Raw genomic sequence first — 72089 nt, 5'->3', positions numbered from 1 at the left:
TGCAGTACTATCGTTATTGACCCCCCAGACTCCAGCTGGTCCGACAGACACATGAATGAGCTGCCCGGGAACTTGCTGCCAAATGCCATTGACATAGTTGAAGATCTGTCCAGCATCATTAACTCCCCACACTTGTCCGGCACCGGCATCGATTTTTTTAGGTTTCCTGGTATCAGGACACATTGGTAATCTAGAAAACAAAAATATTTTGAAAAAAATCATAAATATTATACAAATTACGCACTCCTGTTCCGTATAGATAGAAGTTGGGCCCTAATAAATAATTTCTTCTGGTGGGCTCAAGTATGACCCAGTCTAGATAAGAGATATGTGGAGTTGTATGTTGGGACTGTCACACTATAGTCCTTGGAGTACGCTAGTGTCTGGAAAGGACAAGAAAGGTCCTTATGGTACTCTAAAGGCCCCTATATCCATTAAGATTGGCCAACAGTGTGATGTGTCTGGTGGTCATTTGATTATATTGAGGGAGAGAAGGATTTGACACATCGGATTTCCAATGGATCAATCCTCTCCAAGAGATAAGGGGAACTCGGGAGAGAGAGTTGTTGGACAAACAATGGTCCAACAATTCGTTTGGCCGGCAGCCATCTCTTCTCTTTCATGCACAGGAGTGTTCCTACATTCTCTATGTTCTGAGTCTCCTACGGCAGCAACTTATCCCACCAAGAACTAAGGGATTGACAGTCCAAAATTGGACATGTTGGATCATTATCTCTGCCGACCTGTCGGGGGAACGTGGGTTGGACCCCAAAGGTATTAGACTTCCAGCCAAGCCACTAATATTGGCAGGTTCACCCGACCTTAGTCGAATGTGTATGGAGGGACTTAAGAGAGGTTTTAAAATTATTATGAGATGATCCCAACTATTACAGGGGTAGATAGGAGAAAAGATACAATCCAAAAACACAAGGGTATAACAAATGCAACCTCAAGCTTGGTTAATAATGGAAAAAAGAATAAGATTGAGCAATGGAAGGGGAAGGTCTTACCAAGGGCAAAAGTAGTGGCTCCTGCGCACAACAGGATCAGGCTGAGGATGAAGCTCATGGTGACCGGAGATGGAGTCAGGGAATGTCCTGGGCTGTAAACTCAATCCTATTTGTACAAGACCCCCCGGCTCCTCCTTAACTACAACCACCTCACTAAGGGTACCGTCTCACAGTGGCACTTTTGTCGCTACGACGGTACGATCCGTGACGTTCCAGCGATATCCATACGATATCGCTGTGTCTGATACGCAGCAGTGATCAGGGACCCTGCTGAGAATCGTACGTCGTAGCAGATCGTTTGGAACTTTCTTTCATCGCTGGATCTCTCGCTGTCATCGTTGGATCGGTGTGTGTGACACCGATCCAACGATGCGTTCGATTGTAACCAGGGTAAACATCGGGTTACTAAGCGCTTTACGGCCGGGAGTCAGTCAGTGCGGGAAGCAGACGGCAAGGGACCTGACGGACACCGGAATGTGAGTATGTACTGTTTTTTTTTTTTACATTTACGACGGTAACCAGGGTAAACATCGGGTTACTAAGCGCGGCCCTGCGCTTAGTAACCCGAAGTTTACCCTGGTTACCCGGGGACCTCGGCATCGTTGGTCACTGGAGAGCTGTCTGTGTGACAGCTCCCCAGCGACCACACAACGACTTACCAACGATCACGGCCAGGTCGTATCGCTGGTCGTGATCGTTGGTAAATCGTTTTGTGAGACGTACCCTAAGGGTATGTGTCCACGTTCAGGATTGCATCAGGATTTGGTCAGGATTTTCCATCAGTATTTGTAAGCCAAAACCAGGAGTGGGTGATAAATGCTTAAGTGGAGCATATGTTTCTATTATACTTTTCCGCTAATTGTTCCACTCCTGGTTTTGGCTTACAAATACTGATGGAAAATCCTGACCAAATCCTGATGCAATCCTGAACGTGGACACGTACCCTTAGGGTATGTGTCCACGTTCAGGATTGCATCAGGATTTGGTCAGGATTTTTCATCAGTATTTGTAAGCCAAAACCAGGAGTGGGTGATAAATGCAGAAGTGGTGCATATGTTTCTGTTATACTTTTCCTCTAATTGTTCCACTCCTGGTTTTGGCTTACAAAAACTGATGAAAAATCCTGACCAAATCCTGATGCAATCCTGAACGTGGACACATACCCTTATGGTCAGAAGGACAGGGAAGGAGATAACGATCTGCTCCTTGAATCAGTCCTTTCTGTCTTCATAGTCAAAGTGATTTAGAGTATTTTTCTTTTACTTTATTTTAACTTAATTTCAGCAACTTATTTGTTTACATTAGTGTTTTATTATGTGAATATATTAATTTACCTTTAATCTAGTATTAGTTTAACCTGTTGTATTTACTGTATTTATTTTTGTCTTGGTTTTATTCTTATTATACGTTTTTATATAAAGTTTATTGAATGCATTATATAAAAATAAATCCATTAAAAAAATGCTACAAAAAAAAATCTGCAATACAAGTGATGGAAAAGGTAGATTTTTTGCTCTTTGTTTGTAGAGAATCAAAATATTATTATTATTATTTACTATTATAGCGCCATATATTCCATGGAGCTTTACATGTGAAAAGGGGTGTACATAATAAAAAGCAGGTACAATAATCTTAAACAATACAAGTCACGACTGGTACAGGAGTTGAGAGGGCCCTGCCCACGAGGGCTCACAATCTACAATGCCCGCTTAATTCATTTTTGTTACATTAGTGCTATAAATTTAATTACTAAGGTGAATTTCCTTGCCTTTACTAATTTACTATTTTTATTTTGTGTATTGCGTTTTTGGTTGTTGTTTTTTTTTTCTTAAATGACATGTATAAAGTTTATTAAATACGTTATAAAACTTGCTAAAGAAAAATGGAATCCAAGACATGGAAAAGCTTTTAAGTAGATTTTAACCCTTTAACCCCCGGAGCTTTTTTCGGTTTTGCGTTTTCGTTTTTCACTCCCCTCCTTCCCAGAGACATAACTTTTTTATTTTTCTGACAATATGGCCATGTGAGGGATTATGTTTTGAGGGACGAGTTGCACTTTTGAATGACACCATTGGTTTTACCATGTCGTGTACTAGAAAACGGGGAAAAAAATTCCAAGTGTGGTGAAATTGCAAAAAAAGTGCAATCCCACACTTGTTTTTTGTTTGGCTTTTTTGCTAGGTTCACTAAATGCTAAAACTGACCTGCCATTATGATTCTCCAGGTCAGTACGAGTTCATAGACACCAAACATGTCTAGGTTATTTTTTACTTAAGTGGTGAAAAAAAATCCAAACTTTGTTTAAAAAAATTGCGCCATTTTCCGATACCCGTAGCATCTCCATTTTTCATGATCTGGGGTCGGGTGAGGGCTTATGTTTTGCGTGCCGAGCTGATGTTTTTAATGATACCATTTTGGTGCAGATACATTCTTTTGGTAGCCCATTATTACATTTTAATGCAATGTTGCAGCGACCCAAAAAATGTAATTTTGGTGTTTTGACTTTTTTGTCGCTACGCCATTTAGCGATCAGGTTAATCCTTTTTTTATTGAGATCGGGCGATTCTGAACGCGGCAATACCAAATATATGTGGGTTTGATTTTATTTTTATTGTATTATTTTGATTGGGCGAAAGGGGGGTGATTTGAACAATTATATTGTTTTACATTTTTTTATATTTTTAAAAACTTTTTTTTTTTACTTTTGCCATGCTTCAATAGCCTCCATGGGTGACTAGAAACTGCCATAGCCTTATCGGCTCTGCTACATAGAGGCGATGATCAGATCACCTCTATGTAGCAGAATTAATGCATTGCTATAAGCGTGACCACAGGGTGGCGCTCACAGCAAGCCGACACTGACAACCATAGTGGTTATTCCACCAAATATTGATTTCTGAACTCTTCCTGAGTTAAAACATTAGGATTGTTGTTTCTAAATGATTATAAACTTGTTTTCTTTGCATTATTTGAGGTCTGAAAGCACTTTTGTTGTTTTTTTTAATTTTGACCATTTTTCTTTGTCAGAAAAAAACTACAAAAATTATTGCTTGGAATTTCGGAGACATATTGTCAGTAGTTTATAGAATAAAATAACAATTTACATTTTACTCCAAAATATACCTATAAAGAGAAAAATCAAACTAACTGAACATTTTGCAGTCGTCTCTTAATATATATATATATATATATATATATATATATATATATATATATATACGGTATATACAAATAAACCAGCATCCAGATATATCAGAAAACCCCTCTTATTTGGCTTCAGTTTAAAAAAAATCAAACGCTGGCTTTAGTCAACCTCTGCAGGTTCAGCGTTGAGTTTCGGCATCTGCTATTGTCTGCAGCGCTGATACCACATCAACAGCGCTGCAGGCAATCGGTGAACTCTCCACAAAAAATAAACTGCAACTGAAGACAGGAGATTTCTGTAACCAGAAAACTTTTAATAATTATCTCCTTTAGTTTTCCCAACTCTTTAGAATCTTCTCAGCTATATCAGAGTCTTTGACCGCCGCTTACTCCAACTTCTGAAAGTTTACTTTGGGGTAAAGTTTACCCGTCTTTTCCTATCGGTTTGACACAGAGGAACCATTTAGTGGAAGTTTAAGGAACACACTGTATTTGTAAGAAGATGGAGAAGATTTAGGATCTAGGAGCATATGGATATTATATTTGTTTTTTCCTCTTTTTCTCCCTTCCCTGACCCTAAGTGCATAACTATTGCCAATCAATAGCAGCCCCTGTCCTACAAAGAGGGCCATCTAGGCAAAAGGTTGGAACACTTGTTATTCTAGATCATTATAGCCACAGACTCTTTTTTGCTATCTTAATTGGTACATATCATTATGGTGGGGGAACAGGTTTCTTATTGTGCGAGAAGAAGGGTGCCTGGGGCAGGGCTCTTATAAGGGAGCAGTCCCATGGGTATCATTGCAGCCGGTCATATACAAAAACATTAATTATGCAGATATAGGGTTAATCCACAGGTAAATAGCATTAAAATGCCACCTGGCCTCCAAAAGCGCGACTGCTGGTAGGCAATGAACTTATATCCACCCAGGAGACGCTCGCTTTCAATCACTGGTTGGTGCACGGATGTAATCACTCTCCGGCACTTCGATTGACAGTTCGGTCTGCACATACACGGGCAGCATGGTGGCTCAGTGGTTAGCATTGCAGCGCTGGAGTCCTGGGTTCAAATCCCACCAAGGACAACATCTGCAAGGAGTTTGTATGTCCTCCCCGTGTTTGCGTGGGTTTCCTCCCGGGTCTCAGGTTTCCTCCCACATTCCAAAGACATACTGATAGGGAATTTAGATTGTGAGCCCCATTGGGGACAGCGATAATGTGTGCAAACTGTAAAGCGCTGCGAAATATGTTAGCGCTATATAAAAATAAAGATTATTATTATCATATTATCAAAGTGATTACAGTCACACTCAGAGTATAGCGAGCGATGACAGCAGCGGCTAAGTGTGCCACAACAATGATCGAGCATGAGCGACTCCTGGGAGGATATAAGCTCATCTCCTCTTGGCACCTGTGCTTCAGCAGGAAGCACTTTAATGCTATTTACCTCTGGATTTACCCCATACCTGCAGGTAAATAGCATTTTTGCACATGACAGGTTCCATATGGTCCTTATTTGTGTTCTTTTGGATAAACCGTAGGTCTGCCAGATCCTGTACATGGATCTGTCTTCTCGACTCTTTTACCCAAATCTGGTCTCAATTTCTTTACTCGGATCTGTTCTCTCGATTCCTTTACCTGGATTTGGTCTCTCAATTATTTTACCCGGATCTGGCCTCTTGACCCTTTTACTCTGATCTGGTCTCTCAACCCTTTTACTTGGATCTGGTCTCTTGACTCCTTTACCTGAATCTGGCCTCTCAATTTCTTTACTCAGATTCTGGTCTCTTGACTCCTTTACCCGAATCTGTTCTCTCGATTCCTTTTACCCGGATTTGGTCTCTCGATTCTTTTACGTGGATCTAGTCTCTAGACTCCTTTACCTGGATCTGATCTCTCGACTCCTTTACCTGTATCTGGTCTCTCGACTCCTTTACTCTGATCTGGTCTCTCGGCTCCTTTACTCTGATCTGGTCTCTTAACTGCTTTACTCAGATCTGACCTATCGACTCATTTTCCTGGATCTGGCCTCTTGACTCATTTTCCCGGATCTGGTCTGTCAGATCCTGTACTCAGATCTGGCCACTCAACTCCTTTACTTGCATCTGGTCTCTCAACTCCTTTGCTCAGATCTTGTCTCTCGATTTCTTTACTCGGATCTGGTCTCTCGACTCGTTTACCCGGATCTGGCCTCCTGACTACTTTACTCAGATCTGGTCTCTACACTCCTTTATTCAGATCTGATTTTTCAGCTCCTTTACCCAGATCTGGCCTCCTGACTACTTTACTCAGATCTGGTCTCTCAGCTCCTTTATTTGGATCTGGTCTCTTGGCTCCTTTATTCGGATCTGGTCTCTCGGCTCCTTTACCCAGATCTGGCCTCCTGACTACTTTACTCAGATCTGGTCTCTCGATTTCTTTACTCGGATCTGGTCTCTCGACTCGTTTACCCAGATCTGGCCTCCTGACTACTTTACTCAGATCTGGTCTCTTAGCTCCTTTATTTGGATCTGGTCTCTTGGCTCCTTTATTCGGATCTGGTCTCTCGACTCCTTTACCCAGATCTGGCCTCCTGACTACTTTACTCAGATCTGGTCTCTCTATTCCTTTACTCAGATTTAGTCGCTTGGCTTCTTTATTCGGATTTGATCTCTCAACTCATCTCTCAACTAATCTTACTCAGATCTGGCCTCTAGACTTCTTTACTCGGATCTGATGTCTGATCAATGTGTTTCCGTTTTTATGATCCAAAAATGGAAATAACAATTGGACTTGCGATCAGAACCTTATCTCTTTTGCATTTATCTGCTGGTTTTTGACCTTCATTTTACCTGTGCCCTCATCACATTCCCTTTTTTCATGTTTTTCAAGGTATTTTACCACACGGACATCATTAGATACGTGACAGCAGACACAGAGAAATTACATGAATGGGACAGAAATGTGGATATCTCCAAAGTGTCTCTTGTGATGAGACCCTTATCAGATCACCTTTGTCTTCTACTACCCAACATCATTATCTTTTCGATCTCCATGTTCAGCTTTCCTTTGTTGTCTGCATGACCCGAGTCTCCACATATCAGTTCATACATGGACCGCATTGTACTAGTTCCAATACAATAAAACAGAAAAACGGAGTTCATGTCCAGAAAAATACAAAATATTTTATTAAATTACAAGAAATACTGATAAATAACAACAACATGTAATAATACACTACAATAAATATCAAGATAGTTGGAGATGGTAGGTAGCACAGATAAAAAACAGTGCAGCACTCAGGCTGATGCCATGTACACAAAAAAATATATATATCATCTGTGTTGTGCAGAGTAAAGTGCAGGTATTAAGCCGGGGGGTATAAATAACACTATGTAGAAAGATATCAAGAGCCCTGTACACTGGCTCATGTCACACCGAAAAAGGAGCATAAATCCCCACCCCGGATTCTTACCCACACAATGGCATCAGGACCGGACCGCACCGTACGCCCCAACGCGCGTTTCGCGTCGGCTTCTTCGGGGGGCTGTAAGTATGTGGAGGAGCTTTATAATTAATTCTCTTATTTTGGGCTTGTTTTATTATATTGTACTAGTTCCAGTTGGTGGCCATGTACATTGCAAAAAATCATAGGCTGACGTCAGGAAGTTTTAGAAAGTAAAACATTTGGGTTTTGAATTGATTCATCATTGCCATTGCTGCTGATTTTCATCTAGCTTTGTATATTTTGCACCTTTTTTTGCTCACAATTCATTATTTTTATTGAACTTTTTTTAAAAATATATTTTACATGTGCCCACCTGATTCTTAATTTTTTCACTTTGTAGCCAGAGTTTAGCAATTCCAGATATTTTTCAGTTGATTCATCAGTTGTGACTTTTTAAAAAGTGGCAAAATTTGATTCACCTCCCCTCCAGTTCCCCACGCCTAAAGAGACTTTCCTCGCTTAATTAAAAAAGTTGCGACATTTTGGAAATAAATTGCTCGAAAAGTTGCAAAAAATGATACGTGACAGCAAAAAAAGCCCATTTTTTACTTTCCGCCAAAATTGTAAAAGTTGAATCCAGGAACATTGGTCTTTGAATAAAACAGAACACAACTTGGGCTCCGGTGATCTGGAGAATGTGCTTGTGTTAGATCAAGTTGTCCTATCAAAGCCGCCCATTAACTCATGTCGGCCAAACTTCCCGATAAGGACGGGCTCAGCTGTCAGTCATATCCAAATAATACTCTTTATAATTCCACCATATGGCGAGGTCCGTTCCGATGGGATTTGTTGTCTTCCTTGGCACCTCCTCTATCCCTACAGTCACCTTTCCCCTGCCAATCTGCCTTCTGCACAGTTGAGGCACAGACCTGCGGAGGCACGTTTCACTTTGCCTAGCTAAGGAAGAGCAACGTGCTGTAACGTCGAAGCGTCGGCTTTTCCGGGCCATCGGCGCTTTCTCTGTCCTCTCCTGGGCACATGCACATTACAGGGTAGGGCAACGTGCACCTGCGCAGGTCTGTGCTTTACTACGCCGAAGGGAGATTGGTGGCATTGTGTGCATGGTATCATCTACATCAGTCAAGGCAGGAGGAAGCTGTTTGCACCGGTAAAGTAGAAGCCGAGCAAGACCAGCAATGCCCATCGGACCGTGCCTTATGGTGAAATTCTAAAATGTATTTTTCGGGGATATGCAGAGGGAGTTGGGGGCTTTTATACAGGTTGAAGCACCTTGGCAAAAGAGGCATTAAACGTGGTGGCTTTAGTATAGACTGGGAAAAGCTGATGACAGGTTCACTTTACATTTCTCGGTCATTAATGACCAACGAGCATTCATTAAACATGGTTAGTTTGGATATAAATATTCGTACCGGTAAGGTCTAATTCAGAGGAGCATTTTGTACCAGGGATGTAACTGTACATATTAAGGATATTCCATGGGTCAACAAAAACTGAACTTGTGGACCCAATTGGGTTGATGGCCCTGAAGGTTTGGTTCTGTAGACCCCTGTTTAAGGAGGGATCGGGATGTCACATCCAGAATATGTAAATCCAGCAATCCCAATGAAGGATTAAAATTTCACATTTATTCCAAAAACTTTAAAAACATAATAGAAAAATGAAGGAGGGGGTGAATAAAATCACATGGATGACGCGCTTCAAACCAAACTGGTTCTTAATCGCAGCTTATCCAGCGTGGTTCGAAATGCGTCATCCATGTGTGACATCTGACATCACTAATGGATTGTGTGCCTTCAAGGATGGACCTTCACATCAAGGTGGGATAGAAGAGCAATATCCAGAGGCAAAGCTGCCTAAGATGACAGATTAGGAGGAATACTGTAAAGGTACCGTCACACTAGGCGATATCGCCAGCGATCCGTGACGTTGCAGCGACCTGGATAGCGATATCGCTGTATTTGACACGCAGCAGCGATCTGGATCCCGCTGTGAAATTGCTGGTCGCTGCTAGAAGGTCTGCACTTTATTTGGTCGCTAGGTCGCCGTGTATCGCCGTGTTTGACAGCAAAAGCAAGGATACCAGCGATATTTTACACTGGTAACCAGGGTAAACATCGGGTTACTAAGCGCAGGGCCGCGCTTAGTAACCCGATGTTTACCCTGGTTACCAGCGTAAAAGTTAAAAAAACAAACAGCACATACTCACCAGCGCGTCCCCCAGCCTCTGCTTCCTGACACTTACTGAGCGCCGGCCCTAAACTGAAAGTGAAAGCACAGCGGTGACGTCACCGCTGTGCTGTTAGGGCCCGAGCTCAGTCAGTGTCAGGAAGCAGAGGCTGGGGGACGCGCAGGTGAGCATGTACTGTTTGTTTTTTTAACTTTTACGCTGGTAACCAGGGTAAACATCGGGTTACTAAGCGCGGCCCTGCGCTTAGCAACCCGATGCTTACCCTGGTTACCCGGGGACCTCGGCATCGTTGGTCGCTGGAGAGCGGTCTGTGTGACAGCTCTCCAGCGACCAAACAGCGACGCTGCAGCGATCGGCATCGCTGTCGCTATCGCTGCAGCGTCGCTTAATGTGACGGTACCTTTAGGTCAACAAGAAGGTTTTAAATATTTGCCCCTGAGATAATGACTTCTAAAGTCATCTTATCAGGTAAGGAACAAAAGGCAAGAGAGATGGATGACATCCCTCTACAAACACTTCGGTGACTCCTACATTGATCCCTTAAGGTCCAAGAGATAAAATGCATCATTACATCTTAACAATAAAGCAAAAAAACAGAATCTGGTGAAAAATTTGGATTTATCCAGTTTTATCAATCAGTATATCACGTATGTGAAAAATAAAGTTTGTTTGTGGGGTCAACATTGATGGATAATAGAGAAAGTTTTCTTTTGTCTGATGTTGTCACAAAAAGCTTTGTTTGCCTTAAAAAAAATGAGTTTTATTGCTTAATGTACTTAAAAAAAAGTAAAACAAAAATTTAAATTGCTTCAAGATGCGGCAGAAAAAAAGCACAAAAAGAAACTTCCGAAAAAAAAAATATGCAAAATTGCTGTTTTCTGAAGCATTTGCTTATTTTGGGTTTTTTAAGGTTTTAAATGTCAACGTGAATTTTGTTTTACAGATGTTTGTGTCTAGTTTAAAAATTTTAAAAAGGGTCCTAAATTTTTGCGCAAACCTCTGCCATGGAGTGATTTTAGTTATGTTGGTAATTTTTGCACAAATTTCGTGGCATTTTAGCTTTACAGACAACTTCTTATTCTTTAAAAAAGTACAACAAAGTAAAAACAATTCTATATACTGTATATATATATATATATATATATATATATATATATATATATATATATATATATATATATATATATATTCTACAATAATAATTAACCACATGAACTATTTTGAAGAATTTGGTCCAAAAATGTCATTGAATACTACAGGATAAAAAAAAGAAAAGTGATTAATAAAAAAGAGCAAATGATGAATTAGGCCCATTAAAGATCGAAGACATTTTACATTTTTATTTTTTAGGGGACTTTAGACAAACATCAATTCTACAATGTTAGGGGTTTTTTTGCATTTTGTTTTTACTGCGATTATTTTGTCAATACCAAACTTTTTTCGATTTCGGGTGAGCAAGTTCTGATGGTCGTAACTCTTCTATTTTCTGTTAATTGGTTTTAGAGTTTTAGAGTTTGAGTCAACGGTCACTGATATCTATTCCATACATTTTTTCGTTATTGATTTTGATATTTTTTATTATGAAAAGGCTTTTTTATATTTTAAAATATTTAATTTAACGTTTTCATATACAGTATTTTTTCCTTGTTCCGCTAAGGACTTGACCATGTAATCACACATGATAACATAATGCTGAAAGGCATCCCATTAGAGCCAAATCTATATACAAGGATTGCAGACCTAAGGGCCTTCATTACACCCGCGTCAGGCACGACCGTTCATTGGCACAGAACTTCTGCATGGTCACTTTTATTTCATAATTGTAATTAGAGATGAACAAATCTGCCAAAATTTAAATTCATAGAATTCTCTCATGATTCAACTAGGAAATTTAATTTGCATCAAATTTATTCGATACAACTGAAATTGCCCTAATAGCAAAAAAAATTGTTTATTATGTTCTGAAGTCTTCCGACCACGAACATTAATAAATGGATGGACCAGGAAAGGGCTTAAAAGACAATAAACTATCATAATCACCATTCCCTCATTTGTCTCTTACGCCGTTTCTCCTATGGCTTTCTTAGACCCACTCCACACTCTGGTCCCCTCTTCACCAATGCCTCCAGTGATGGCTTTCTTAGAACCAGTCCATACTTTGGTAGCCTCTTCATCAATATTTCCAGTGATTGCTTTCTTAAACCCATTCACCACTCTGGTCTCCTCTTCACCAATGCCTCCAGCGATGGCTTCGCACTCTGGTCCCCTTTTCACCAATGCCTCCAGCGATGGCTTTCTTAGACCCAGTGTGTCAATCCGCACTCTCGTCTCCTCTTTACCAATGCTTACAGCACCGGTTAGGTTTCTATGAATGTTCTGATATCATAATATGTGCCTCACAATTTGATTACATGGAGCAACGTGGAGTGAAGAGGAGACCAGAGCCGAAATGGAGGAAGTGGGTATGTTAGCAAACCAGTAAGCTCCAGAGAGGAACTGAGGAGGGAGGTAAGTATGATATATATTTTTTCTCTACAAGTCCAATTTAGAACTAGCAGAATGGTTCTGGCTGTGGACATCTTTTTACTTGATTCAGAAGACTTGAAATATCCAATCATTTGGATTTGGTAGAATCCGTAAATTTTGGGAAATTGTGAACTAATTTAGAAATTATTCGGTTATTTTTTTTAAAAAAAAATTTGGGAACATTGTATACACAGGACACCGGATATATCATCATAAGATCTAATCGTTATTTGTGAAACATCCCATAGAAAAATAGAGTATAGTGGCCACTGATTGCTCCAAAGTCACCTCCAAATTGGGGTCCAATTTTGTGCCAGGAGCTAGACTTAAGGTACCTTCACACGAAGCGACGCTGCAGCGATAGCGACAATGATGCCGATTGCTGCAGCGTCGCTGTTTGATCGCTGGAGAGCTGTCACACAGACCGCTCTCCAGCGACCAACGATGCCGAGGTCCCCGGGTAACCAGGGTAAACATCGGGTTGCTAAGCGCAGGGCCGCGCTTAGTAACCCAATGTTTATGCAGCGCCCCAGAGTCCTGGTCGTTGCAGTACTGTGGCTCCGCCACTAAGGGGAGCCATGGTGCGTTCGATGGCACTGAAGGAGTTCCTCCAATCAGGTATCACAGACACCAATATGTTTCACAGCTGGGCCTCCGGGGGGAGCTAAGGGTGCTATTCATTAGGCCACTCCCCACCATAGTGGGTAAACTGGGGGTCAGGCAGGAAGTTAGAGGAGAAAGCTGACTGGATTGAACGAAGCAACACCTAGTGAGAGAGGGTGTTGTGGAGAGAGAGACAGTAGGGCCTCTGTCAGGGGTGGGATCCTGACAGAGGCTTGGCATTGGAAAGAACGTAACGGGACCGTGCCTGCTCTGCATAGCGGCGGTGCCCAAGAAAGGACTAGAAGCGAGATAGATTGTGCTGAGTGAGAAACGAGATCAAGCAGAAGGAGAATACCAGTGGGGGTTTTGCTGAAAGAGGCAGCACCTTACTGAGGCGCACTACCGGTGGCCGGAACGCCGAGGGAGTGGAATAATATACAGCTTTAAGCCATACTCCAAACAGCGGCAGGACAGTCAGTTTGAGGCGGGCTGTCTACCACATATCACCTATGAAGTCTTGGGGGGCAATTGCGGGAGAGGGGCGTCTCTAGGGTCCCGGAAGAACTCCAGGCCTACCTGACAAACGGGTGCCGTTCCAACCTGAATAACAGGGAGGGACGGAATACGAGAAGAACATCTATTAATCGAGTTGTGAGGGAACTTAAGAAACAGACACAACCGTTGTGGGGTACTTTCCGTGAGCACAGCAGGGAAGGACCACAACACACAGCGCTAGAAGGAAGGCACTGATTTCCACCTGTGAGGAGAACTCTGGAAGTGCCATTGGACCGGCCGGACTTGCGCAGCCTGGTGAACCGGATTCTGGACTGAGGACCGAGAGATCTCCAGTAAAGAGGTAAAGAGACTGCAACCTGGTGTCCTCGTTATTTACCGCGACCTGCACCCCACAACTGCACCGCTACACCACCGCTATAACATCACTTATTTGCACCGGACGTCCCCCACTGACAGACAGGGCCACGGACCGGGTCTAGCCACCGTGACAACCCCAGGACTGAGATCCCAGAGGCCCGGCTCCGGGTACCCCTCGGCCCTGCGGCGGTGTGGGGGCGCTCCGCAACTTGGCGTCACGAACAGGATCTACTTAAGCCTGAAGAATCAGGTCATGTGTGCCTTGGAACTGTGATTTATTGTGCTTGGACTGTACTTTATTGCAAAGACTGTGGATTGTCACTTGCCGCCAAAAGTTCGCGCCAAAACCGCCGCCATTACAGCGCTAAGGAGAGCGCAGGAGAAGAAGAAGGGCGTGGAAGTGGGCGTGAACAAGCTGAAGAGCACGAAAGACAATGGCTGCCCAGTCTAAATATCTCGGCCCCTTGAGGACGTGTCCGTCAGCAGCCGAGATCCGCCTCCTGATCCTCAATGGTGGGCAGAGACAGAGAAAACGAAACCGCCCACGAAGGAGAGAGCGGGAAAAGGACCAGGAAGAAGAAGTGAGCGACATGGAGGACGCCATGGCGAGCCGCCCGGAGCCGGAGCGTGGGGTCGGAGCAGAGGACTCCCCCAGCCACCCGGAGGGGCACCGCAACCAGGCCTCCACCGCTGATGCTGAATTCCTGCAGGCCGGAGTGGACGAGCTCAGCGACCGACCCCGGCGGACGCAGCTGAGCACCGAGGCCGGGTGGAAGAAGGCCATCATCAGGAGCCTCACCGGACATCTGTCGGCAGCCTCATCTGGTCCGGAGCAGGGAAGAAGTCCCAGCGCTCCGAAGCTGGAAAGTAAGGCCCTGCCGGAAAGCGAGGTGCTGCAAGCAGAGATGACAGCGTCGCAGAACAAGGCCCCGCAGCCAGCGTTCCAGACCCCAGCGGAGACGGAGCAGACCGGCACTGGAGGAACCGCATCTGAAGCAGGTAGGAAGAGCCACCCTGCCCTGACGACCGGCACCACTCCAGTGACTGCTAGTGCCACAGCTGCTGACTCCGTTCCAGTGACTGGTCTTGCAGCAGCCGCTACCTCTGCTGCAGCAGATGCCCATACTCAAGCTGCGCAGACCTCCATCGCTGCGCATGATTTAATCGTACATGAAAGACGGATTAACGGCGTTTGTCCAGCACTGGGTGTAACCCTGGACCTCACTTTGCCCAGGCCAAGAAGGGTTAAGTGCCAGGTGCAGCCCTGGAAGCCGTCCAACTAAGCCTCGGAAACCTGAAAATGTAAATAGTTACTGTTCCTGATTGGTTGCTGCTAGTGTTGAGCATTCCGATACCGCAAGTATCGGGTATCGGCCGATACTTGCGGTATCGGAATTCCGATACCGGGATTCCGATACTTGCCGCGTATCGGATACCGGAATCGGAAGTTCCAAGATTCAAAATGCAGAAATTCAGCCAATGAGAATGATTCCAAGTGTGGGCACATCCTGTTTAGCATGGAGGGCATGAAACTACTGGCAAGGCTGTGATTGGCTGCTGAAATGATGTCATGATGCAGTTTAAAAGTCGCTGGCGCCATTTTGCGATCACTCTGCTGTGAATTCAGTTAGTGACAGGACGCTGTTTGCTGACTGAGGGACAGTTTAGAGATAGCGATTTGCTTCTTTGTGCTTTCCAAAGGCTAATTTAGCAACCGCTGTGTTCACCTACTATTCACCTTGCTTTTGCCTTGTAGCGCTGTTTTCACAGCGATCTGCAAGGTCTGTGTGTGTGTGTGTGTGTGTGTGAGTGCAGCCCACTCTCTAGTCTGAGTGCAGCCACATAGGCCATCCATAGCTGGTTGTATTCAGTTCAGGGAGGGTGGTTCATTGCCTCATACTGCTCTTTTTTTTTTTTTTTTTTTCAAGTAGTGTAGTCTGCTGCTAATTTATTCAAAAAAATCCTATTAGTGTCTTTCCACCCGTCTCCAGCTAATTTGTGGAAAAACACTACATAGGATAAAGTAGAGGAGGGTTTTTGGGCCTTGCAGCGCCGTTTACGGCTGTCTGCACGGTCTCCGTGTGACTGCAGCTCGCCCTGTAGTCTGTGAGCAGCCATAGCCTGGTTGTCTCCAGCTCAGGGTTGTTCACTGCGTCATACCGCCAAATCAATTTTAATTTTTTTTCAAGTAGTGTAGTCTGCTGCTAATTTATTTAAAAAAATCCTATTAGTGTCTTTCCACCCGTCTCCAGCTAATTTGTGGAAAAACACTACATAGGATAAAGTAGAGGAGGGTTTTTGGGCCTTGCAGCGCCGTTTACGGCTGTCTGCACGGTCTCCGTGTGATTGCAGCTCGCCCTGTAGTCTGTGAGCAGCCATAGCCTGGTTGTCTCCAGCTCAGGGTTGTTCACTGCGTCATACCGCCAAATCAATTTTCTTTTTTTTTCAAGTAGTGTAGTCTGCTGCTAATTTATTTAAAAAAATCCTATTAGTGTCTTTCCACCCGTCTCCAGCTAATTTGTGGAAAAACACTACATAGGATAAAGTAGAGGAGGGTTTTTGGGCCTTGCAGCGCCGTTTACGGCTGTCTGCACGGTCTCCGTGTGATTGCAGCTCGCCCTGTAGTCTGTGAGCAGCCATAGCCTGGTTGTCTCCAGCTCAGGGTTGTTCACTGCGTCATACCGCCAAATCAATTTTCTTTTTTTTTCAAGTAGTGTAGGTTGCTGCTAATTTATTTTAAAAAATCCTATTAGTGTCTTTCCACCCGTCTCCAGCTAACTTGTGGAAAAACACTACATAGGATAACGTAGAGGAGGGTTTTTGGGCCTTGCAGCGCCGTTTACGTCTGTCTGCACGGTCTCCGTGTGACTGCAGCTCTATCTGTTGTCAGTTCAGCCCCCAAAAAAGAAATAAATAATAAAGTTCACCAAACACACCAGTTACACCACTTTACATTTGTGTAGGCCACATTAGCTCATATTAAAGTCTAGTCCACACTTTAGAAAATTAGTGTTTCTTATACCTGTTAGGAGGAGTTGCTCAGGAATAAGCACACAAATCCGTTAGTACTTTTCTGCTTATCTTTATCAGTCAACCAAGATGAAGAAGGCAGTGAGTAAGGCACGTGGGCGTGGGCGTGGGCGCGGAGCAGGGAGGGGACGTGGGGATTCTGTGCCTGCTGCGGGCACCGGTGACTCATCAGCACCCACTTTCACCAGGCAACAGTCGTTCATGCGCAGCTTTGTGTCAGAGCGCCGTACACCGCTGCTGCGTCAAGAACAAATTGAAGCTGTTGTCGGATGGATGGCAGCTAATGCATCAACTTCCATTAGTGCCACATCCTCTCAGACACAGAGCACTGGAGAGCAGCCATCTGTCTCTTCACCACCTGCCAAATTGCCCAGGCAGACAGAGAGCCCAGGACAGGAGCCGTCTCTACTTCTGTTCTCTGAATCTCTTGGCTTGGAAACAGGGGGCCAGCCAAGCAGCATTGGAGAAATGGAAGAAGAGGCAGGGTGCAGTGATGCCCAACAGCTTTTTCTGTCTTCCTCTGAAGAGGCGGGTGGGCCAGTGGCTCCGGTCACCACATCGCAGGCCGCATCAGCTGATGATGACACTCAGGTGCCACTTACTGGTGCGTGCTCTGCTGCTGAGACTACCCAGGAGGAGCAGTTGGGGGCAGAGGGTAGTGTAGATGATGAGGTCCTCGACCCATCTTGGCGTGAGGGACAGGAAGGTGGTGGGAGCAGCTCTGAGGAAGAGATTCCCCGTACGGCCCAAAGAGGGAGAGGGAGGGGGAAGACTGCGGATCCTGCAGCCTCCGCTTTGGCACCCGTTAGGAGCATGTCTCTTCCAAAAGCCAAAAAGGGCGCTCCCAAGACTTGCAGTGCCTGGTCCTTTTTTGACACAGTTGCAGATGACATTTGCTATGTCAGATGCAAGGTGTGTCATCAAAAAGTCAAAAGAGGTCGAAATGTCAGCAACCTCAATACCTCCAACATGTGGAAACATGTGCGCAACAGGCACCCGGCGGAGTTAGAAAAACACACTGAAGAGGTAGGCCAACCAACAGCGGCAGCTACCACCTCTTCAGCTCGTGTTGCCTCTTCCTCTAGCTCACACGCAGCTGGTTCGGCTTCCTCCCAGGATCGCCGTGGAAGAACCTCTGGCCCTGTTGTCCAGAGACCCGCTGTAATTCCACCCGCAGCACCACTTTCCCAGTCATCCACACACTCCCAGCCCAGTCTACAGCCATCGGTAGTACAGGCATGGGAGAAAAGGCGGCCTTTCTCGTCAAACCACCCACGAGCACAGGCTCTGACTGCAGGCATTGCCAAACTTCTGTCACTGGAAATGCTGTCATTCAGGCTGGTGGAGACTGACAGCTTCCGTGACTTGATGTCATTGGCAGTCCCACAGTACAATGTGCCCAGCCGCTTTTACTTCAGCAGGCAAGCCGTCCCTGCCCTGCACAAGCATGTGGAGGGACACATAAAACACGCGCTACTGAACGCCGTCAGTAGCAAGGTCCACCTCACCACCGATGCGTGGACCAGTCAACATGGACAGGGGCGATACCTTTCCCTCACTGCCCATTGGGTTAATGTCGTTGAGCCGGGTACAGACCGTGCGAGTGGCGCAGGACGTGTCCTGCCCACTCCAAGGATTGCAGGAATCCATTCTGTACGCATTGACTCCTCCTCTTACACCAGTTCCTCAGAATCATCGCTGCAGGAGCCGTCACAGTCCACCTCCACATGGACCCGTGATGAACGTGTACCTGTTACGACCGACATGAGCACAGCCGTGGCCAAACGTCAACAGGCCGTGTTGAAATTAATTTTTTTGGGGAATCGTAGCCACACAGCGCAGGAGCTCTGGAATGCCATCAAGCAGGAGAGCGATGTGTGGTTTATGCCAGCGAATCTCCAGCCAGGCATGGTAGTGTGTGATAATGGCCGAAATCTGGTGGCAGCTCTGGGCCTCGGCAACCTCACTCACATCCCATGTCTGGCACATGTGCTCAATTTGGTCGTGCAGAGCTTTTTGAGGGACTATCCGGATCTTGATGCACTGCTGCACAAGGTCCGCCTAGAGTGTGCTCACTTGCGGCGTTCCAGCACGGCAAAAGCGCGCATTGCGGCTCTGCAGCGCCGACACCGCCTGCCGGAACATCGCATCATATGTGACCTACCTACCAGGTGGAATTCCACGTTACATATGTTGGAGCGGTTGTGTGAGCAGCAGCAAGCTGTAATGGAGTACCAGCTGCTTCAGGCGCAAAAAAGTCGCAGTCAGCGCCGTACAGACTTCACAACCACAGAGTGGGCCACTATGAATGACGTCTGCCAGGTTTTGCGTCCCTTTGATTATTCCACGCGGATGGCGAGTGCAGATGATGCACTAGTCAGCATGACTGTCCCCCTTATCTGCCTGCTTGAAAAATCACTGCAAGCGCTAAGGGATGATGTTGTGGAAGAGGTGGAGGATGAGGATTCACCATTTCCATCATCTTCTGGACAGTCAGCGCCACGTGGTTCCTCACAAACGCGTAGGCAGGGGACAGTTTGTGAGGAGGATGAGGAGGAGTCAATGGAGGAGGAAGACGTCCGTCCAGAGGAGGGAGTTACCGAATTGTCCAGTACTCAGTGTGTACAGCGAGGGTGGGGTGATGACGAGCAGGCAGAGATCACGCCTCCAGCAGGGGACAGCGTTTCTTGGGCAGTTGGCAGTCTGCAGCACATGGTGGATTACATGCTGCAGTGCCTGAGAAACGACCGCCGCATCGCCCACATTCTCAACATGTCTGATTATTGGGTGTTCACCCTCCTCGATCCTCGCTACCGGGACAATGTAGAAAGCCTCATCACACCGTTGAACCGGGAGCGAAAAATGCGGGAGTACCAAGACACACTGGTCAATTCCATCATCTTCTCCATTCCAACTGAGAGAAGTGCTGCTAGTGCATTCCAAAGCAGCTCAGTGCGTCCAGGCAGTGGTGGAGGCTCTGCACAAAGAGGGAGCAGAAGCAGTGCCTCTGCCCAAGGCAAGACCAGTATGGCCCAACTGTGGCACAGTTTTCTGTGCCCCCCACAAAAGTCTACACCATCACAGACGGCTCCAGTCAGCAGGAGGCAACGGTTCCGTCAGATGGTGACAGACTACATGTCTTGCCCTCTTGCTGTACTCCCAGACGGCTCTTCCCCTTTCAAGTTTTGGGTCTCAAAGCTGGATACATGGCCAGAGCTAAGCCAGTATGCATTGGAGGTGCTGTCTTGCCCTGCGGCCAGTGTATTATCGGAACGTGTCTTTAGTGCTGCAGGTGGTGTACTAACTGACCGTCGCATGCGACTATCCTCCGATAACGTTGACCGGCTTACTTTCCTGAAAATGAACAAGGCCTGGATCTCGCAGGAATTTGCCACTCCTCCTCCTGATTAAATAATTAGGTCACTGTATACGTTATCCAGGTCTCCTGTTGTGTTCATCTTTCTACCACCTGAACTTAAATTCCTGGGCTCCAACACCGCCAGTTGAGGCTCAGAAGTGCCGTCTGCACAGTCAAAACATACGACCCAGTGTTATTGGGTTTCAGTAACGTCAGCTGATCCCCAGCTGTGTAGCCGGCAATGTGTCATGCGACCGCCACGCTGACACAACAACTGAAATGTAAGGGAATCTGTCCCCCCCCCCCAAGGCGTTTGTTACTGAAAGAGCCACCTTGTGCAGCAGTAATGCTGCACAAGGAAAAGGTAGCTATTTTTGTTTAGCTCCTTGCACACGCAGAACTTAACACTTATAAAATGTGTCCACTGATACCGTAACACCGTCCCGGAGGTGGGACTTTCCTTCGTAATGTGACGCAGCACAGCCGTCATTCCTACCCCCCCGGCGCCGCGCACCGGCTCCTCAGCGTTGTTTGATTCCGTCCCGGAGCCTGCGCTGTTATGTTATCCCGTGGCCAGGCACACTTAGCGCTGCCCGTCTTCTGGCATCATTTGGTGTCAGGATGGCTGCGCCTGTGCGGCCGCGCTGGCAGAGAGCCCGCCTCGCAGTGTCTTCTGATTTAATCCCACTGGGGGCCTGGGATCCATGGACATGCACAGTGCATATCTGAACCTCCACCTCTCACTCATCTCCCTATGGCTTCTTCAGACTGTTCGGTGTCAGCTGGTCCCTAATAGCATGGCACGGCCGTGACACCGCACAGTCTTAAGAAGCCGTAGGGAGGGGAGTGAGAGGCGAGGATATGCACTGCGCATGTCCATGGATCCCAGGCCCCCAGTGGGATTAAATCAGAAGACACTGCGAGGCGGGCTCTCGGCCAGCGCGGCCGCACAGGCGCAGCCATCCTGACACCAAATGATGCCAGAAGACGGGCAGCGCTAAGTGTGCCTGGCCACGGGATAACATAACAGCGCAGGCTCCGGGACGGAATCAAACAACGCTGAGGAGCCGGTGCGCGGCGCCGGGGGGGTAGGAATGACGGCTGTGCTGCGTCACATTACGAAGGAAAGTCCCACCTCCGGGACGGTTTTACGGTTGCAGGGGACACATTTTATAAGTGTTTAGTTCTGTGTTTGCAATGAGCATGATGAAAAGAGCCACCTTTTCCTTTTGCATCTTTTGTGCTGCACAAGCTGGCTCTTTCAGCTACAAACGCCTTGGGGGGGGGGTTAAAGGTTCCCTTTCGACTTTCTCAGGCTTCGGCCTACATTGTGTTCCTCTGCTTTTCCACCTGTCCCTGGGCTCCAACACCGCCAGTTGCCGTCCAGAAGTGCTGTACGCACAGAGCCAAACACCTCGCCAATGTGTTAGTGGGGTTCAGTAATGTCAGCTGTTCCCCTGCTGTGTGTGTGGCAATCCCTCCTACCTCCTCCAACCTCCTCCTCCTCCACCTGTCCCTGGGCTCCAACACCGCCAGTTGCCGTCCAGAAGTGCTGTACGCAAAGAGCCAAACACCTCGCCAATGTGTTAGTGGGGTTCAGTAATGTCAGCTGTTCCCCTGCTGTGTGTGTGGCAATCCCTCCTACCTCCTCCAACCTCCTCCTCCTCCACCTGTCCCTGGGCTCCAACACCACCAGTTGCCATCTAGAAGTGCTGTACGCACAGTCAACAGTCGCTCCTCTGTTATTGGGGTTCAGTAACGTCAGCTGTTCCCCTGCTGTGTGTGTGGCAATCCCTCCTACCTCCTCCAACCTCCTCCTCCTCCACCTGTCCCTGGGCTCCAACACCGCCAGTTGCCGTCCAGAAGTGCTGTACGCAGTCAACAGTCGCTCCTCTGTTATTGGGGTTCAGTAACGTCAGCTGTTCCCCTGCTGTGTGTGTGGCAATCCCTCCTACCTCCTCCAACCTCCTCCTCCTCCACCTGTCCCTGGGCTCCAACACCGCCAGTTGCCGTCCAGAAGTGCTGTACGCACAGAGCCAAACACCTCGCCAATGTGTTAGTGGGGTTCAGTAATGTCAGCTGTTCCCCTGCTGTGTGTGTGGCAATCCCTCCTACCTCCTCCAACCTCCTCCTCCTCCACCTGTCCCTGGGCTCCAACACCGCCAGTTGCCGTCCAGAAGTGCTGTACGCACAGTCAACAGTCGCTCCTCTGTTATTGGGGTTCAGTAACGTCAGCTGTTCCCCTGCTGTGTGTGTGGCAATCCCTCCTACCTCCTCCAACCTCCTCCTCCTCCACCTGTCCCTGGGCTCCAACACCGCCAGTTGCCGTCCAGAAGTGCTGTACGCACAGAGCCAAACACCTCGCCAATGTGTTAGTGGGGTTCAGCACCGCCAGCTGTTCCCCTGCTGTGTATACGGCAACGTGTACTGCGACCGCCACGCAGGCACAACAAGTTAAATTTAAGGGAACCTGTCCCCCCCCCCCCCAGGCGTTTGTTACTGAAGGAGCCACCTTGTGCAGCAGTAATGATGCAAAGGGAAAAAGTGCCTCTTTTCGTGGTGCTCCTTGCAGATGCTGAACCTAACACTTATGAAATGTGTCCCCTCACAGCGTTCAACCGTCCGGTAGGTGGAACTTTCCTTTGTCATGTGACGCAGCACAGCCGTCATTTTTACCCCCTTGGCGCCGTGCGCCGCCTCCTCAGCGTTGTTTGAATCTGTCCCGGAGCCTGCGCTGTTAGGTTACCCCTTGGCCATGCACACATTTCGCGCTGCCTGTCTTCTGACATCATTTGCTGTCAGGCTGGCTGCGCCTGTGTGTGTGCGCTGTCCGAGATTCAGCCTCGCGGTGTCGTGTAATGTAATCCCACCGCGGGCCTGGGATCCGTGGCCATGCGCAGTGCATATCCTCGCCTCTCACTCCCCTCCCTACGGCTTCTAAAGACTGTTCGGTGTCAGCTGATCCCTAATAGCATGCCACGGCCGTGACACCGCACAGTCTGAAGAAGCCGTAGGGAGGGGAGTGAGAGGCGAGGATATGCACTGCGCATGGCCACGGATCCCAGGCCCGCGGTGGGATTACATTACACGACACCGCGAGGCTGAATCTCGGACAGCGCACACACACAGGCGCAGCCAGCCTGACAGCAAATGATGTCAGAAGACAGGCAGCGCGAAATGTGTGCATGGCCAAGGGGTAACCTAACAGCGCAGGCTCCGGGACAGATTCAAACAACGCTGAGGAGGCGGCGCACGGCGCCAAGGGGGTAAAAATGACGGCTGTGCTGTGTCACATGACAAAGGAAAGTTCCACCTACCGGACGGTTGAACGCTGTGAGGGGACACATTTCATAAGTGTTAGGTTCAGCATCTGCAAGGACCATAATTAAAAGAGCTAAGTTTACCTTTTCCAGCATTAGTGCTGTACACGATGGCTCTTCCAGCTACAAACGCCTGGGGGGGGGGGGTTAAAGGTTTCCTTTCAACTTGCTCCAGTGCAGGCTTCGGCCTACACTCCGCTCCCCCTGCTCCTCCTGCTGACCCTGGGCTCTAACACCGCCAGTTGGGGCCCAGATGTGCTAGCTGCACAGAGAAAAACAACTCGCCAATGTGTCAGTGGGGTTCAGCACCGCCAGCTGTTCCCCTGCTGTGCAGCCGGCAACGTGTCCTGCGACCGCCACGCAGACACAAGAACTGAAATTGAAGGGAACCTGTCCCCCCTCCCCCAGGTGTTTCTATGTTTTACAGCCACCTTGTACAGCAGTAATGCTGCATGTGTGCAAGGTGGCTCATAAACGTATTCTCCTTGCACTCGTGGAACTGAACACGTCTAAAATGTGTCCTCTGTGACCATTCAAACGTCCCTCAGGTGTGATTTTACTTTGTATTGACACGCAACAAGCTCCTTGGTAACGCTGCCCGTCTGCTGGCATCATTGTTTGGCTGGGTGCGCCTCTGCGGCCGCCTTGCCCCACACAACGTCCCTCGGTGTCTTATTTATTTTGACTGCGAGGGTGTGATTGATGGGCTTGAGCAGTGCATATGTTCGCCTGTCACTCGTCTCCTTCCGCCTTCTTCAGAGTGTGCGGCTTCATGGCCGTAGCATGCGATAAGGGATCAGCTGACGCCGCACAGTCTGAAGCGGGTGTAAGGACCCGAGTGCGAGAGGCGAACATATGTGCTGCACCAGGCCATGAATCCCAGCCCCGCAGTGTTTTAACAATGTTAAGACACTGCGGGGCTGGGATTCATGGTCATCGCGAACCGCACCGGCCGACATTACATGATGTCAGAAGATGGGCAGCGCTAACAGCGCTAGGCCAGGGGATAACACGACAGCGCAGACTCCTGTACAGCAAATAACAACGCTCAGGAGGCTGCACCCAGCACCAAGGTGGGATTCTTGACATCTGTGCTGCGTCTCATTACGAAGGGAACTCGCACCTCCAACACAGTTTGACTGTATAAAGGGCTAAATGTTATACGTGTTTCATTCGGCGTGTGCAAGGAGCGAAATTAAAAGAGCAACCTTTGACTTGTGCAGCACTACTGCTGCATAAGCTGTGGCTCTTCTAGTTTGTAACCCCTGAGGGGGGGTTAAAGGTTACCTTTGAAATCGGTTCAATTAGGCTTCGGCCTACACTCTGCTCCACCGGCAGAGCCCGGGCTCCAACAACGCTAGTTGCTGTCCGGAAGTGCTGGCTGCACAGAGCCAAACACCTCGCCAATGTGTCAGTGGGGTTCAGCACCGCCAGCTGTTCCCCTGCTGTGTAGCCGGCAACGTGTCCTGCGACCGCCACGCAGGCACAACAGACCCAAAGCTGCCGCCAGTGCAGGCTTCGGCCTACACTCCCCTCCCCCTTGCTCCTCCTCCTGCTCCTCCTCCTGCTGACCCTGGGCTCTAACACCGCCAGATGGGGCCCGGTACTGCTAGCTGCACAGAGAAAAACACCAGCCAATGTGTCAGTGGGGTCCAGCACCGCCAGCTGTTCCCCTGCTGTGCAGCCGGCAACGTGTCCTGCAACTGCCACGCAGGCACAACAGACCCAAAAGCTGCCGCCAGTGCAGGCTTCGGCCTACACTCTGCTCCATCTCCTCCTCCTGCTGACCCCGGGCTCCAACACCGCCAGTTGTGGCCCGGTACTGCTAGCTGCACAGAGAAAAACACCAGCCAATGTGTCAGTGGGGTTCAGCACCGCCAGCTGTTCCCCTGCTGTGCAGCCGGCATCGTGTCCTGCAACTGCCACGCAGACACAAGAACTGAAATTGAAGGGAACCTGTCCCCCCTCCCCCAGGCGTTTGTACGTTTTAAAGGCCACCTTGTACAGCGGTAATGCTGCATGTGTGCAAGGTGGCTCATAAACGTATTCTCCTCGCACATGTGGAACTGAAAACACGTCTAAAATGTGTCCTCTGTGTGACCATTTAACCGTCCCGGTGGTGTGACTTTCCTTTGTAATGACACGCTGCAACCCCCTTGGTAGCGCTGCCCGTCTTCTGGCATCATTGTTTGGCTGCCTGCGCCTCTGCGGCCGCCCTGACCCACACAACGCCCCTCGTTGTCTTATTTTTTGGGACTGCGAGGGTGTGATTGACGGGCATGATCAGTGCATCAGTTCGCCTGTCCCTCATCTCCTTCCGCCTTCTGCGGACTGTGCGGCTTCATGGCCGTGGCATGCGATAAGGGATCAGATGACGCCGCACAGTCTGAAGCGGGTGTAAGGACCCGAGTGTGAGAGGCGAACATATGTGCTGCGCCAGGCCCTGAATCCCAGCCCCGCAGTGTTTTAACAATGTTAAGACACTGCGGGGCTGGGATTCGTGGTCATCGCGAACCGCACCGGCCGACATTAAATGATGCCAGAACATGGGCAGCGCTAACAGCGCTAGGCCAGGGGATAACACGACAGCGCAGACTCCTGTACAGCAAATAACAACGCTCAGGAGGCTGCACCCAGCACCAAGGTGGGATTCTTGACATCTGTGCTGCGTCTCATTACAAAGGGAACTCGCGCCTCCAACACAGTTTGACTGTTTAAAGGGCTAAATGTTATACGTGTTTCATTCGGCGTGTGCAAGGAGCGAAATTAAAAGAGCAACCTTTGACTTGTGCAGCACTACTGCTGCATAAGCTGTGGCTCTTCTACTTTGTAACCCCTGAGGGGGGGTTAAAGGTTACCTTTGAAATTGGTTCAATTAGGCTTCGGCCTACACTCTGCTCCCCCTGCAGAGCCCTGGGCTCCAACACCGCCAGTTGGGGCCCGGTACTGCTAGCTGCACAGAGAAAAACACCAGCCAATGTGTCAGTGGGGTTCAGCACCGCCAGCTGTTCCCCTGCTGTGCAGCCGGCAACGTGTCCTGCAACTGCCACGCAGGCACAACAGACCCAAAAGCTGCCGCCAGTGCAGGCTTCGGCCTACACTCTGCTCCATCTCCTCCTCCTGCTGACCCCGGGCTCCAACACCGCCAGTTGGGGCCCGGTACTGCTAGCTGCACAGAGAAAAACACCAGCCAATGTGTCAGTGGGGTTCAGCACCGCCAGCTGTTCCCCTGCTGTGCAGCCGGCATCGTGTCCTGCAAAAGCCACGCAGACACAAGAACTGAAATTGAAGGGAACCTGTCCCCCCTCCCCCAGGCGTTTGTACGTTTTAAAGGCCACCTTGTACAGCGGTAATGCTGCATGTGTGCAAGGTGGCTCATAAACGTATTCTCCTCGCACATGTGGAACTGAAAACACGTCTAAAATGTGTCCTCTGTGTGACCATTTAACCGTCCCGGTGGTGTGACTTTCCTTTGTAATGACACGCTGCAACCCCCTTGGTAGCGCTGCCCGTCTTCTGGCATCATTGTTTGGCTGCCTGCGCCTCTGCGGCCGCCCTGACCCACACAACGCCCCTCGTTGTCTTATTTTTTGGGACTGCGAGGGTGTGATTGACGGGCATGATCAGTGCATCAGTTCGCCTGTCCCTCATCTCCTTCCGCCTTCTGCGGACTGTGCGGCTTCATGGCCGTGGCATGCGATAAGGGATCAGATGACGCCGCACAGTCTGAAGCGGGTGTAAGGACCCGAGTGTGAGAGGCGAACATATGTGCTGCGCCAGGCCCTGAATCCCAGCCCCGCAGTGTTTTAACAATGTTAAGACACTGCGGGGCTGGGATTCGTGGTCATCGCGAACCGCACCGGCCGACATTAAATGATGCCAGAACATGGGCAGCGCTAACAGCGCTAGGCCAGGGGATAACACGACAGCGCAGACTCCTGTACAGCAAATAACAACGCTCAGGAGGCTGCACCCAGCACCAAGGTGGGATTCTTGACATCTGTGCTGCGTCTCATTACAAAGGGAACTCGCGCCTCCAACACAGTTTGACTGTTTAAAGGGCTAAATGTTATACGTGTTTCATTCGGCGTGTGCAAGGAGCGAAATTAAAAGAGCAACCTTTGACTTGTGCAGCACTACTGCTGCATAAGCTGTGGCTCTTCTACTTTGTAACCCCTGAGGGGGGGTTAAAGGTTACCTTTGAAATTGGTTCAATTAGGCTTCGGCCTACACTCTGCTCCCCCTGCAGAGCCCTGGGCTCCAACACCGCCAGTTGGGGCCCGGTACTGCTAGCTGCACAGAGAAAAACACCAGCCAATGTGTCAGTGGGGTTCAGCACCGCCAGCTGTTCCCCTGCTGTGCAGCCGGCAACGTGTCCTGCAACTGCCACGCAGGCACAACAGACCCAAAAGCTGCCGCCAGTGCAGGCTTCGGCCTACACTCTGCTCCATCTCCTCCTCCTGCTGACCCCGGGCTCCAACACCGCCAGTTGGGGCCCGGTACTGCTAGCTGCACAGAGAAAAACACCAGCCAATGTGTCAGTGGGGTTCAGCACCGCCAGCTGTTCCCCTGCTGTGCAGCCGGCATCGTGTCCTGCAAAAGCCACGCAGACACAAGAACTGAAATTGAAGGGAACCTGTCCCCCCTCCCCCAGGCGTTTGTACGTTTTAAAGGCCACCTTGTACAGCGGTAATGCTGCATGTGTGCAAGGTGGCTCATAAACGTATTCTCCTCGCACATGTGGAACTGAAAACACGTCTAAAATGTGTCCTCTGTGTGACCATTTAACCGTCCCGGTGGTGTGACTTTCCTTTGTAATGACACGCTGCAACCCCCTTGGTAGCGCTGCCTGTCTTCTGGCATCATTGTTTGGCTGCCTGCGCCTCTGCGGCCGCCCTGACCCACACAACGCCCCTCGTTGTCTTATTTTTTGGGACTGCGAGGGTGTGATTGACGGGCATGATCAGTGCATCAGTTCGCCTGTCCCTCATCTCCTTCCGCCTTCTGCGGACTGTGCGGCTTCATGGCCGTGGCATGCGATAAGGGATCAGATGACGCCGCACAGTCTGAAGCGGGTGTAAGGACCCGAGTGTGAGAGGCGAACATATGTGCTGCGCCAGGCCCTGAATCCCAGCCCCGCAGTGTTTTAACAATGTTAAGACACTGCGGGGCTGGGATTCGTGGTCATCGCGAACCGCACCGGCCGACATTAAATGATGCCAGAACATGGGCAGCGCTAACAGCGCTAGGCCAGGGGATAACACGACAGCGCAGACTCCTGTACAGCAAATAACAACGCTCAGGAGGCTGCACCCAGCACCAAGGTGGGATTCTTGACATCTGTGCTGCGTCTCATTACAAAGGGAACTCGCGCCTCCAACACAGTTTGACTGTTTAAAGGGCTAAATGTTATACGTGTTTCATTCGGCGTGTGCAAGGAGCGAAATTAAAAGAGCAACCTTTGACTTGTGCAGCACTACTGCTGCATAAGCTGTGGCTCTTCTACTTTGTAACCCCTGAGGGGGGGTTAAAGGTTACCTTTGAAATTGGTTCAATTAGGCTTCGGCCTACACTCTGCTCCCCCTGCAGAGCCCTGGGCTCCAACACCGCCAGTTGGGGCCCGGTACTGCTAGCTGCACAGAGAAAAACACCAGCCAATGTGTCAGTGGGGTTCAGCACCGCCAGCTGTTCCCCTGCTGTGCAGCCGGCAACGTGTCCTGCAACTGCCACGCAGGCACAACAGACCCAAAAGCTGCCGCCAGTGCAGGCTTCGGCCTACACTCTGCTCCATCTCCTCCTCCTGCTGACCCCGGGCTCCAACACCGCCAGTTGGGGCCCGGTACTGCTAGCTGCACAGAGAAAAACACCAGCCAATGTGTCAGTGGGGTTCAGCACCGCCAGCTGTTCCCCTGCTGTGCAGCCGGCATCGTGTCCTGCAAAAGCCACGCAGACACAAGAACTGAAATTGAAGGGAACCTGTCCCCCCTCCCCCAGGCGTTTGTACGTTTTAAAGGCCACCTTGTACAGCGGTAATGCTGCATGTGTGCAAGGTGGCTCATAAACGTATTCTCCTCGCACATGTGGAACTGAAAACACGTCTAAAATGTGTCCTCTGTGTGACCATTTAACCGTCCCGGTGGTGTGACTTTCCTTTGTAATGACACGCTGCAACCCCCTTGGTAGCGCTGCCCGTCTTCTGGCATCATTGTTTGGCTGCCTGCGCCTCTGCGGCCGCCCTGACCCACACAACGCCCCTCGTTGTCTTATTTTTTGGGACTGCGAGGGTGTGATTGACGGGCATGATCAGTGCATCAGTTCGCCTGTCCCTCATCTCCTTCCGCCTTCTGCGGACTGTGCGGCTTCATGGCCGTGGCATGCGATAAGGGATCAGATGACGCCGCACAGTCTGAAGCGGGTGTAAGGACCCGAGTGTGAGAGGCGAACATATGTGCTGCGCCAGGCCCTGAATCCCAGCCCCGCAGTGTTTTAACAATGTTAAGACACTGCGGGGCTGGGATTCGTGGTCATCGCGAACCGCACCGGCCGACATTAAATGATGCCAGAACATGGGCAGCGCTAACAGCGCTAGGCCAGGGGATAACACGACAGCGCAGACTCCTGTACAGCAAATAACAACGCTCAGGAGGCTGCACCCAGCACCAAGGTGGGATTCTTGACATCTGTGCTGCGTCTCATTACAAAGGGAACTCGCGCCTCCAACACAGTTTGACTGTTTAAAGGGCTAAATGTTATACGTGTTTCATTCGGCGTGTGCAAGGAGTGAAATTAAAAGAGCAACCTTTGACTTGTGCAGCACTACTGCTGCATAAGCTGTGGCTCTTCTACTTTGTAACCCCTGAGGGGGGGTTAAAGGTTACCTTTGAAATTGGTTCAATTAGGCTTCGGCCTACACTCTGCTCCCCCTGCAGAGCCCTGGGCTCCAACACCGCCAGTTGGGGCCCGGTACTGCTAGCTGCACAGAGAAAAACACCAGCCAATGTGTCAGTGGGGTTCAGCACCGCCAGCTGTTCCCCTGCTGTGCAGCCGGCAACGTGTCCTGCAACTGCCACGCAGGCACAACAGACCCAAAAGCTGCCGCCAGTGCAGGCTTCGGCCTACACTCTGCTCCATCTCCTCCTCCTGCTGACCCCGGGCTCCAACACCGCCAGTTGGGGCCCGGTACTGCTAGCTGCACAGAGAAAAACACCAGCCAATGTGTCAGTGGGGTTCAGCACCGCCAGCTGTTCCCCTGCTGTGCAGCCGGCAACGTGTCCTGCAACTGCCACGCAGGCACAACAGACCCAAAAGCTGCCGCCAGTGCAGGCTTCGGCCTACACTCTGCTCCATCTCCTCCTCCTGCTGACCCCGGGCTCCAACACCGCCAGTTGTGGCCCGGTACTGCTAGCTGCACAGAGAAAAACACCAGCCAATGTGTCAGTGGGGTTCAGCACCGCCAGCTGTTCCCCTGCTGTGCAGCCGGCATCGTGTCCTGCAAAAGCCACGCAGACACTTGCTCTTGTACCTTCTGCTCCCCATCCTGGTTCCAGTACCGTCAGCTGGTTCCGGGCAGAGCCTTTGGCTTAGGTGCCTCCCTCTGGGTATCCGAGTTCCACCAACGTCAGGTGGTCCTTGGTAGTGCTTTCAGGCACGGGTACCTCCTGCTTAGTAACCGGGTTCCAGTAACGTCAGCTGGTCCTCGGTAGTTCCATTGGCTCTTGGACCTTTGGCTACCCATCCGGGTTCCAGCACCGTCAGCTGGTTCTCGGCAGTGTCTTTTGCTCTTGTACCTTCTGCTCCCCATCCTGGTTCCAGTACCGTCAGCTGGTTCCGGGCAGAGCCTTTGGCTTAGGTGCCTCCCTCTGGGTATCCGAGTTCCACCAACATCAGGTGGTCCTTGGTAGTGCTTTCAGGCACGGGTACCTCCTGCTTAGTAACCGGGTTCCAGTAACGTCAGCTGGTCCTCGGTAGTTCCATTGGCTCTTGGACCTTCGGGTAGCCATCAGAGTTCCAGTTCCATCAGCTGGTTCTCGGCATTTTCTCAGCCTTCTTGTACCTTCTGCTACATTTCCAAGTTCAAGAGACTAAACACGATGACCCGGAAGACCACCCCTAAGATGACGACGACACCAGAGACGACAACCACCGTGATGACGACGACCCTGGAGACGATGACCCTGAAGACCACCCCGATGACGACGACCCCGGAGACGACGACCCTGAAGACCACCCCGATGACGACGACCCCGGAGACGACGACCCTGGAGACGACGACGACGACCTGGAAGACCGAGAAGCAGAAGAACAAGAGGCTGCAGAACAAAGAGCAGAAGAACATTAAGCATAACACTAAATATCAGAGCAAAAAATATTATCTAAATTATAAGCAGAAGAAGACTAAGCAGTGTATGGGGGTGAGTCCGTTCCTCCTCGTGGGGCCCCTGGATAAAGCCTGATGCTGCAGGCCAAACTGAACGCGGACAAATGTAACTCTTTTGTGACAGGCAGAACGGAAGGTGTAATCTTCAAACTTTTATAGATAACAACTACGGGAATGCCTGTCACAAATAAGAATATGATGAAGAAGTAGAATATGATGAAGATAATAGTAAAATAAAAAGAATATGAACAATGTAACCAAAAAAATAATAGGTAGAAGATGAAAAAGAAGATGAATAAGGTGAAGAAGTTGATGTCAAAGAAGCTGATGATGAGGATAATGAAGAAGAAAGTGTGGGAGAAGTAAAAAAGAAGGTGAAGGGCGTGGAAGTAGTGAAACATCAATATCTGACAAAATAAAAAAAAAAATTAACATAGTCAAAATCTTTCTACCGCCGAACGTCATAAAAAAAACCCAAAATCCTGCTATTCTATTACATTGGGCTAAACCTCTGTGCCTTTAATGTCTCCGCCACGTCCCCCAATACATCCTACATTATTCTTAGTTGTTTTCCTTCATGTAGAATGAACCTACAAGTTTATAAAGGGTTTATTTTAATTCCGATATTTTCGTCCCATTGACTTGCATTGGGATCGGGTATCGGTATCGGATTGGATCCGATATTTTGACGGTATCGGCCGATACTTTCCGATACCGATACTTTCCGATATCGGAAAGTATCGCTCAACACTAGTTGCTGCTAAACCCGTTCAGGGTTAACTCTTTATGGATCCCTTTGTTGACCCGGGATCCCTATTGTTTGTTTTTCTACAGTTTTGCACAAGTTTTATAAACTGAGAAATCATGAACATTGCATGATTCAAACTTTCCTGTAAATAGTTTGCACCTTCTTAAAGGTGCTTCCTACTGGTTTTATTTAAAGACACTTTGCGAAGATGCCATTCCGGAGCCCTGGTATGGACTGGTAGGCTGAGAAGAAGAGCTACCTCAGAAAGACTTGATCTCCTCTTAAAGGGGAGGTTAGAATTGAACTTGAAAGTGATACTGTTTTAGAACAGTAATGTCATGATGATGCTCTGGAGGAAATGTAACTGTTTTACATGAAAAAGTTATGTGTGTTTAATCTGTTTAAAATGTGGAATCTAGATAATGTTCTCTTAAAGAAAAAGATGCAGAAAGCCCGTAGGGGTAGATGTAGAGTTCCGTTTAGCTGAAAGTGAAGAAGTAATAATGAAGGTGAGGATAGAAGGTAAACCCTGCGTCCCCATAGAAAGTTAGTTCGTTACTAAGGACAGAAAGTAGACCCGTAGGGGTTAGTGAGTGAGTCCTTATAGGAGCCAAGCAGAGTGGGCTCCATGTTCTCAAACGGAAAGGAATGTTATGTCTATACCATGTATAGTAGCGAAAGGCAGTAGGCCCTGGCTGAACGGGGCGGTCTTGTAAAAGAAAGGAGAGGCAGTAGGTCTGGTGCCATAGGGACAGGCGGTCCTGCAGGTTCAAAGTAGGAGAATGAAAAGTTAACTTGCCCTGTAATGTGATTATAGGAAGGCCTTTAGCGAGCTAGGAGTGTATGTTCCTTGAAGGCAATGTTAAATTATTGTTCATTAAATTGCACTTAGTAGAATACCCGGTTGGGTAATGAGAGTTAATTGTAGCCTGTTGCTATGATATTTAATTATGTTTTGTAACGTTAAAGTGTCCTCACCTCCCATAAAGGGAAGCCTGTTCAAGTATGCTTATTGTTTTGCACTCAACAAATTTGTATGTCTTTTTGCTAACCTGTATTGTTGTTTTCTTCCCAGTCCCGGAGTACTGTGTTTAACCAGGGGGGAGTGCAGCGCCCCAGAGTCCTGGTCGTTGCAGTACTGTGGCTCCGCCACTAAGGGGAGCCATGGTGCGTTCGATGGCACTGAAGGAGTTCCTCCAATCAGGTATCACAGACACCAATATGTTTCACAGCTGGGCCTCCGGGGGGAGCTAAGGGTGCTATTCATTAGGCCACTCCCCACCATAGTGGGTAAACTGGGGGTCAGGCAGGAAGTTAGAGGAGAAAGCTGACTGGATTGAACGAAGCAACACCTAGTGAGAGAGGGTGTTGTGGAGAGAGAGACAGTAGGGCCTCTGTCAGGGGTGGGATCCTGACAGAGGCTTGGCATTGGAAAGAATGTAACGGGACCGTGCCTGCTCTGCATAGCGGCGGTGCCCAAGAAAGGACTAGAAGCGAGATAGATTGTGCTGAGTGAGAAACGAGATCAAGCAGAAGGAGAATACCAGTGGGGGTTTTGCTGAAAGAGGCAGCACCTTACTGAGGCGCACTACCGGTGGCCGGAACGCCGAGGGAGTGGAATAATATACAGCTTTAAGCCATACTCCAAACAGCGGCAGGACAGTCAGTTTGAGGCGGGCTGTCTACCACATATCACCTATGAAGTCTTGGGGGGCAATTGCGGGAGAGGGGCGTCTCTAGGGTCCCGGAAGAACTCCAGGCCTACCTGACAAACGGGTGCCGTTCCAACCTGAATAACAGGGAGGGACGGAATACGAGAAGAACATCTATTAATCGAGTTGTGAGGGAACTTAAGAAACAGACACAACCGTTGTGGGGTACTTTCCGTGAGCACAGCAGGGAAGGACCACAACACACAGCGCTAGAAGGAAGGCACTGATTTCCACCTGTGAGGAGAACTCTGGAAGTGCCATTGGACCGGCCGGACTTGCGCAGCCTGGTGAACCGGATTCTGGACTGAGGACCGAGAGATCTCCAGTAAAGAGGTAAAGAGACTGCAACCTGGTGTCCTCGTTATTTACCGCGACCTGCACCCCACAACTGCACCGCTACACCACCGCTATAACATCACTTATTTGCACCGGACGTCCCCCACTGACAGACAGGGCCACGGACCGGGTCTAGCCACCGTGACAACCCCAGGACTGAGATCCCAGAGGCCCGGCTCCGGGTACCCCTCGGCCCTGCGGCGGTGTGGGGGCCCTCCGCATTTACCCTGGTTACCAGCGTAAAAGTAAAAAAAAAAAACAGTACATACTCACCTGCACGTCCCCCAGCGTCTGCTTCCTGACACTGACTGAGCTCCGGCCCTAACAGCACAGCGGTGACGTCCCCGCTGTGCTTTCACTTTCACTTTAGGGCCGGCGCTCTGTAAGTGTCAGGAAGCAGACGCTGGGGGACGCATGTGAGTATGTACTGTTTGTTTTTTTTACTTTTACGCTGGTAACCAGGGTAAACATCGGGTTACTAAGCGCGGCCCTGCGCTTGGTAACCCGATGTTTACCCTGGTTACCAGTGTAAAACATCGCTGGTATCGTTGCTTTTGCTTTCAAACACAACGATACACGGCGATCGGACGACCAAATAAAGTTCTGGACTTTATTCAGCGACCAGCGACATCACAGCAGGATCCTGATCGCTGCTGCGTGTCAAACTAAACGATATCGCTAGCGAGGACGCTGCAACGTCACGGATCGCTAGCGATATCGTTACAAAGTCGTTTCGTGTGAAGGTACCTTTACCAGGAGATGTTAGATACTCTAATTAGGCTAGTCTGACCTTGATGTGTTTTTCATTGGTTCAGGAATTTATTTTACAAACAAATGCAATCCATTTTAGGAAGGTTTCCTTCTACAGATTTTAATTTCAGTTTTTACACTGCACCAAAAAGTTCAACCTCTAAGGCCGGCGTCACACTGGCGAGTTTTACGGACGTAAGAGCGCAGAAATTACGTCCGTAAAACTCGCAAAATAAACGGCACAATTATTCTCAATGGGGCTGCTCCTATCAGCCGTATATTACGGTTCAGTATTATACGGCTTTCTACGGCCGTACAAAATCGCAGCATGCTGCGTTTGTCAGCGTATTGCGCAAAAAATTCGCCAATGAAAGTCTATGGGGGCGAGAAAAATACGGATTCCACACGGACCAGCAGTGTGACTTGCGAGAAATACGCAGCGCTGTTAGTGAAAAGTCGGTAATTCAATTGCCGGCTTTTCATTTCTCCTGCACAAACCCGACATGATATAAGACATGGTTTACATATAGTAAACCATCTCATATCCCCTTTTTTTTTGCATATTCCACACTACTAATGTTAGTAGTGTGTGTATGTGCAAAATTTCAGCGCTGTAGCTGCTGAAATAAAGGGTTAAATGGCGGAAAAAATTGGCGTGGGCTCCCGCGCAATTTTCTCCGCCAGAATGGTAAAGCCAGTGACTGAGGGCAGATATTAATAGCCTGGAGAGGGTCCATGGTTATTGGCCCCCCCTGGCTACAAACATCTGCCCCCAGCCACCCCAGAAAAGGCACATCTGGAAGATGCGCCTATTCTGGCACTTGGCCACTCTCTTCCCACTCCCTGTAGCGGTGGGATATGGGGTAATGAAGGGTTAATGCCACCTTGCTATTGGAAGGTGACATTAAGCCAGATTAATAATGGAGAGGCGTCAATTATGACACCTATCCATTATTAATCCAATTGTTGGAAAGGGTTAAAAAACACACACACATGATTTAAAAGTAGTTTAATGCAATAAACACAGCGGTTGTTGTAATAATTTATTGTTCTCTCAATCCATCAGGAACACCCTCGCTTGGAAAAATAATAAACGCACAAGATACATACCTTCTACTGACCCGTCACGTCCCACGAGGTAATCCATCTGAAGGGGTTAACTAATATTACAGGCACGAGCTGCAATAAACCACTCGCTCGTACCTGTAATCCCCGGGTGCTGAAAGGAAAGCAGTGATCTATACTTACAGTGAGTCGCGGTGATGCGCCCCTGCTGGATGTTCTCATGAACTGCAGCCTGGGAACTTTTTCCCACGCTCCAGGTCATATGAGGACATCCACCAGGGGGCGCATCACCGCGACTGAAGGAAATGTAGGTCAATGACCTACATTTCATTCATTCGCCGAGGATTACAGGCACGGAGCACAGCTGCATTTAGCAGGGCTCCTGCCTGTAATATTAGTTAACCCCTTCAGATGGATTACTTCGTGGGACGAGACGGTTCACCAGAAGGTATGTATCTTGTGCGTTTATTATTTTTCCAAGCGAGGGTGTTCCTGATGGATTGAGAGAACAATAAATTATTACAACAACCGCTGTGTTTATTTCATTAAACTACTTTTAAATCATGTGTGTGTGTGTTTTTTAACCCTTTCCAACAATTGGATTAATAATGGATAGGTGTCATAATTGACGCCTCTCCATTATTAATCTGGCTTAATGTCACCTTCCAATAGCAAGGTGGCATTAACCCTTCATTACCCCATATCCCACCGCTACAGGGAGTGGGAAGAGAGTGGCCAAGTGCCAGAATAGGCGCATCTTCCAGATGTGCCTTTTCTGGGGTGGCTGGGGGCAGATGTTTTTAGCCACGGGGGGGCCAATAACCATGGACCCTCTCCTGGCTATTAATATCTGCCGTCAGTCACTGGCTTTACCATTCTGGCGGAGAAAATTGCGCGGGAGCCCACGCCAATTTTTTCCGCCATTTAACCCTTTATTTCAGCAGCTACAGCGCTGAAATTTTGCACATACACACTACTAACATTAGTAGTGTGGAATATGCAAAAAAAAAGGGGATATGAGATGGTTTACTGTATGTAAACCATGTCTCATATCCTGTCGGGTTTGTGCAGGAGAAATGAAAAGCCGGCAATTGAATTACCGGCTGTTCACAGATATCGCGCTGAATGAAATCTAAATACAGAATATATATATATGTGTCTCAATGACATATATATATATATATATATATATATATATATATATATATATATATATATATATATATATACTGTATATATGTTTTCCCGAACATTTGAGCACATAAATCCATTAGATGTCGGTTTTGCAAGCCTGCGCGAAAATCTCGCAGTACGGATGCCATACGGATTACATACGGAGGATGCCATGCGCAAAATACGCTGACACACCCTGCCTACGGATCACTATTTTGGGAACATTTCTCCGTATTACGGCCGTATTACGGCTGTAAAATACGGACCGTATTGTCTTACGCTGAGTGTGACGCCGGCCTAAGGGAAAACTTAGTTGCAGTTTTTTAAACACTTTTTTGCATTTCCATAAAACATTCAATAAATTACATAATTTGTAAAATAAATGAAAAAAAATCATAGGGTACAAAATAAAATACTAATTTTATGAAGTTCTAAAAAAAAGTCAAAGCCCCTTATACCAATAAACACACATAAAACTAATTTAAAAAATGTCAATGTGTATTAGCGTCTTTATTCTGGTGGTCTATGGATAGAGAAATAAGTTTTTCCATTCTTCATGATGTTTACCAAGAAATCAACACAGACTCAGTTAAGGAGCAGATCATTATCTCCTTCCCTGAAATTCTGACCATTAGTAAGGTGGTTGCAGTGTAAGGAGGAGCCGGGGTCCTGTATAAATAGGATGGCGTTTGTATCTTATGACATTCCCTGACTCCATCTCCAGTCACCATGAGCTTCATCCTCGGACTGATCCTGTTCTGCTCAGGAGCCTCTTATATAGCTGCCGGTAAGACCTTCTTCTCCTTTGATCACTTCTCTACCTCCATGTCTGACTCCCATTGATGTAGAAGAGTATTGACCATTTATATGACATGTGCATTAATGATCCTTTTTTTATTTAAAAAAAATGATTAGTTATTTAATAGTTTATGTAATTTAGACCAGTAATCCATAATAGAGAAAGGACATTTTCGTGGAGGCTGTGGTCCATCTAGAATTGATAGGAGCCATATACAAGTTCATATATATGCAGTTGGGCTAACCAAGAGCTGATAGGAGCCATATACAAGTTCATATATATGCAGTTGGGCTAACCAAGAGCTAAATAATAGTCAACACCATACAGGTGGGATCCTTTGGCTGTGGCTTTCCCCAGCTAGTTTGTAGGCAACTTCCTTTGGATCTTGGTAGCCCTTAATATCCAGAAAGCTCCTATATATAAGTTTGGGTAAGATCCTTGTTGATTTATATGGTTCGCAGCCCCTCAAAAAAGGTCCTATAGATGTCAAAAGTTTGAATCTGACACCTTTAGGGCTTTTATCCATTGTACAGTCCATGAAACACTGACCATGCTCAGATCTGAAGACCCTGCCCGACGCTCTGAACTAAATGCTTAGTAGGCATATTTGAGTCAGTTACCTCAACTCGAGAAGCCTGGTGGTTGGCCCAGTGGTCAAACCAGTGGTTGGCCCAGTGGTCATTTTGGTGGGCATTCTAGTTGTCAGTTGAGGTTTTCCAATCAGAGCACAGTCAATGCTCTGATGTGGGAAACAACAACTTTTTGTGGTTGCTGCAAGCTGATGAGATCCATATATTAATAAAATATGGAATAATGAGCAATGATGATAAAGTTATTACCCAATTAATGAATTTTTCTTGAATTTCATGGGGGGGGGGGCGCTAGTCTTAGCTAAATGATATTGTCTTCATTTATTGCATCCACTGTCATTATTTTGTCCCTGCGGGTTAATCTTGTGGACTGTGGCTGGAGCCCATTGGGGGAAAGGAGGTTGTGAGCATAGTCAAGAAATTAGGAGATGTGTCTTACCTTGGACATCCTAGTCTGTGTTCCAAAAACTTGTCTAAATGATGACTCGTGTTCACACTACAGGAGAGTAAACGTACAAATTAATTGAACTTTTTGTGATCATTTTTTGTCTCCAGATTTTCAATGTATTCAAATACCTGGAAAACTAAAACAGATCGATGCTGGTGCTGGACAAGTGTATGGTGTGAATGATGATGGAAACATCTTCTTGGTGACCAGTAGCTTACAACAAGTTCCTGGGCAACTTATCCATGTGTCGGTAGGACCGGCTGGAGTCTGGGGAGCCAATAATGCCAGTGTTGTCTTCAAACTTCAAAACAATCAATGGCAGTCTGTAACAGGTGAGATGTGTTCATGTTACATTGTCAAGATGTCTATGTGTCTAGTGGCAATGCTTACTAGATAGGTGTCTGCCGAATGCTTAGTTGGCCAACAGTCATCTTGACTGAGCATCCATGTATTTTCAATGATGTAATCTGTACTAAAACCCAGTGTCAAAGAGAAAAGAAGCCGAAGATTGGGTATGTAATGTTGGACAAGGTTTTACAGAGCGAGAGAAACTTTTTGAATCCACTTTTCACCATGGCCAAGAGATTGGGATTCTGAATGGAGGACCCCTCTAAACCACAACATTTCTTAATAAAGTATGTGACAATGGGTTTTCTCAACAGGACAAGAGCTTTAGGTCATTGGGTCTAATTTGTGTGTAGTAACATAGGATGACAACGCTTGAGGAATGATTTACGTGCAAAACCATAGTTGTCTTGCATCCTGTATGTAACAAGTGTTCTTTCCGTTCTTGATATCTACAGGATTCTTGAAGCAGGTGGACGCCGGTGGTAATAAGTTCCTGGTTGGAGTAAACACTGACAACAGCATTTATTGCTTGAAACAGAGTTGTGTAACTTCAAACTCTTCATTGGTGTCATTTAGCCCTGTGGATGGAAAACTGAAATATTACAGCTGCGGTTCTGCCGGTTGCTGGGGTGTTAACGGCGACAACAATATATTTTTCCGTCAAAATGTGAGCCCCGATGCATGAGTAGGAAGTCAATGGCAGCAGGTTGATGGCAGACTCCTCATGTTGGAAGTCAGCACCGATGGATTTGTCTATGGGGTCAACGAGGCTGGAAATGCTTTCAGAAGGTGAGTACTTGACTCTATTACTGTACTAAGCCAATACAATTTGCACCCCTCTCCCCCATTTGTATTCCTCTTTCTCTGAGGAGTACAGATATCCATTAAATTTGATACCTACTGATATCACCGAAAACCATATCATGCTTCCATGTGGAGCATTCTAGTCACTTGGCACTGCCCTATTTTTTGTAGTAAACTTTCACAACTTTTAGAACATAACAAAGGCTGAAACAGTATAAGAGAACACGAAGAGCTTACAATGGTCTTCCCACTCTTACCACTTGTGCCCCATTTATAGAGGACATGAGACTTCTGTTCAGACCTCCACTGATAATAAAAAAGATGGAGAGGACCATAAAGTTGTCCATTGGTCTCACAAATATGTTTTATCCTAGGGGAGCTCTGTAGAATTCATACATGTTATTGACGTGAAACCCGTTAGAATTTCTCTTCCGTGTACATATTGAACTGTGTTGCTCTGCTCCATATCTGTATCACCACTGATTCTCTTTTTTTTTTTAGGGATGGTATCTCTGCCAATTACCCAACTGGCACAGTGTGGACTCTTCTAGATTTTTGCGCAACCTTCAAACATATCACAGGCTGGAGACATTTATAGGTGCAATAATCAAAACTAAAACCATCACGATGAAACTAAAAGTGAAAAACATCCATCCACTGATCTGATGATCTTGCGCATCATGTGCCCGCTTACTAGTCAACGCAGGGCTGCAGCGGCATTAGAATTTGGGGATATGCAATATTTTTGGGGAGGCATTTTTTTAACAAATAGAAATCATTGTTCAAATATCTTTTCCATAAAAAGAGAGAATATTTTCTGTGTTTTTTTATGTTTGGATAACAAATAAAGATATTTTCAAATTACTGATTGCTTTTTTATTCACCACTTTTCTCATAGATATAGAAAAACACTAAGGGGTTATATGGGACTATTACATTTCATGACTATGGACCAGCAGAACTAAACAGGCAGGTAACTGCCAAATTCTGCCAGCGCAGAGTGGTCACAGACTGCTCCTGCTGGCGATTCAGCAGCTTCCACAGTGGCTTCTCATCTGTTCTACTCTGCTGACAGGGTGTAACTGTTGACATCATTCCTATTGACTGCCGGCTCCCCGCTTCCTAGCTGGGGGGAGCCAGCTGTCGCTTAGCATGACGTCGGCAGTCACGCCCCATCAACAGAGGAGCCTGGAAGAACAAGAGCTGATATGTTGTCATGGAGCAGCCAGGATCCAAGAGGACTGGATCGCCCCGCCTGGGCAGTGGGGAACTCGGTACCGGGTCCGGTCTTAAAGGGGATGTCACGGTGGATGCGACCCGGTCCGTGGCCCTGGATGTGCAATTAAAGGGAAAAGGTCTTTAAGGGGAATTTGTAATGTCTATGTTCGTGACACCACCTGTGGTGTTTGGTCAGTAGGGACCGATGCTGCTTAAAGGGGTCTTCTGGGGTGATTTGTTGCAGCAAGATGGTAACGTTTCCCACAGGTGAAGCGGGGTCCCCAGGGCTTCCCAATGGCAAGATGGTGTAAGCCAATAAATGCACAAAGAACGATAACACAGGTTTGCAAGTCTTTACCTGGTTTACTGATGGTAGTAGTAGTCCTCAGTCCAGGGTACCAAGTACATGGTAGCTGTGGTCCGGCTGGCTTGGAGGCAATAAGAGATCCCTTTACCAGGTGAAGTCCGTAAGCCTTTCCTTCTAGCGCCGTTTAATTAGGTCCCTGCTGCTTAAAGCTCAGTGTAAGTCCCCTTCCTCCTGTCCTAAGACAGATGTCTGTACGATAGGGAGTTTGAGCCTTCTTATAGGATCTCTTAGATGACCCGGCTCTCATGGTCACTGCTTCACCTCAGACTTGTTACGGGCAATTGACATATAGTGCTTTGCCCTCCGGTTCTGTCACGCTTCCTGGAGAACAACACGATGTCGGGCTCCCGGTACCCGGCTTTTGCGCTCTGACTCTGAGGGTGTCTTTCCGCTGTTCCCCTCCTGAGCCCTTTCCTCCTCTATACTACTTTCCTCTAAGCTCCTCTACAATTCAACTCTCCATTGGCTTCTCTTTCCAGGGGTAGCAGCTCCCTCGTGGCTGCTCGGCCCCCACGTTTGCTCCAGACGTCCTTCTACTCTCCTCTCTCAGACTGACTGACTCCTCCTCCAAACCAGGATGCATAAAGCTAAGGTACGCTCCCCTGAATCCGGGTTCTGAGCTCTCCCTCCTGGCCTAGATTCAGATGTGTTGAATGTAAGTGCCTTACCTTACGGTTCTATATATTGTCTTTTATTTTAATAAATTACTGAAGATTTGTAATACCTCTGCCTGGTGCCTGTTACCTGGGAGCGCTGAACAGACTGGATGAACCCTTTTTTTTTTTCTGAATTTCACTCCACGGTCTCCTGGCTGAGATATCCGTTGTATCCAGACTATAGCTGCATATCAGGGAGACAAGGCATCTCATTCAGACCACAAAGGTCAATACGCTATGATACAAGCCACACCAAAGGTGAGCATTTTAGCCTTTGAAAATTGAGTTGAACTAAATAATCTGCACTTATATCTGTGCACTGTTTCTCGTCTTTTTCCCCTCTCCTAAACCCTGTAGCCACGGGGTCTTATATCTCTGATTACCTGATAGAAAGAATCCCCCCTTGCCTCCTAGTGTTACATCACCCTCCCCCGAAGGGAAGGCAACATCACTGCAGCAACCGGTTACCTGGGGGTGCTGCACTTCCCTTCCCCCCCCATTAACTCCAGTACTCCCAGACTGGGAAAGGAAAACATAAACAAACAGGTGTTAAAAGACATGCAGAACATTTTTGAATGCTTAATACCAGGTATAAAGCAAAAAAATTCTGGAGGAATTAATTTCTTTAACGTTACCAAACATATTTACACTAATGTAAACAACTCCTACGCTATGCACAGTAACTACCCTTACGGGTATTATATCTTTAAGTCTTCAAAGTGCATTTTTGTTTTCATTAACTATCTCTTTAATACAGTGCAATTACCTTATAAGGGTATACTATCTTCACAATTAAAGTGCATAACTACTCTCATAACTATCAACCACCTTTTCAGGTATGCTACATCACAAATTTATATATTTTATTCAAAAGTGCAATACTTTAACTGGTCAAACAGTGCATAATTTAATCTACAAAACTCTCTAGCACATCAAAATCAGTTCTAACTTTCTAACTTTTCTCAACTCTGAGGTAGTGCAATTCTATTATTTAAATCAATATTCAAGTCCAACAATCACATTCTTGAACAGCAGCAACGATGCGAGGCACCCGTTATCAACCCCCAACATAGGTCTGGGGTGGGCTACAAGGCGTATCCAGACCCAGGGTTCTGCCACACCAACCGGTTTTGCTTCAGGTCTCTATGTAAACAATCAACAATTAAAGGCAACTTTGGAACTGTCCCTTTAAGGGTTACACGTAAAACCAGTAGAAAGCACCTAAGGAGGTGCCAACTATTTACAGTACAGTTTGTGAACCATTCACTGTTCATGATCCTATTGTCTTTTTAAACAAATGAACTCCATAACTGAAAACCTGCTCAGGTTTAATAAAACTTTCAAACTGGAACAACTAGGGAATATTCCAACAGGGTTAAATCAACAGTCATTTTAAAATTTTGAAAAACAGTTTCTTTACTTCCTTTTCCAGAGTAACTGAGGACTGTCACCCCCTGGTCGGGAACACTCTGGATCATACCTCTCCATAGGTACTGTACACCAGGGCTTGCTGGCTAGTTCCACCACAGGTGTCTGAGTGGACTGGTCACGTTTGGGCATTGGCCTGGGCTGTGACTTTTACAGGGGCTGAGGGTGGTACACGCTTTTTGCAGTCTAGTGCATACCATCCTTTTTCTCCAATGTGACGGGTGTAAGTAAAGGCTGAGTCACACATAACGATATCGTTAACGATATCGTTGCAACGTCACGCTTTTGGTGACGTAGCAACGATCCCGCTAACGATCTCGTTATGTGTGACAGCGACCAATGATCAGGCCCCTGCTGGGAGATCGTTGGTCAATGGGAATGATCAGGAACTTTTATTGGTCGCTGATCACCTGCTGTTATCGCTAGATCGGCGTGTGTGACGCCGATCCAGCGATGTGTTCACTTGTAACCAGGGTAAATATCGGGTTACTACGCGCAGGGCCGCGCTTAGTAACCCGATATTTACCCTGGTTACCATTGTAAAAGTAAAAAAAAAAAACAGTACATACTCACATTCTGATGTCTGTCACGTCCCCCGGCATCCACAGGGTTAAAACTGCTTTCGGCAAGAGCGCTGCTAATATGCATGCGCTGCTGCCGAGAGCTTCCCTGAACTGACTGTGTCAGCGCCGGCCGTAAAGCAGATCACAGCGGTGACGTCACCGCTGTTACTGCCGGCGCTGACACATTCAGTGCAGGGAAGCTCTCAGCAGCAGCGCATGCATATTAGCAGTGCTCTTGCCGAAAGCAGTTTTAACCCTGTGGACGCCGGCGGGGGACGTGACAGACATCAGAATGTGAGTATGTTGGTTTTTTTTTACTTTTACAATGGTAACCAGGGTAAATATCGGGTTACTAAGCGCGGCCCTGCACTTAGTAACCCAATGTTTACCCTGGTTACCCGGGTGCTGCAGGGGGACTTCGGCATCGTTGAAGACAGTTTCAACGATGCCGAAGTCGTTCCCCTGATCGTTGGTCACTGGAGAGAGCTGTCTGTGTGACAGCTCCCCAGCGACCACACAACGACTTACCAACGATCACGGTCAGGTCGTATCGCTGGTCATGATCGTTGGGTAAGTCGTTTAGTGTAACTCCAGCTTTACACAGTCTCCAGTATTCAGATCCCTGTCAGGGTGTCCCTCAATTAGGTGTGACTCCATATCCCTGTGATTGACGAAGATTTCATTGATCATGCCAGCTTCTTTTATAAACCCCCAGCCACGCTGTTTGTTAAAGACTACAACTTCCCCCACCTGCAGTGGTCGTCTCTCTGACCGTGGGATCTTACGTACACGGGCCTTCCCTGCCAGATTTTTCTCTTCAAATGCCGCCAAAGATTCCTGTCGCTCCCTCTCCTCCCGGCGCCTGCAGTGCTCCTGCCAGGTAATCATGGGGATCTCCCCCTGGAGGGCGATCAGGTCCTCCCCGTGGGTCCCCCCGCAAACACCATGGGCTCTGGGGAGCTAGCCTGGGATTCACTTACGGGAATAAGTGGAGATGTCAGCTGTCTGCAGATGCTGTCGTCCCGCGGTAGTCGGTGGCATGTCCGTCCAGGTGTCGGTGCTGGTGGGACCGGAAAGGAGCCTAGCAGGATGTCGTCGGGTCCAGAAGATGGTATCGAGCTGTCAGCCGGGATATCCTCTAGGTACGGTGGTGTGTCATCAAGGGCCTCGTACCCCTGGTCGGGTGGTACATATCGCGGTGGAGGTGAGTCAGCGGTGTCCGTCGGGCCTTTCGCTGTTGGGGTCATCAGGGTCGTGCCCCTTACCTCTGCTTCCAGAGCGCCGAATCTTCTTTTGGGCACCGTACCAGTCAGGGTATTCAGCGGTCGTCCGGTGAGACTTCCGATCAAGGCCTCTCTCCACCCGGTCATGGTTTCCGGCTGCAACCGCGTAAGTTGTCGGGTCGGCTCCTCCACTTCTCTCCACAGGAGGCCCGGGTTCATCGTCTGCGATAGGTACGGTTCTTGCGGGTCCCGGCTGGGAGAGTCCTCTTGCTCCATCCCATGCTCCGGGGTCCGCTCACCTCCCTCTGCCATGTTGATTTCCGGTTCCCACGTCCCTCTCCTCCCGGCGCCTGCAGTGCTCCTGCCAGGTAATCATGGGGATCTCCCCCTGGAGCGCGATCAGGTCCTCCCCGTGGGTCCCCCTGCAAACACCTTGGGCTCTGGGGAGCTAGCCTGGGATTCACTTACGGGAATAAGTCAGGCACCGTACCAGTCAGGGTATTCAGCGGTCGTCCGGTGAGACTTCCGATCAAGGCCTCTCTCCACCCGGTCATGGTTTCCGGCTGCAACCGCGTAAGTTGTCGGGTCGGCTCCTCCACTTCTCTCCACAGGAGGCCCGGGTTCATCGTCTGCGATAGGTACGGTTCTTGCGGGTCCCGGCTGGGAGAGTCCTCTTGCTCCATCCCATGCTCCGGGGTCCGCTCACCTCCCTCTGCCATGTTGATTTCCGGTTCTGGCTCCTCGGCGTTGCTTCCCGCGGTTTTGCTGCACCACGCCCGTCTTCGTGGGTGGTTCCTTTTTTCTCCCCGCCATCCCAGATCAGGAGGCAGACCTCTCTAGTTGATGCTTATATTTCACAGACATAGTAGTATTGATGAGGGGTGGCCCTGGTTTTCGTGCCGTTCCTCCAGGTGCCGCCAACGACAACGCGTCCATTTCCTCCTGCACGCCACATGGTGCTGTAATGGCGGCGGTTTTGGCGCAATTTATAGTGCACAGTCTCTCAGCAAATCACAGTCTCTAAGGCGCACATGACCCGATAATGCTACCACCGGTAAGACTGTCGGTCAGAGCACTGAGTGGTCATGCTGTCAGATGTCAGATGTGACCAGCAGTAATCCTACCGCCCGTAAGACTGTTGGTCAGAACGCTGCAGGACCTTGCTGTCAGATTTCAGCGTGACCCTGCAGCTGTGACTGTGACCCGCGGTAACCTACCGCCAGTAAGACTGTCGGTCAGAGCGCTGCAGGAGTATGCTGTCAGATGTCAGCGTGACCCTGCAGCTGTGACTGTGACCTGCAGATGTGACTGACGTGCAGTAAAAAGTTTAACACAGCTCAGCAGACGTGGGCTGATGAGACTACTGCTCCCATCGGGTTACGTCTGCTGTCACTGATAACACACATACATGTTCACCTAACACGAAATCCCCGATGCCCTCGTCTCCTAGAAAAAATGTAAAATAATAAACTAACATATACTCACCTGTGCGTCGTAGTCCATGTAATCCCGAGTGTCCCAGGTGGTGTGACTGCTCTACCTGGCCGCTGGCGATACACTGACAGGAGGTAATCGCTCCCACAGTGTACCGAGCTGCCGTGAGAGAGTTCACCAGAGTTCGTCATCCCCGGTGCTCTTGCAGCGCCCCAGAGTCCTGGTCGTTGCAGTAATGTTGTTCTTCCACCAGGGGAAGTGATATTATGTCTGATGGCAATAAATGAGATCTTCCATCCAGGTATCACAGCCACACACACACTTCACACTCCAGACCACTAGGGGGAGCAAAGGTTCTATCTACTAGGCCACTCCTCACACATAGGTAAAACTGGTGGGTTGGTTAGGAAGTTAGACAGAAGCTGACTGGGCTTCGCACAGACAGTCAGAGAGCCCGACGGAGTTTGGCAGAAGCTGGCTGGAGTGATCTCCAGCCAGATCCAGACTGCGGTCTGCGGAGGACTAGAGTCCACGGAGCTGCGCCTGCCCCACGTGCAGCAGCATCCAAAGAAAGAGACATTGAAAGGAAGCGTGTTGTAGTGAGTGAGAAATTAAGGCATAGCAACAAGTGGATACCAGAGAGGATAGTAGCCGAGAGAAGCGGCATCCTTCTGGTGTGCGATCCGGTAGCCAGAATACCGAGGGAGTAAAGTGCTCTACGCCATTGCTTCAGAGACTGGCAGGACAGTCAATTCCAAGTTGGCTGCCAGACCTTAATACCTAAGAAGACACGGTGGCAACTTGTGGGGGTTGGGGCGTCTCTAGGGTCCCTATAAACAAGCCTCAGGCCATCAGTCATACGGGTTTTGTTCTATCCGACCACGGGGAACAGTGATAATGGTAATAACAGTGAGGACCTCATTAGAGCTTATGCAAGTGGGAACCTACTGTGTTACTGTGCACATAGGAAGGCTATTGCATTCCACCTGGACAAGGAGACTCTGGATTTGCCTTCAGACCGGCCGGACTATGCCGACCCTGTGATTCGGTGCCCTGGACTGTGGATGCTGAAGCCTTCAGTAAAAGGTAAAGAGACTGCAACCTTGTGTCCTCGTTATTCATCGCGCCTCACACCATCCACCATCTACACTTCTAGGAAGCCCTGGGGATACACTTCACCTGTGGGAAGGTATACCGATACACTTCACCTGTGGGATGGTATACCATCTTGCTGCCATAACATCACCCCAGCAGACACCTAAGCAGCGTCGGTCACCCTGACCGAATACCACAGGTGGCTGTTGTGTATCCGCTTTTTGGGCTCCCCTGGTGGTTGCTGGTGGTACTGGTGACTTGTTTGCACTTTGCTGCTTCTGTTCACCTGCTTCCATCAGTGTTTGGGAGTTTCCTATTTAGCCTTGCTCTCCAGTCATTTCCTTGCCGGTCATCATTGTAACCAGAGTCTTTTGGTTGCATGTTCCTGCTACTAGTCTGCTGATGAGCTAAGTGGACTCATTGTCCTTATCGTTTTTGTATTTTTGTCCAGTGTACAGTTTTGTCATTTTCTGTTGCTGGAAGCTCTTGTGGGCTGATATTGCCACTCCTGTGTGATGAGTTGACACAGGAGTCTTAAAGTAATTTCAGGATGGTTTTTGAAAGGGTTTTCAGTTGACCGTGAAGTCCTCTTTTGTATCCTTCTGCTATCTAGTAAGTGGACCTCTCTTTGCTAAATCTACTTTCATACTGTGTATGTCTTTTCCCCTGAAATCACCGTTAATATATGTGGGGGCTGCTATCATCTTTGGGGAATTTCACTAGAGGTAAGCCAGGTCTGTTCCTTCCTCTACCAGGCGTAGTTAGTTCTCCGGCTGGCGCGTGGCATCTAGGAAGCCGTAGGTATGCTCCCTGGCTACTATTAGTTGTGTGGTAGATTTAGCTCACGGTCAACTCGAGTTTCCATCACCCGAGAGCTCGTTCGTTATTTATATGTTTCTTACGTTCCCTTGCCATTGGGAACCATGACAGTATGACCGGCCCGTGTTAAACTTATTGGCAGAAGAAAGGAGAGAAAAAAGAAGTCTGTAAAAATTTTTTTTTTTCTTTTTACCTATGCTTGCTCCATAGTTGGATCAGTTGTATTTCAGCTCTAATTGCAGCCTTTGCCTTTCTCTCCTTATAATCCTTGAATGGCTCTGAGCTCACCTGTTTAAAGATGGATCCTCAGAGTTTGGCTGCAGGTTTAAATAATCTTGCTACGAAGGTTCAAAATTTACAAGATTTTGTTATGCATACTCCTATTTCTGAACCTAAAATCCCTACACCAGAGGTGTTTTCCGGAGATAGATCTCGGTTTCTGAATTTCAAATATAATTGTAAATTATTCCTTTCTCTCAGACCTCACTCCTCAGGAGATCCTGTCCAGCAGGTTAAGATTGTAATTTCTTTGCTGCGAGGTGACCCTCAAAATTGGGCATTTTCATTGGCACCAGGGGATCCTGCGTTGCTCAATGTGGATGCGTTTTTCCTGGCTTTAGGGTTGCTTTATGAGGAACCTAATTTGGAGATTCAAGCTGAAAAAGCTTTGATAGCCCTATCTCAAGGGCAAGATGAAGCTGAGATATACTGCCAAAAATTTCGTAAATGGTCTGTGCTTACTCAGTGGAATGAGTGCGCCTTAGCGGCAAATTTCAGAGAGGGCCTTTCTGATGCCGTTAAAGATGTTATGGTCGGGTTCCCTGCGCCTACAGGTCTGAATGAGTCCATGACAATGGCAATTCAGATTGATCGGCATTTGCGGGAGCGCAAACCCGTGCACCATTTGGCGGTATCTTCTGAAGAGACGCCAGAGAAAATGCAATGTGACAGAATTATGTCCAGAAGTGAGCGGCAGAATTATAGGCGTAAAAATGGGTTATGCTTCTATTGTGGTGATTCTGCTCATGTTATATCGGCATGGTCTAAACGTACTAGGAAGGTTGACAAGTCTATTTCAATTGGCACTTTACAGTCCAAATTTATTTTGTCTGTAACCTTGATTTGTTCATTATCAGTTATTACCGTGGATGCCTATGTGGACTCTGGCGCCGCTCTGAGTCTTATGGACTGGTCCTTTGCCAGGCGCTGTGGGTTTGATTTAGAGCCTCTGGAAGTCCCTATACCTCTGAAGGGTATTGATTCTACACCTTTGGCTTGTAATAAACCACAGTTCTGGACGCAAGTGACTATGCGTATGACTCCAGACCATCAGGAGGTGATTCGCTTCCTTGTGTTGTACAATTTACGTGATGTTTTGGTGCTTGGATTACCATGGTTACAGTCTCATAACCCAGTCCTTGACTGGAAAGCTATGTCTGTGTTAAGCTGGGGATGTCGGGGGGCTCATGGGGACACTCCTTTGGTGTCCATTTCGTCATCTATTCCATCTGAGATTCCGGCATTTTTGTCTGATTATCGTGATATTTTTGAAGAGCCTAAAATTGGTTCACTCCCTCCTCACAGGGATTGTGATTGCGCCATAGATCTGATTCCTGGCAGTAAATTTCCAAAGGGTCGTTTGTTTAACCTATCTGTCCCTATACATGCTGCTATGCGCGAGTATATTAAGGAGTCCCTGGAAAAGGGACATATTCGTCCTTTTTCATCACCTTTAGGAGCCGGTTTTTTCTTTGTCTCTAAAAAGGATGGCTCTCTGAGGCCTTGTATTGATTATCGACTCCTGAATAAAATTACAGTCAAATATCAGTATCCGTTGCCTTTGCTGACTGATTTGTTTGCTCGCATAAGGGGGGCTAAGTGGTTCTCTAAGATTGATCTTCGTGGGGCGTATAATTTGGTGCGAATTAAGCAGGGGGATGAGTGGAAAACCGCATTTAATACGCCTGAGGGCCATTTTGAGTATTTGGTAATGCCTTTCGGCCTTTCTAATGCACCTTCGGTCTTTCAGTCCTTAATGCATGATATTTTCCGTGAATATTTGGATAAATTTATGATTGTGTACTTGGATGATATTTTGATTTTTTCTGATGACTGGGAGTCTCATGTTCAGCAGGTCAGGAGGGTTTTTCAGGTTTTGCGGGAGAATTCTTTGTGTGTAAAGGGTTCAAAGTGTGTTTTTGGGGTTCAAAAAATTTCCTTTTTGGGGTACATTTTTTCCCCTTCTTCTATTGAGATGGACCCTGTCAAGGTTCGGGCTATTTACGACTGGACGCAGCCTACTTCTCTGAAGAGTCTTCAGAAATTCTTGGGCTTTGCTAATTTTTATCGTCGATTTATAGCTGGTTTTTCTGGCGTTGCTAAACCTCTGACGGATTTGACTAAGAAGGGTGCTGATGTTGCCAATTGGTCCCCTGCTGCTGTGGAGGCCTTTCGGGAGCTTAAGCGCCGCTTTTTGTCTGCCCCTGTGTTGCGCCAGCCTGATGTTTCTCTTCCCTTTCAGGTTGAGGTCGATGCTTCCGAGATCGGAGCGGGGGCGGTTTTGTCGCAGAAAAGTTCCGACTGCTCAGTGATGAGACCTTGTGCGTTCTTTTCGCGAAAATTTTCGGCCGCCGAGCGAAACTATGATGTTGGTAATCGGGAGCTTTTGGCCATGAAGTGGGCATTTGAGGAGTGGCGTCATTGGCTTGAGGGTGCCAGACATCAGGTGGTAGTTTTGACTGATCACAAGAATTTAATTTATTTGGAGTCTGCCAGGCGCCTGAATCCTAGACAGGCACGTTGGTCGTTGTTCTTTTCCCGGTTTAATTTTGTGGTCTCGTACTTACCGGGTTCTAGGAATGTGAAGGCAGATGCTCTTTCTAGGAGTTTTGAGCCTGACTCTCCTGGGAATTCTGAACCTGCTGGTGTCCTTAAGGATGGGGTGGTTTTGTCTGCTGTCTCTCCAGATCTGCGACGTGCTTTGCAAGAATTTCAGGCGGATAGACCTGATCGTTGTCCGTCTGGTAGACTGTTTGTTCCTGACGATTGGACCACTAGAGTCATCTCGGAAGTTCATTCTTCTACTCTGGCAGGTCATCCGGGAATTGTTGGCACCAGAGATTTGGTGGCTAGATCCTTCTGGTGGCCTTTCCTGTCTCGAGATGTGCGTGTTTTTGTGCAGTCTTGCGATGTGTGTGCTCGGGCCAAGCCTTGTTGTTCTAGGGCTAGTGGGTTGTTGTTGCCCTTGCCTATTCCTAAGAGGCCTTGGACGCACATCTCTATGGACTTTATCTCGGATCTCCCTGTTTCTCAGAAGATGTCTGTCATCTGGGTGGTGTGTGACCGTTTTTCTAAAATGGTTCATTTGGTGCCATTGCCTAAGTTGCCTTCCTCATCTGAGTTGGTCCCTCTGTTTTTTCAAAATGTGGTTCGCTTGCATGGTATTCCGGAAAACTTCGTTTCTGACAGGGGTACCCAGTTCGTGTCTAGATTTTGGCGGGCAGTCTGTGCCAGGTTGGGCATTGATTTGTCCTTTTCGTCTGCATTCCATCCTCAGACCAATGGCCAGACGGAGCGAACTAATCAAACTTTGGAGACTTATTTGAGGTGTTTTGTGTCTGCGGATCAGGATGATTGGGTTGCCTTTCTGCCGTTGGCGGAGTTTGCTCTTAATAATCGGGCTAGTTCTGCCACTTTGGTTTCTCCTTTCTTTTGCAATTCAGGGTTTCATCCGCGTTTTTCATCTGGTCAGGTTGAATCTTTGGATTGTCCTGGAGTGGATGCGGTAGTGGATCGGTTGCATCGGATTTGGGGACAAGTGGTGGATAATTTGGAATTGTCCCAGGAGAGGACTCAGCAGTTTGCTAACCGTCGTCGTCGTGTTGGTCCCCACCTTCGCGTTGGGGACTTGGTGTGGTTGTCTTCCCGTTTTGTCCCTATGAGGGTTTCTTCTCCCAAATTTAAGCCTCGGTTCATCGGTCCTTATAGGATTTTGGAGATTCTTAACCCTGTTTCCTTTCGTTTGGACCTCCCGGCATCTTTCACTATCCATAATGTGTTCCATCGGTCGTTGTTGCGGAGATATGTGGTACCGGTGGTTCCTTCTACTGAACCTCCTGCTCCTGTGCTGGTGGAGGGTGAATTGGAGTACGTCGTAGAGAAGATCTTGGACTCCCGTATTTCCAGATGGAGACTTCAATATCTGGTTAAATGGAAAGGCTATGGTCAGGAAGATAATTCTTGGGTAACTGCCTCTGATGTTCATGCCTCGGATTTGGTTCGTGCCTTTCATAGGGCTCATCCAGATCGCCCTGGCGGTTCTTGTGAGGGTTCGGTGCCCCCTCCTTAAGGGGAGGGTACTGTTGTGTATCCGCTTTTTGGGCTCCCCTGGTGGTTGCTGGTGGTACTGGTGACTTGTTTGCACTTTGCTGCTTCTGTTCACCTGCTTCCATCAGTGTTTGGGAGTTTCCTATTTAGCCTTGCTCTCCAGTCATTTCCTTGCCGGTCATCATTGTAACCAGAGTCTTTCGGTTGCATGTTCCTGCTACTAGTCTGCTGATCAGCTAAGTGGACTCATTGTCCTTATCGTTTTTGTATTTTTGTCCAGTGTACAGTTTTGTCATTTTCTGTTGCTGGAAGCTCTTGTGGGCTGATATTGCCACTCCTGTGTGATGAGTTGACACAGGAGTCTTAAAGTAATTTCAGGATGGTTTTTGAAAGGGTTTTCAGTTGACCGTGAAGTCCTCTTTTGTATCCTTCTGCTATCTAGTAAGTGGACCTCTCTTTGCTAAATCTACTTTCATACTGTGTATGTCTTTTCCCCTGAAATCACCGTTAATATATGTGGGGGCTGCTATCATCTTTGGGGAATTTCACTAGAGGTAAGCCAGGTCTGTTCCTTCCTCTACCAGGCGTAGTTAGTTCTCCGGCTGGCGCGTGGCATCTAGGAAGCCGTAGGTATGCTCCCTGGCTACTATTAGTTGTGTGGTAGATTTAGCTCACGGTCAACTCGAGTTTCCATCACCCGAGAGCTCGTTCGTTATTTATATGTTTCTTACGTTCCCTTGCCATTGGGAACCATGACAGGTGGCGGCACAAACATTTCCCCTTTAAAGACCTTTCCCAAAACTATAAAAACTCTTTTCTTTATTGGACGTCCCTCAAAGGGCCACGGACCGGGTCAGGCCAACGTGACATCCCCCGAACTGAAGGACCCGGTACCGAGTGCCCCATTGCCCTTACGTGGGGGCGCTCCACTCTCACTTACAGCACCGCTGCGTGAGAACTTTCTCATTGCACCTCGGTGCTATACACTGTGGGAGCGATTACCTCCTGTCAGTGTATCGCCAGCTGTCTTTGAGAGCACTCACATCAGTGACTGCTCTCAAAGTTATCAGGATCGTTGTGGGACATTATGGATTATCTTATTTGCGGACAGGTGAGGAATATTATGGCTTATTATTTTGTTTTTGTTGCAGGAGATGTTGGCGTCGGTGGATTAGGCTTTCGGTGAGTATGGTTTAAAGGGAACCTGTCACCTGAATTTGGCGGGACCAGTTTTGGGTCATAGGGGCGGGGTTTCGGGTGTTTGATTCACCCGTTCCTTACCCGCTGGCTGCATGCTGGCCGCAATATTGGATTGAAGTTCATTCTCTGTCCTCCGGAGTACATGCCTGCGAAGAGCAGCTGCATCTGAATACCAATTAGCCAGGTAGATGACCCTGGCTGCTGCATTAAGGATAGACTGAAGAGGGGAAAGTCGAGTAACGGGGAGGCCAATTAATAGAGCGTTACAGTAGTCCAGGGCAACAGCTAGGGTTTTTGTTGTTTCCATGGTGAGAAAAGGGTGGATTCTAGAGATGTTCTTTAGGTGTAAACAGCAAGAGCAGACAAGGGATTGTACAGGTCCTTCTCAAAAAATTAGCATATAGTGTTAAATTTCATTATTTACCATAATGTAATGATTACAATTAAACTTTCATATATTATAGATTCATTATCCACCAACTGAAATTTGTCAGGTCTTTTATTGTTTTAATACTGATGATTTTGGCATACAACTCCTGATAACCCAAAAAACCTGTCTCAATAAATTAGCATATCAAGAAAAGGTTCTCTAAATGACCTATTACCCTAATCTTCTGAATCAAATAATTAACTCTAAACACATGCAAAAGATACCTGAGGCTTTTAAAAACTCCCTGCCTGGTTCATTACTCAAAACCCCCATCATGGGTAAGACTAGCGACCTGACAGATGTCAAGAAGGCCATCATTGACACCCTCAAGCAAGAGGGTAAGACCCAGAAAGAAATTTCTCAACAAATAGGCTGTTCCCAGAGTGCTGTATCAAGGCACCTCAATGGTAAGTCTGTTGGAAGGAAACAATGTGGCAGAAAACGCTTGGGGAACCTGAGGAAGCAGTGGACTGAGTCTGGTGTGGAAACATCCAGAGCCACCGTGCACAGGCGTGTGCAGGAAATGGGCTACAGGTGCCGCATTCCCCAGGTAAAGCCACTTTTGAACCATAAACAGCGGCAGAAGCGCCTGACCTGGGCTACAGAGAAGCAGCACTGGACTGTTGCTAAGTGGTCCCAAGTACTTTTTTCTGATGAAAGCAAATTTTGCATGTCATTCGAAAATCAAGGTGCCAGAGTCTGGAGGAAGACTGGGGAGAAGGAAATGCCAAAATGCCTGAAGTCCAGTGTCAAGTACCCACAGTCAGTGATGGTGTGGGGTGCCATGTCAGCTGCTGGTGTTGGTCCACTGTGTTTCATCAATGGCAGGGTCAATGCAGCTAGCTATCAGGAGATTTTGGAGCACTTCATGCTTCCATCGGCTGAAATGCTTTATGGAGATGAAGATTTCATTTTTCAGCACGACCTGGCACCTGCTCACAGTGCCAAAACCACTGGTAAATGGTTTACTGACCATGGTATTACTGTGCTCAATTGGCCTGCCAACTCTCCTGACCTGAACCCCATAGAGAATCTGTGGGATATTGTGAAGAGAAAGTTGAGAGACGCAAGACCCAACACTCTGGATGAGCTTAAGGCCGCTATTGAAGCATCCTGGGCCTCCATAACATCTCAGCAGTGTCACAGGCTGATTGCCTCCATGCCACACCGCATTGAAGCAGTCATTTCTGCCAAAGGATTCCCGACCAAGTATTGAGTGCATAACTGAACATTATTATTTGATGGTTTTTTTGTTTGGTATTAAAAAACACTTTTATTTGATTGGTCGGGTGAAATATGCTAATTTATTGAGACAGGTTTTTTGGGTTATCAGGAGTTGTATGCCAAAATCATCAGTATTAAAACAATAAAAGACCTGACAAATTTCAGTTGGTGGATAATGAATCTATAATATATGAAAGTTTAATTGTAATCATTACATTATGGTAAATAATGAAATTTAACACTATATGCTAATTTTTTGAGAAGGACCTGTATATGGGAAGTGAAGGAGAGATTGGTGTCAAACATAACACCCAGACAGCGCGCCTGTTGCCGGGGTGTTATTATGGTGCCACTCACAGAGAGGGAAATGTCAGGTTTAGGGAGGTTACTAGATGTTGGGAGCAGAAGAAGTTCAGTTTTGGAGAGGTTGAGTTTCAGATAGAGGGCGGACATGATGTCGGAGACTGCGGACAGACAGTCACTGGCGTTCTGTAGTACAGCGGGAGTAAGGTCAGGGGATGACATATATAGTTGTGTGTCATTGGCATAAAGATGGTACTGAAAGCTAAATCTGCGGATGGTCTGTCTAATTGGGGCCGTGTAGAGAAAGAAGAAAAGTGGGCCAAGGACTGAGTCCTGAGGTACCCCGACAGTGAGAGGAAGAGGGGACGAAGTGGAGCCAACAAACGATACACTGAAGGAGCGGTAAGAAAGATAGGAGGAGAACCAGGAGAGAGCAGTGTCCTTAATGCCTCGTGACTGGAGCCTAGAGAGTAGGAGATGGTGGTCAACATTGTCAAAAGCTGCAGAGAGGTCGAGAAGAATGAGCAGAGAGTGGTCACCGTTACATTTTGCTGTCAGAAGGTCATTGGTCACTTTGATGAGTGCAGTTTCTGTCGAGTGTAGGGGGCGGAAGCCGGACTGTGAAGGGTCTAGGAGGGAGTGAGTGGAGATGTAACGGGTAAGGTGGGAGTAAACCAAGCGCTCCAAGAGTTTAGAGATGAAGGGGAGGTTGGAGACTGGTCTGCAGTTATTTGTGCAGGATGGATCAAGTGAGGGTTTTTTTAGTAGTGGAGTAATGATAGGAGGATGGAAAATGCCAGAGGAGAGGGAGAGATTAAAGATTGTAGTTAAGTGAGTTGTGATGACTGGAGAGTGCGACTGGAGGAGTTGTGAGGGAATGAGGTCGGTAGTGCATGTAGTCGGACAAGAAGAGGAGAGGGGCCTGGAGACTTCTTCTTCTGTGATGGGATTAAATGTTAAAGGAGTCTGTGTCATTATTTCAAATAAAGGACTTTTTCTGGGTGGCTGGGTGTTTTTTATATAATATCATTATGGGGTTACTAATGGATAGGGGTCTTATAGACGTCTATAGACTATCACCCCACTTTCCACCACTACAGGGCAAGTGGAAAGAGCGAGGCTAAGTGCCATATTTGATGCATCTTATAGATATGCCTTTTCTGGGCAGATGAGAGCTGATGTTTTTAGTATGAGAGGTGGCTAATATTCATGGCCCCTTCCTAGGCTATTAATATCATCCCACAGCTCTCTGCCTAGCCTTTATTGGTTAGAATTTATAGGGGGACCCTATGTCAATTTTTTTCTAGGGTCCCCCTGTAAACTAGCCAGTAAAGGCTAAGCAAACAGCTGTGAGCTGATATTAATAGCCTGGGAAACTTTATGGCTATTGGCTCCTTTCCAGAATATTAACATCAGCCCTCAGCCATCGGCTTCACCTCTGCTGGTTATTAAAATTATGTGGGAGCCAACAACATTTTTTTTTTTAATAAAATTAACAGTTGTGGTTTGCTTACAGCCTGTGTACGTTTGTTCTGTTAACTCTCCTACATAAGCTGGTGACAATGTGTGTGTAGGTTTGTGTGTTTGTGTGTGTGTTTGCATTTACTTACCGACTTCGTAATGAGGGTGTCGGGTTGACACCTTTTCATTACTAAAGGTACCTTCACACTAAGCGACTTTGCAGCGAGAATGACGACGATCCGTGACGTTGGAGCGTCCTGGATAGCGATCTCGTTGTGTTTGACACGCAGCAGCGATCTGGATCCCGCTGTGATATCGCTGGTCGGAGCTAGAAGTCCAGAACTTTATTTCGTCGCTAGATCACCCGCTGTCATCACTGGATCGGCGTGTGTGAAGCGATGTGTTCACTTGTAACCAGGGTAAATATCGGGTTACTAAGCGCAGGGCCGCGCTTAGTAACCCGATATTTACCCTGGTTACCATGGTAAAAGTAAAAAAAAAAAACAGTACATACTCACATTCTGATGTCTGTCACGTCCCCCGGCGTCCACAGGGTTATGCGCTGCTGCTCAGAGCTTCCTGCACTGACTGTGTCAGCGCCGGCCGTAAAGCAGAGCACAGCGGTGACGTCACCGCTGTGCTCTGCTTTACTGCAGGCGCTGACACAATCAGTGCAGGAAGCTCTGAGCAGCAGCGCGTAACCCAGGGGTGAACCTAGCCTCTCTGCCGCCTGAGGCGAACTGCAAAACGGCGCCCCCCCGTAGTAAATTTTTTAAATCGGTAGAAATTAATCTGGTTCATACAGATTTCTTTCTATCCTGTAAACATTTGTGCAATAGTGGTCATTTGAATTTAGAGAAATAGAAAAAATGATGTCCGGGTCAGGATTTGGTCAGAATTTTTCATCAGTATTTGTAAGCCAAAACCAGGAGTGGAATAATTAGAGGAAAAGTATAATAGAAACATATGCTCCACTTCTGCATTTATCACCCACTCCTGGTTTTGGCTTACAAATACTGATGAAAAATCCTGACCAAATCCTGATGCAATCCTGAACGTGGACACATACCCTTATACATACACACACACACACACACACAGGGCTCAAGTGTGCAAGACAATACAGACACACTGCTGTGGATGTGGCACAATTACTTGGGTGTAGTTATTATCACCATAGACACAGTTTTTTATAGTGCTCAAGTGTGCAACAGAATACAGACTTATAGGACTATATACTAGGGGGCAGACCCACAGCTGCTGTATCACTACACAATTGTATAAGTAGTGTGCAACTCCGAGATCCAATCCTGTGCATGTGAACAGCGCTATACATTACATACACATACATACACAGTGCAGCAGCATATAGAGATGCTGGGCAGGATGCCAGTGGGAGCAAACATTGCCTGCTGTGTGCACACAGGCAGAGACAAGGCTGAGGAGTCTGATGGAGGGAAGCGGTGAACTATGACGGAGTCACGGACTCCTGGTGCAGCAGAGCGTGCAGCAGAGCGTGGGCAGGAGTCAGGAGATGTTTACTTACTGCTCTGCGAGTCCCAGCAATCAGCAATGTGTGTCCCCAGGGTCGGGAGACAGGGCACTGCTGCTGGTAAGGTAGCAGTCACGTTAGGTTCTGAGTGCCAGCAAGGCAAGGGTCTGCAGGGATTACAGGGAGAGTCGGCAACAGCACCACGTGTTCTGACCGCCGCTCTGCCACCCCTTGGCTTGAGGGATGAGCTGCCGCCTGAAGCAAAGTGCTCAACTTGCTTCATGATAGCAGCGCCTCTGGGTGCAGGTGTCAAAGGTGGCTTTAAGCTTTGCAAAGACCTGCTGTGCAGTTCCCTTATCGGCGGCGGGCCAGGGCTTCATCCCCCTCTCAGAGCCGCCCCAAAGAGTTGGCCTGTTATCATATGAACTTTCTGAGGCTCTGTCAAGGGATAGAACTCGAGCAGGCTGCAGATCCCCTCTTTAAAGTCAGTTAATGTATGTGACTCTCCAGAGTATCGCGGGAGCCAGGCTGCTCCAGGTAGGTACGGCATGGAGAAGGGCATTATGGCTGTTGTAGCCGCAGCAGCCTCCGGCTGGCGGATAGGGGCGGCGAGCTCTGCGGCAGCCGGCTGTGGTACAAGGCCCGCAGCTGCATCTACCGCGGGGACCGAAGGTGCCTCTGGGTCTACGGCTGCGACCGCCGCCTCTGCTCCCCCCGACTCAGACATGGCCGCTCCTTCCCCCTGCTAACCTGCTGGAAGTTGGTGTTCCTCTTCGATCGTCGCTTTACCGCGTCTTCTGGTTCCGTGCTCTTTTTGACCAGCTCCGCCCACGAAGCTATAGCTCCTCCCTTCGTGCGTGGCGAAGGCGGATTTTGGCGGCAAATAGCAACACGCAGTCTTTGCAATAAATCATGGTTCAAGCACAGTTCAATCACAGTTCCAAGGCACACATGACCTGATTCTTCAGGCTTAAGTACATCCTGTTCGTGACGCCAAGTTTGGAGCACCCCTTGCCACAGGGCCACCGAGTCCTAAGTACCGGGTCTCCCTTCTGCTCTGGCGATGTCACGGTGGCTAGACCCCGGCCTGTGACCCTGTTAAGGGGGATCCAATAAAGGAATAACAGTTCAATGTGTGGGTGGTGGTGATGATGTGGTGCGGTGCCAGTCGCAGTAATTAACGAAGACACCAGGTTGCAGTCTCTTTACCTCTTTACTGAAGGCTCAGGATCCTCAGTCTGGAATACGGTTAACCGGGCGGTGAGAGTCCGACTGGTCCGATGGCACCTCCAGAGCTCCCTTTGCAGGTGGAAATCTGTGCCTACCTTCTAGCGCTTGTGTGTTGCGGTCCTCCCCTGCGATGCTTACGGGATAGTCCCCACAACTGTTGTGTCTGTTTCTGAAGTTCCCTCACAACTCGATCAAGATGTTCTGCTTCGTCCCCCAGATTATATGGCTAGGACGCACCCGTATGACGGGTAGGCTCGGAGTTCTTCCGGGACCCTAGAGTCGCCCCTCTCCAAATGTTGCCCCCTATGTCTTCTTAGGTGATTAGGGTGAGACAGAGTAGATCCTGTTCGTGACACCAAATTTGGAGCGCCCCCAGACGCAGGGCCGCGGGGTACTCGGTACCGGGCCTCTCTGTCTCAGTTCTGGGGTCGTCACAGTGGCTAGACCCGGTCCGTGACCCTGTTAAGGGGCGTCCAATGAAAGATGAGATAATGGTGCGTGGTGTAGGTCGCGGTGAATAACGAGGACACAGGGTTGCAGTCTCTTTACCTCTTTACTGAAGGCTTCAGGGTCCGCAATCCAGAGTACTGTTAACAGTGCTGGCTGAGACCGGCTGGTCCGAAGGCACATCCAGAGTTCCCTTTGCAGGTGGAAATCAGTGTCTACCTTCTAGCGCCTGTGTGTTGTAGTACTTCCCTGCTGAGCACCACGGGATAGTCCTCACAACTGTCGTGTATATTTCTGGTCTCTCTCTCTCCGTCCCCCAGATGATATGGATGGGACGCACCCGTATGACGGGGTAGGCCTGGAGCTATTTTTTAGGGACCCTAGGGACGCCCCTCTCCCACAGTTTGCCTCCGTTGTCTTCGTTAGGTGTAATGGTGAGACAGCCAACCTATGGTTAACTGCCCGGCCGTAGTTTAAAGTAATGCGTAGAGTCTCTTACTTTCTCGGCGTTCCGGCCACCGGCTACGCGCCTCAGAAGGATGTTACTGATCTTGAGGCACGACTCCTTCTGGTATTATCTCCTTTTTGCTGTATTTCCGTTCCTCACTTCTCCACAATAAACCTCGCTTCTTGTCCTTTCTTAGGAGTCTGCCGCTGTAAGGCACAGGCACAACTCCGTAACGATCTGTCTCTTTCTAGGACTCTGCCAGGATCCCACCCCTGACAGGTCCTCTCCCTAGCTCTTCCCAGCTACTTTCTCCCTAACTTCCTGTCCAACCCCCAGTTTTACCAGAGCGTGAGGAGTGGCCTACTAGATAGAACCACTCCCCCTGGTGGCCGGAGTGTGAAGTGTAGTGTGTGTGTGTGATACCTGGTCAGGTGAACTCCTTTAGTGCAATCAGACGTAACATCACTCCCCTTAGTGGCAGAGCGACATTACTGCAACGACCAGGACTCTGGGGCGCTGCACTCCCCCCCGGTTAAATCCAGTTCTCCCGGACTGGGAAAATAAGAACAACGATACGTGTTAACAGAAAACACATAAAATTTTTAAATATCATAAACAATTAAACATAACAGTGCTTCCCTTTATGGGAGGTGAGGACTCTTGAACGTTGCAAAAGTTTTGGTCATGCACAGTTCATGACTCCCAGTCCAGGGGTTGTAACTTTAAAACAGCAGGGACCCCGGGTAAACAAAGGGGTCCCTTTTGAAAGTTTTGGAGCAATTCACTGTCCACTGCTCCGTTGTCCATTTTTAAACTTGTAACAAAGATATTTACACAAACACAATTAGCAACTTTAGTTAATACCTCCAAGTTTTGTAGCGAAGGGGAGTCTGATTCTTGGTGCTACGTGTAGACCTCCGTAGTGCGGGGGTTGCTATTGGCCTAGCAGGGCTCGCTATGCTTGCTACCACTGATGTAGTGCACTGCCTTCTAGCTACGCTTCTAGTGAGTCTGGGTAGCACTGGCATGCTGGATCTCTCAGAGCTGCTGCTACCAACAGTGGGTACGGCAGATTCGCCGATAGCAGAGGGAGGCTCCGCCGGTCCGACGGTGGGCATGGCATCGTCCGGCGAGGTCTGTGGTGATGGCGGGTCCGGAGGAGCTGGCACCACGTCTAGTTCAGGCGGGTTCGGTTGACGAAACGTTAAGACAGGTACCACAATGGCCTGATTTATTTGAGTCCATTTTCTCCTCTTCTACAGGTGGAGAGGCTCTTGGACCTGTTTCCTTCTCCCTCAACTTATCGGGGCATACCTTAAGGTGGTCTCTGGATATTGCCGTTGAGGTTTCCCCTCCATCTTTGCTGATGAGACAGACTTTAGTATTGCCGAAATCGGACGGCAGGATGGTATACGGTTCCGCTTCCCATTGGTCGTCAAGTTTGTGTAGCCTTCTCTTCCGCTTGAGTACCTGCTCACCAGGCGGCAAGGGAATCGCAGGAGCATGCTGGTTGTAGTCCCTTTCCTGTTTTTGCCTGGCCTGAGCGAGACTTCTTTCCATGCATTCCTGTACTTTGCGGTACCTTTGCTGCCTCTCCGTATCCCAATCGACATCCGGCGAGGTATCTTTGGGGGTTAGATCCCCCATGTCCAGATCAACGGGCAATTTACTAGACCTTCCTCGCATCAGGTACGCCGGAGTGCAGTTGGTAGAATTCACTGGGATGTGGTTGTACATCTCTACCAGGTCGGGCAACTTTGTTGGCCACAAGTTCCGTTCCTCTACAGGCAAGGTTTTCAATAAGTCGATCACCACTTGGTTCATCTTTTCACACATCCCGTTGGTTTGTGGGTGGTACGGTGTAGTTCTGATCTTCTTACACCCGTACAGATTGCAGAACTCCTGGAACACCTCCGCCTCAAATGTTGGCCCCTGATCGGTCAGTACCTTCTCCGGGTACCCATGGGGCCTACAGAAATACTGCTGGAAGGTTTTGGCGGCCGTCCTGGCCGTTAGATCCTTGACAGGTACAACCACCAGGAAACTGGAGTAATGATCCACGATGGTGAGAGCATAAATATAGCCCGACCGGCTAGGCGTCAGCTTCACGTGGTCTAGCGCGACCAATTCTAGCGGCCGTTTGGTGATGATGGGCTGCAAAGGAGCCCGTTGGCTGTCACGGTCCTTCCTGCGTAGGCTGCACGGGCCACACTCCCGACACCACTTCTCGATGGCTCTTTTCATGCCAATCCAATAGAATCTCCCTCGGAGTAGTCTCTCCAACTTCCTCCACCCGAACTGTCCAGTCCCATCGTGGTATGCTCCCAGAACCATTGGCGCATCTTGCATGGGAACCACTATCTGCCACACCAATTCCTGAGTTCGGGGGTCGATACTTCTTCGGCACAGTTTACCATCGTGAATAAACAGTTTACTTCTCCCCTTCCACAGCTGTTGGGTTTCTTGTGGATCATCCGGGCCGGGATGCAAACCTGCCTGCGTCAGGAGCTCTTTCACCCGACGGACCGCAGGGTCACCATCCTGGGTCTCTGCCCACCCGTGGTGGGGCAGGGGATTCAGTGTGGCATCCTGGTTGTTTCTGTGCCTGTTCTTCACATGATGGGAGCACTGAGTGGCTTTGGGGCGATGGAAAGTGGGCAGCTCTACTTCTTCAAGTGCCTCCGGGTCCTCCCCCATTTCTGGCAAATTGGGCATCCGGGACAAGGCATCGGCATTTGCATTCTTGCGTCCTGCCCGGTACTTGATGGTGAAGTCATAATTGGACAGCCGGGCCATCCACTGCTGTTCCAAGGCCCCGAGTTTGGCGGTGTCCAAGTGCGTTAGTGGATTGTTATCCGTGAAGACGGTGAATTTTGCAGAAGCCAGGTAGTGCTTGAACCTCTCCGTCACTGCCCAAACGATGGCGAGGAATTCCAGCTTGAAGGAACTGTAGTTATCAGGGTTCCTTTCCGTGGGACGAAGTTTCCTGCTGGCGTAAGCAATTACCCTCTCCTTGCTTTTCTGGACCTGGGACAACAAAGCTCCCAGTCCTACATTGCTGGCATCCGTATACAGCACAAACGGTTGATCATATTCTGGGTAGGCCAGTACCTCTTCTCCCGTCAGCGCCATCTTCAAGCAAGTGAATGAGGCAGACAAGGAGACAGTCCTTCGTTCCAATCAAATGGGGTATTCTTCCCCTTGGTCTTCTTGGATTGGCCCACCAATAGACCTTGCAATGGCGCGGCCTTCTTGGTGAAGTCCTTGATGAACCTCCTGTAATAGCCTACCAACCCGAGGAACTGCCGGACTTCATGGAGGTTGCTGGGTTTCGGCCAGTCCTTAATCACCGTAACCTTGTCGGGGTCTGGGGCCACTCCTTCGGCACTCACCACATGGCCTAGATACTGTACTTTGGGTTTCAGCAGGTGGCATTTGGATGGTTTCACCTTTAAGCCAATGATGGACAGGGCTTCAAACACCTCGGCCAGGTGCTTCAGATGGTCTTCATAGGTCTTAGAGAAGACAATGACATCGTCCAGATACAGCAGTACAGTTTCAAAGTTCTTGTGCCCCAGACAGCACTCCATCATCCTCTGGAACGTCCCCGGGGCGTTGCACAATCCGAAGGGCATGTAGTTGAATTCACAGAGACCCATTGGTGTCGTGAAGGCCGTCTTCTCCTTGTCTGCCTCCGCCACGGGAACCTGCCAGTACCCACTGGTGAGATCCAAGGTAGAGAAGTAGTTAGCAGATTTTAAAGCAGCCAGGGACTCCTCTATCCTGGGCAGTGGATATGCATCTTTATGTGTAATGCGATTTAAATGTCTATAATCCACACACATTCTCATTGTGCCATCTTTCTTCTTAACAAGGACTAATGGAGCTGCCCAGGGGCTACAACTGTCCCTCACTACCCCAGCCTCCTTCATCTCTCGCAACATGTCCTTGGCACACTGATAATGAGCTGGGGGCACAGGACGGTATCTCTCTTTTATGGGTCGGTGATCCCCTGTGGGGATATGATGTTGGATCCCTTTTACCTGTCCAAAATCTAGGGGGTGATTGCTAAAGACCCGCTCGTACTCATGAACCACCCTGTAGGCCCCCTGTTTCTGGTGAGGTGGGGTAGAGTCAGTGCCCACATGTAATTCCCGACACCAATCCTTCGGTTGCCCTGCAGAACCGTTGTTCTCTGCCGGATTGGACTGGACCAAGGGCCCAGGTGCCTGTATCACACTACTATTAACAGTAAACAGTTTGGCAAGTGTGGCATATTTGGCTAGCTGGACTTCTTCCTCCCCGCAATTGAGAACACGTACTGGCACCCTCCCCTTGCGGACATCAACCACCCCTCTGGCTGTCAGGAGGGTAGGCCTATTATCCGAATATACGGGTTCTACCAGGGCCTGATAGTCTTTACCCCTGAGGCCTATGGCTGCCCGACACCATATTAACATTTCACTCCTGGGGGGTATCGCAATGGGGTTTGAATCACTCACTGTGACACGACCAATTTCACCACCAGTCAGCTCCACCTGCTGTCTTTGCATCAGGGCCCTGATTTATTTTTGCAGGGCACGTTGTTCACTGTAGCCAGCTGTTTCTGCTACCTGTTGTAATAGGACAATAACTTCTGCAAGACAATTTTCTATAACATTAGTACCAATGGTCATCATGGGATTACATTCACGGCGGTCAATATCAACAATTACAATCCCTTGGGCCTTCAATTCCACCCGCCCCACTTTGATGGTGACCTCTTTATACCCCACTTGTGGCAATGGCTGACCATTACTGGCTATTATGGTGAAATCGTCATCGGGGCCACGAGTAATATCGGTGTCCTCCCAATACCGTTTATAAAGCACGTAAGGCATAGTCGTCACCTGAGAACCGGTGTCCAGCAAAGCGTTCATGGGGATACCGTCGATCACAATAGGAAGAACTGGTCGCCCTCCAATGTATTTGGCTCTCCAATGCTGCGGGCCTGATCGTCCTACTCCTGGGGGTTGGCCCTCTGTCCCAGGGGTTGCTCATTTAAATGACAGTACCTTGCAAGGTGGCCCACCTGATGACAGCGGCGGCAGATAGGTCGTCCGTCCCGATGAAAGCGATCGTCGTCCCTGCCTCTGGTCGGCGGAGTCTCCTCTGTCGCATCCAGGGGACATCCTCTGTTCTGGAGTCCAGCTGTATCTTCTCCTTGGGGGCCTCCTGTAGGGACTGCACAGTCCGGGCTAGGGCAGCAACGCTCTTGGTCAGCTCCTGCATCTGGAGGCGGAGTCCCGCGGGGGAATCGTCCTCTAGGATCTGGGCATCGGCCTCGGCGGCGACTGGGGCATCCGACGCCACCTCCTGGTGGTATGTGAGAGCTTGACGCCTGGGAGGCACTGCACGGCTGGGTTGTCGCTCTTGTAGCGCCTGGATGGCTTTATCCTTGAATTGCGCAAAAGTCAGGTCTGGATTCTGCATGGCCAGGAAGTGCAGTTGACCCCTTTGGTGGCTGCACAGGAGCCCCTCAATGAACCGCTCTTTCAGGAGTTAATCTTCATTTTGCATGCTGCCGGGGTCACTCTGCTTGATGGCCCGCAGCGCCTCCTGGAGGTTAAGGGCATAGTCCCGTAAGCTATCCTGCGGCCTCTGTTTGCACCCATAGAAAGTCAACTTAATTTCTGTAGCGGTGCGGCCCTGTGGACGCCGGGGGACGTGACAGACATCAGAATGTGAGTATGTACTGTTTTTTTTTTTTTAACTTTTACAATGGTAACCAGGGTAAATATCGGGTTACTAAGTGCGGCCCTGCGCTTAGTAACCCGATATTTACACTGGTTACGCGGGTGCTGCAGGGGGACTTCGGCATCGTTGAAGACAGTTTCAACGATGCCGAAGTCGTTCCCCTGATCGTTGGTCGCTGGAGAGAGCTGTCTGTGTGACAGCTCCCCAGCGACCACACAGCGACTTACCAACGATCACGGCCAGGTCATATCGCTGGTCGTGATCGTTGGTAAGTCATTTAGTGTAACGGTACCTTTAGCCTGGGGCTTGGTGTCAATGACAGCTGCTGACACCAAGACCTAATCCCATTACCCTGATGTCAGTGCATTAGCATGAAAAAGGTGATCTTGAACCAAAAAAATTACATTATAAAACTTTTTCAAAAATATCTTTATTTAGCTCAAAAAAGCCTTCAGTTCTGTACAAAAACGCATGCAAGAACGCAGCAAAAATGCCTGCCAAGAGAACGCAGGAACCTTGCAGAAAGTTCTACAAGCAAATACTCAACGTGCACACATAGCCTTACAAAGTAATTTTCCTCCTACTGAAGCCAATAAATTCCTCTTTCATTGCATCCATAAAGTGTAATGCCAACTAAAGTGCCCCACAAACACTGTATGTTACCCCCACAGTGAATTTCTCCACAGTATTCTCCACACGCACAGTATGATAACCCTACTATACCCCCTTAACTCCCTCAGCAAAGTATGGTGACCCCAAATCCGTATGACCTGCACTCAGTGCTCCATTCAATATAATGGGCCTACATACAGTATAATGGTCTCACACCTCTCCCCACACTGTATAATGGGCCACATTATCCCTCCAAATAGTATAATCGCCCCCACAAAGCCTTCAACACAATATGATGAACCCCAAACAAACCTTCACACTGCTTGCATATAGTTTAATTGCCCTCACATGGCCCTCCATAAAGTATAAAGGCTTTCACATAGCTTTCCAAATATTATAATGGCCTTTCATAGGCGTTTAAATATTATAATGGGTCCACATAGCCTTCTATATAGCACAATGGGCCCCACATAGCCATGGATAAAGTGTACTGGGCACCATATTGCCTTCCATATAGTGTAATGCACGCACCCCATATCCTCCATATAGCATAATGCACCCCATAGTCCACCATATAGTATAATGCACCCATAGTCCTCCATATAGTATAATGCACCCCATAGTATTCCATAAAATATATTGCACCCCATAGTCTTCCATATAGTATAATACACTCCCCATAGTCCTCCATACAGTATACTGCCCTCCCATTAGTCCTCCATACAGTACACTGAACTGTCCATAGCCCTCCATACAGTATACTGTACTCCCCATAGTCCTCCATAAAGTATACTTCACTCCCAATAGTCATCCATACAGAATACTGTCCTTCCCATAGTCCTCCATACAGTTTACTGTACTCCCCATAAAACTCCATATAGTATAGTGCATTCCCAATAGTCATCCATACAGTATTCTGTATTTACCATAGTCCTCCATACAGCATACTGTACTCCCCATAGTCCTCCATACAGTATACTGCACTCCCAATAGTCCTCCATACAGTACGCTGCATGCCCCACAGTCCTCCATATAGTATACTTCACTCCCAATAGCCCACCATACAGTATACTGTACTCCCCATAGTAATCCATATAGTATACTGCACTCCCAATAGTCATCTGTACAGTACACTGCACTCCCCATAGTCCTCCATATAGTATACTGCACTCCCCATATTCCTCGATATAGAATACTGCACTCCCCATAGTCCTCCATACAGTATACTGTCCTCCCCATAGTCCTCCATACAGTATGCTGCACTCCCCATAGTCCTGAATATAGTATTCTGGCAACAACAATGTTCTTTTTTTAAAAAAAATACAACACTCACCTCTCCTCCTTGTTCTGAAGTTCTGCATTTTCAGCGCAACAGACACCATGTAGAGACGTCATCACGCCCGCTGCGCTGAGGAGTCAGATGCCGAGGAAGAATGATGGAGGAAGAAGTGTCAGCTGATGTTCCCTCCTCCATCATTTATATCAACTGTATCAGAATCCAGGATGCCAATACAGTTGAATGTGCAAGGACATGTGGCGGGGCCCTGAATCTCACGGGCCACATAGAGGCCGGGTGGCCTGCCACCATTGGTGGTATGCCATTGCTTATGCAGTAACAGGCACAGCACACCTTGGGGTCTCATCCTGTCAGCCAATCACAGACTCTGCAAAATAGTATAACTATAGATCACAATGGCGCTGAACACGTGTGCCTAAAAGAACAGCAGCAGGCAAACCAACCAGTGTGGTGTGTATAACTGTCAACAGATAAGCAGAGTATATAAAAAAGGTTGCCGCGCTGAAAGGCACTTACAGAGTGAAGTGTAATCCTGTGCAAGAAATGTCCACTTGCATTATGGTATCTTCATCCACAGTCCCGTAGTGTTGAGCAATGGGAGCGTCCTCCCTAGGGTAGCAATCCCCCGTAGAAACCCGCCGCCGTAATTCAGCGGTAGCCACGGCCGATGGCGCCGCTGTCAGCGTAGCGAGGTGAGCGGGGGGCGTGGTAAGATGGTGACGTCACCTGTCAGTTTGTGACGGACGTGTGTAGGGGCCAATCCCAACGCGTTTCGAGGGAAACGTCCCTGTTCCTCAAGGTCAGGGGATTGCTACCCTAGGGAGGACGCTCCCATTGCTCAACACTACGGGACTGTGGATGAAGATACCATAATGCAAGTGGACATTTCTTGCACAGGATTACACTTCACTCTGTAAGTGCCTTTCAGTGCGGCAACCTTTTTTATATACTCTGCCAATCATAGACTCTGCATTATGAGCACATCTATAATTGGCTGTCAAAGTGTAAGGAGGAAGACCGGGCTGTGGGTACCTGCAGTGAACCAGCTCCGGAACTGTCGAGGTTGCGTCCCATGTTGCCCGGGGGAAGGAATAGGGGACCGAACAGGTTCCTTGACCCGGAAAGGGAGGGTGCATGTGAACCGGTGATTAATGGAAAAGCGCGCAAAGTAGTGAGCAGTTTCCCGCCATCAGAGAGCGTGCAGCAGGGTGAGAAGCACGCTCCGCACCCCGAGCCCCGGCACTGGGACGCACGGCAGCCGGCACCTCTGGCTAACATCAGTGAGACAGTGTGTGTAGTGAGCGCTGTGCGCCCACAGGCAGTTAAGGCCGCGCACGTGCAAAGAAGTGTGGGCTGATTGCGGGACATTAGGCCGCGGTACCATATGCTGGACAGCACACCTGAGCTCACGCTTGATTCTGGGATTGGTGCAGCCCTCATTGCTTTGGCTGCACAGGCTCATGGACTAGGGGCTCAACGGGTACAACTGGAGACCGCCCGTTGCCGCCAGAAGCTGGATTGCCCTCTGTGGGACCCCATCTGTGGACACTACTCCGGCCGCTGCCAGTACTACAACCCCCAACGGATCATCTGCGGTGGAGGACCATAAGGACACGATAAGTTTGATAATTGGGCTGCTGTCATCTTACATTTGCTATTTTTTTTCAGATTTAGCTGTTTATCTCCCTGCGATGAGTTTTCTCCTTTGTGTTAATTAAACTGTTATATTGTTAACCCCTGCACTGCCTCCCTTGCGTCACTGCATCCCACAACCTGCTTACAAAGGGACAAAGGACAAGTGTCTCCTGTGCCCTGGAGTCACATCTGGAGCAAGAAATTCCAGAAGAAGACAATGGACAAGTCTGGTCAGAAGAGCCAGTCGTGTCCGCATATTGCATACGTGACAGTCTCTGTGTGCATACAGCAAAGGAGGAGAACGGCGGCAGCCGACTAATGACATACACTAGCCTATAGAACAGACCAGATTGGTACATGCTATGGCTGGGCTATATACGAGAACGTCATTTTTGTCTATATATTACAATATTATAGCATTGCAGTGTACAGAACAGACCATCGCAAATTCAAGTCACTTAAGTCACCAAATAAGAATGTGAAAAATAAAAGTTTTCTAAAATGTAAAAGCATAAAAATTCAAATAACCCTCTTTTCCAATTAAAAATAAAGAAATATATACTGTATATATATATATATATATATATATATATATATATATATACACGTATATATATATATATACACACACACACACACACACACACACACACACACACACACACACACATATATATATATATTGAATATATTTATAATATATTATATATTTGATATATTTATAATTATATAATTATATTTATTTATATTTCTATATATTTCTATGTTTTTATAATATATATATATATATATATA

The 72089-nt window shown here is 48.2% G+C and overlaps 1 pseudogene across 1 annotated transcript; it reads left to right on the top strand.

The window, feature by feature from the left end:
- Positions 1-38390: 38390 nt before the first annotated feature.
- On the top strand, positions 38391-44381 carry LOC143767786 (fish-egg lectin-like; annotated as a pseudogene). Its single transcript, XR_013213771.1, has 4 exons — positions 38391-38448; positions 39606-39830; positions 40302-40635; positions 44324-44381. The product of XR_013213771.1 is annotated as a fish-egg lectin-like (transcript).
- The last annotated feature ends 27708 nt before the right edge of the window (positions 44382-72089 follow it).

The sequence above is a fragment of the Ranitomeya variabilis genome, chromosome 4 (genome assembly GCF_051348905.1).
Source record: "Ranitomeya variabilis isolate aRanVar5 chromosome 4, aRanVar5.hap1, whole genome shotgun sequence".
NCBI classification, from domain to species: Eukaryota; Metazoa; Chordata; class Amphibia; order Anura; family Dendrobatidae; genus Ranitomeya; species Ranitomeya variabilis.
Note: the sequence above shows the minus strand (reverse complement) of the source record. Positions and strands in the feature narration are given on the sequence as shown.